The sequence below is a fragment of the Theobroma cacao genome, chromosome 3, assembly GCF_000208745.1.
Source record: "Theobroma cacao cultivar B97-61/B2 chromosome 3, Criollo_cocoa_genome_V2, whole genome shotgun sequence".
Lineage (NCBI taxonomy): Eukaryota > Viridiplantae > Streptophyta > Magnoliopsida > Malvales > Malvaceae > Theobroma > Theobroma cacao.
Window position 1 is genome coordinate 21,656,753 of NC_030852.1, and position 61,646 is coordinate 21,718,398.

General features: G+C 33.7%; 5 protein-coding genes across 5 annotated transcripts in view; 4 read left to right on the forward strand and 1 right to left on the reverse strand.

Moving 5' to 3' along the window:
* Window positions 1-1,808, reverse strand: part of LOC18604689 — a 5,154-nt gene extending 3,346 nt beyond the window's left edge. Inside the window, exons 1-3 of the mRNA XM_007037290.2 lie at window positions 1,661-1,808; window positions 713-1,004; window positions 331-402 (exon numbers count right to left, since the gene is read on the reverse strand). Of these exons, the coding sequence (XP_007037352.2) occupies window positions 331-402; window positions 713-982 (342 nt within the window). The 5' untranslated portion in view covers window positions 983-1,004; window positions 1,661-1,808. The remainder of the gene's footprint in view (window positions 1-330; window positions 403-712; window positions 1,005-1,660) is intronic.
* LOC18604691 lies at window positions 29,872-32,608 on the forward strand. The gene is made up of 3 exons (XM_007037293.2): window positions 29,872-30,057; window positions 30,762-31,140; window positions 32,129-32,608. Exons 2-3 carry the CDS (start codon window positions 30,778-30,780, stop codon window positions 32,441-32,443), a joined length of 678 nt encoding a protein of 225 aa, XP_007037355.1. The 5' UTR covers window positions 29,872-30,057; window positions 30,762-30,777; the 3' UTR covers window positions 32,444-32,608.
* On the forward strand, window positions 35,069-35,608 carry LOC18604693. Its single transcript, XM_007037295.2, has one exon. It carries the CDS (start codon window positions 35,069-35,071, stop codon window positions 35,606-35,608), a length of 540 nt encoding a protein of 179 aa, XP_007037357.2.
* LOC18604694 (glycine-rich RNA-binding protein RZ1A) lies at window positions 44,434-47,488 on the forward strand. Its single transcript, XM_007037297.2, has 4 exons — window positions 44,434-44,578; window positions 45,844-45,962; window positions 46,505-47,039; window positions 47,156-47,488. The coding sequence occupies exons 2-3, from the start codon at window positions 45,852-45,854 to the stop codon at window positions 47,024-47,026; spliced, it is 633 nt and encodes a 210-aa protein (XP_007037359.2). The 5' UTR covers window positions 44,434-44,578; window positions 45,844-45,851; the 3' UTR covers window positions 47,027-47,039; window positions 47,156-47,488.
* Window positions 57,585-58,768, forward strand: LOC18604697 (protein RKD1). Its single transcript, XM_018117069.1, has 4 exons — window positions 57,585-57,685; window positions 57,781-57,929; window positions 58,038-58,363; window positions 58,448-58,768. Exons 1-4 carry the CDS (start codon window positions 57,585-57,587, stop codon window positions 58,766-58,768), a joined length of 897 nt encoding a protein of 298 aa, XP_017972558.1.

The window sequence follows — 61,646 nt, forward strand, 5'->3', positions numbered from 1 at the left end:
TAGTGTTCATTCTTTCTGCATCAGAAATTAAAAACAGCCACAATATAAAGGTCTTTTCCCCATCTTCAATGCGTGACAGAGAACATCATACAACCAGGTGAATGTGCAACTATACATCATTGGCGTCAATCAACAACTGAATCAGTGATTCATCAATAAAAAAGAAAGGAAAGTAAAACTGTTACCCTCTAAAACCAGACACTTGTTTACTTTCATGACTATGCAAAATTGATGCGTGGGCGAAATGCAAATACAAAAAGCAGCAGATTTCTTCCTCATAGTTGAACTGATAAGAAAGTAACAATTCCAGATTCTTAAGAAGAGGTTTACCTGATGACATATCTCACATGTTATATCTCCTTTCTCATTGCACCAACGCTGAACACATTTCCTGTGGGCAAACTGGATAATGAAAAAATTTGTCAGCCAAAGCGATTATACTGCAAAACTCAAAAGATGAGCCAATAAAATCATATGATGATTACAGAAGAACTACTTAGAAGTAATCTGACGGTAAAAACGAAGCAAAAACCATCAAGCCCTTTCTCCACATCATGATGGCACTCAAGCATAGCTCACAAATATCTTTCCGTAAAAAAAAGAACTTTATAGTACTACAGCTAATGGCAATTGCAAAATTTTGGAGCTAATAGCATGCTATAAATGGAGCAGAAAAGAGTCAAGTCTCAAAATGCTCCAAAAAAGTGAATACCTTCAAACTGCCACTGCATGCACAAGGTGTCTCCAAATTCTTAATGCAGTCCTCCTCCTGGCAGATTCGGCATTCAACTGTCTGGATAAGTGGTTCTTCTTCTGAGGAACCATGTTCATACACTTCCTCAACATCAACAGCACAAGCATGTGGCTGAGCAACTTGAGAAGAACTCTCACCAGAAGAGCCCGCAGCCTTGGCTTCTTGCATTGATTGCAAACTTTCAGGTGTTATGAGACAGTCAACGCATAGAACCAGATGATCACCCATTTTTTATCCAAAAGGAAAGGTCCTGACAAAACACAACAATGTAGCAAAAATTCCAGTTAAAGTCAGATCAATATGTATCGCAAAAGCTGCAAAATGCACTTCCAAAACTAACATACAAAGTCTTTGACTCTAAAACTTAACATTAGATATCATAAAGTTCAGCAACATATAAGAAATCAAAATCTTAATTTTCATTTAAGTGTCATTACTGAAACCCCTTGCATATGAACATCAGATGCTATAACATACCCTTTCTCCCTACCTCTCTCTCTTACAATTTATTTACATATATAATTCAAAATCTTCTCTTTTTATATATTTATTTTTAAATTTTCTTCCTATAGGCTATACCCAAAAATATATATCTTCCTATAGGCTATACCCAAAAATATATATATATGCAAGCAAATAACCATTAATAAATAAACCAATTACCACAAAACTTTCAGCTTTCACTCAAAATCTTCATTTTTTTTATTTTTCAATTTTCCACAGAAAAAGAAAAAAGAAAAAAAAACGAAACAATTTCCTTCATTTTCTCAGCAACCAAACAACTCAACCAAAATTCCCAAAATCGAAAAAGAATCAATTCAAAGCCCAAAAAAACCCCCACAATCCTGATCAGAATTGAACAAATTCACTAATTAAAAAACCCACATATAATATAAAAAAAATTACCTGAAAATGGCGCCTTTTTTGGAGTCTGAAATGTTTTCCTTTCTTCTCTTTATAAAGCTTTAATGAAAAGTCTAAGGTCTTTCTTTTCCTTTGCTTGGAAATGAAACTAATTGACAAGAGCAAGAGTTTTTCTATTTTTCCGTTTTTATATATAAAAAATAAATTAAAAAAAAAGTAAGACTTCTAGTAATTTGGATAGAGACATTGAGGTTCGGTTTCAACGAAGCTTTGGAGTTTAGGCTCGGTAACGTCCGTCCAAAGATAAGGATTATTACGTAATTTCCGACAGTTGGTCGCTGTTTGGTTTTCTAGCCCTTTTTCTGGTAATGGACGTCAAAGGTTATGGTCGGCATTTCCCTTTTGGACCCTTCACTTGTAACTTGCCCAAAGGATGACAGTTTTTTTTTTTTTTTTTTTAAATTAAGACATAAATTTTTATGTCTCAGTTGAGATTTTAGACTCCTTAGGAATTTAAATTCTTTTTTGGATTGTTTAACATTTTTTCAATTTGAAATATAAAATTTATATTTGAAATTTTAAATTTAAACCCTTTTTTCTTAAAAATAATCCACACATGTTTTTAGTAAATTTTGATTGAATATTAAATTTTGGATCATAAAACCCATTTAATATCACTATATAACATTTATTTACTTTTCTTTCTTTTTTTTGCAATTTGTTTTTTAAAATGCTATAAATTAAGAAAATTATGTTATACATTAACGTGGTTTCTTTAAATTCTATAAAATAGCAGTAAAAAGTTAACACGCGTCTCATTAAAGTATATTTATGAATTAATTAATTATTAAATATACAAACGATAATCATTTAATTCTATTTGTAAATTTTAAAAATTCCATTGTTGATGTGCATAGAACAATAATTCATAAATTAATTAATATTATTAATTTATTGCAAGAGACGAAAAAATGTAATATACCAATATGTCTGCAGGGAGAGTTCTGTAATTTAATCTAATTATTATATGGTCGTTAATAAAAGAAAAATTGAATCCAAACAACTAAAAAGAAATGTTTGAAAAACCCAAAGCATGGACAATTGTATATTATAAAATGCAAATTGTGTTTTACATCGTATTGTAGATATCGACAATGTATTGTTATAATCTTATTTTTTAATGATTGAATTAATCTAATGTTTATATTCTTATTATATATATATATATATAATAAATATAAGAATTGAAGACCCGCTCAAGGTTTTGTTGGATTGAAAAATACGTGGCCGCGAACATTGACTCCTTCTCACACCCATCTTTGCAGGCGAGGCGACCAGCCTTTTTCGAATTTATAATACCAAGTAGTTTCTTTTGGAATTGTAAGACATTTTCCACTTTCTTGACTTTGACCATGCTTTTTTCTATTTTCTTGTTTTGAAACTAAGCAACGTTTACTAAATACAACAATCCAGGGGGAAAATAGATATAGAACAAAAGGAATTAAAAATAAATAAAATGTTACATTTATTTTTGTTTAATAAAAATAGGTGATTGAAGTAGGTTTTGCAGTTAATGATGGTGAAGTGGGTGGCTTGGTAAATGGGAGGCTAAATTTTGTCATAAGATCATTGGGATAAGATAATGAGGCTAATGTTAGATATTTTCTTGTGGTGGGTAGTTAAGGTCATGCACTTGATATTAATTGGCCTAAGGCCCTAAGCAATAATTTAGAGAGACATATATGTATGAACTTTATTGATGGTTCTTTCGAACAAACAATATTATTACAAATATGATATTTATAAGAGGCCCCTTATGATGGGATTTTTGGACTTTGTTATAAGATATATAATAATAATGTTCTTCAACTTAAACAATATATCAAAGTTTTTATTTTATTTAGAAATAGTTGAGCATAATGTTAAAAATTAGTTTTTGTAAATGTTAGATAATAGTACTACTTGTAATATTAATTATCACATTTTTTTTACTTTTTACTTTTTAGCTCTCAATGTTTTCTATCAATTCGTCTTGAATTTTGCTAGCTCTTGTATTATTTTTTTTAAATTCTTTGATGCTGATAATTGTGAGCATTCCACCTCCAAACCCGTCGACAAAGATGTTTCATGGTTATGGTCTCCACATGAAGGAAAAAAAAAAAAAAGGAAATCCGTCACAATAGCTTTAATAGAATTTTTAAAAAATTTAAATTTATTTTTTTGAAATGCGTATTGTAGATTCACATTTTATCTAGGTGAATTTATTACTATTTTTATAATAATCAGTGGATTCAAATATTCTCAATTAGATTTTCAATTTTTTTGGGCCTTGTTAACTTTCACATTACCGAAAGGAAGTTTCACATCTTTGGAATTTTTTGGGCCTAGTTAGATTTTCATTTTATTACTTAGTCGAAATTTTTTTTATGGATATTTTAGCAAAGTTGTTGGTCAATCGTCTTAAAAAGGCCATTAATATGATAATTAGCAACACCTAAAGCGCATTTGTTAGTGGTTGTCAAATTGTGGATGAGATTATACTTGTTAATGAAGTTATTCACAGTACGAAGAAATAGCTTCGAAACAATGGTGGCATTATGCCAAGCTTGTTGAGAGTTGAGTAATTCCATCTAGTAAAAGAGAAGAAGATGAGTTTGGGCGCCAATTCAACAATCAGTTGAAGAAAGGAAGAAGAGAGTTACGGTGTCATTTTCAACCATTTGTTAAAGAGTTAATGAAACGAAAGTTAGCTTGTCGTTTTATTTCTTATTACTGTTTCTTTTATTTTGGCTAAACGGTGTGTTACTAAGTCGTTTTATTTGATTTGTAAGGCTAAGAAAGCCACGTATTTTATTTGCCTGGTATTCTTGTTTACCGTTGCTGTGTCCGTTGTGAAGCACAGAATTCCAAGTCTAGAATTCTGTGCTTAGCTGTTATTCCTCAGCACTTCACTCTCATATACTGAGGTGCAAGGCTGGTTTTGGTAGAGTGACAATCAATATATATGTAATACTAAAAGGGATAGTTGAGTGATTCTCTCTTATTTTCTATCTTTCCTTATTCTCTAAGCTCCCCTGTTTTTTTCCTTCATAAAAACCTTCACTATAGTTCATGCTTCTTCTTTAATAGAGAAATTTCTACATGGTATCAGAGCAATAATGTGATCTTAAGGGACCATTTTCCTTAGTTGACCTTCACCTTGCTTGCGGCTTCCTGGTTATTGATCTATCTTTTGTTCATGGCTACTGCTGAATTTAGCACCTCTGCTCCTCCAATTTTCACTAGAGAAAATTATGTTTTCTGGTTGGTAAAGATGCAATCCTATCTTAAAGCCTTCAGTCTTTGGGAGGTGGTGGAGACTGGGACTGAACTAGAGCAACGTTATGCTAATCCAACCTTAGCTCAGATAAGGTAGTTTGAAAAAGACAAAGCAAAAAGGTATAAAGCCCTTTCTTGCTTATAATTTACAGTGTCTGATGAAATCTTTACTTGGATAATGCATCTAGATAATCCTAAGGAAGTTTGGGATCATTTAAAGGATAAGTTTCAAGGTAGTGATAGAACCAGGAAGATTCAGGTCCTTAATCTAACCAAACAATTTGAAATGTTAACAATGGATGAGAGTGAGACAATTAGGGAATTCTCTGGTAAGATGATGGAGATAGTTAACCAATCTAGGTTGCTAGATAAGGAGATGATAGAGGAGAGATTAGTCAGTAAGATGTTGTGGGGTTACTTGAGAAATATGAATAAAAAATCTCCTCCTTATAGGATTCAAGGGATATTGGTCAGATGACATTGAAAGAACTAGTCAATGCATTAGAAAGACTTGAGCAGAGAAGAGCTTTTAGGCAAAATAGATTCACAGAGAGTGCTTTAGTTGCCAAGGCTAAAAATCAAAGGGTAAGAAGCAACAACACTAGGAGGAATGATGTTGACAAAAAGGATAAGGGAAAGAAAGTTGAGGAAGAAAAACGGGGATAAGAAAAAAGTTTATCCACCCTGCTCCCATTGCAAAAAGACAAATCACACAAAAACTATTGCTGGTTTAGACCTCATGTGAAGTGCAGAAAGTGTCACCAACAAAGACATGTGGAAAAAGTGTGTAAGAACAAAGGCAAGAGTGCTGATGAGAAAGTAGCTGTGGTTGAAGAGCATCAAGCAGATAATGAAGTACTTTTCATTGTCAAGAAGGTGGACAATGAAGAGAAAAACAATGTTTGGCTATTGGATAGTGGATGCTCAAACCACTTGACAGGTTACAAAAAGAATTTTATCAATTTGAAAGAGAATTTTAGAACTCAAATGGAAGTTGGAAATAGTGATATGCTACTGATCCTTGGAACTGGTATAGTGGGAGAGTAGACACCTGGTGGCATCAAGTCAATTGCAAATGTTTATTTTGCTCTTGATGTGAGTCAGAATTTACTAAGTGTAGGTCAGTTGGTGGATGAAAGCTTTGAATTAAAGTTCAAAGACAAAGCTTGCACAGTGAAGGATCCAGCTGGAATTGAATTATTCACAGTGGAAATGAGAAACAAATGTTTCCCATTAAATTGGATGACTCTAAAACATATTGCTTTCAAATGCACTTTGTCTGATACTGAATTATGGCACAGGAGGTTTGGACATGTGAACAATGGTTCACTGAGTTTAATGGCTTCAAATAGCTTGGTTAATAGGTTGCCTCACATGGCAAACTTAAACAAGATATGTGAAGTGTGTTAGTATGATAAGTAGAGGAGAGCATCATTTCCACAAAGCAGAACCTGGAAAGTAACTTATAAGCTACAATTGCTGCATACTGATATTAGAGGGCCAATGCAAACACCATCTTTGAATGGAAGTAGGTATTATATGCTCTTTATTGATGATTACACTAGGTTCTGTTGGATTTCTTTTTTAAAGTTGAAATCTGATGCCTTAAGGGTATTTACTAAGTTCAAAGCCTTGGTTGAAAATCAAATGAGCTTAACTATTAAGAAGCTCAGGAGTGATAATAGGGCTGAGTATAGTACTAATGAGTTTGAAGAATATCTAAGCAAATTAGGCATAGTGCATCAACTGATTGTGCCTTATAGCCCTCAACAGAATGGTGTCTCAAAAAGAAAGAATAGGACTTTAATTGAAATGGCTAGGTGCTTGCTGTTTGAGAAGAAGTTACCTAAGTTCTCGTGGGCAAAAACAGTTAATACTACTAACTATCTACTAAATTTGTCTCCTACTAGAGCCCTAGTAGGCAAAACTCCATATAAAGCCTGGTATGACATGAAACCCTCAATTAAACATTTAAAAGTCTTTTGATGTATATGCTTTGCTAAGGTTCCAGATGCAAGAAGAACCAAGCTGGACAGTAAGTCTATGTGAGCCATCCATCTTGGGTACAATGAAGGTTCAAAAAGATACAGACTACTAGATGTCAAAAGCATGAAGTTATTCATCAGTAGAAATGTAGTGTTTGATGAAGGTAAGTTGTGGAATTGGGAAACCAAGCTAGTTGCAAGGTCAAATAACTATGTTTCAGTAAAAAATCAATTGGCAGAAGAGGATTTTGAGTTGAACTTAGATGATGTGGATGAGATGCCAGTGAGAGGAACAAGAAGTCTGTCAGATGTTTATGCTATATGTAATGTAGCAATCTCAGAACCTAGTTCATATGTTGAAGTTGTTTCTGATGAACATTGGAAATAGGCCATGGAAGTTGAAATGAACATGATATGGAAAAACAAATCTTGGGTGCTGGTGGACAGGCCTGCAGATCATAATGTTATAGGTGTCAAATGGATTTTCAGAACTAAAGTGAATTCGGATGGTTCTATAAATAAGTACAAGGCAAGACTAGTAGCTAAGGGATTTGCTCAGAAATATGGTGTGGACTACATGGAGACATATGCACCTGTGGCCAGGCATGATACAATTAGGCTATTGATAGCTCTGTCTGCAAAAGAAGGTTGGCTAATCTATCACTTTGATATAAAATTAGCTTTCCTGAATAATTATTTAACAGAAGATATATATGTAGAACAACCTGATGGCTTTGTTGTGAAGGGTTCTGAAGCCAAGGTCTGTAAATTAGTTAAAGCTCTTTATGTTCTCAAACAAGCACCAAGGGCTTGGTATGAGAGAATGGATGCTCACTTGTTGAATCAAGGTTTTATCAGAAGTTTTACTGAAGCAGCACTTTATATAAAGAAGGGTAGTGATACTGTTAATCTAATAGTGGCATTGTATGTTGATGATCTACTTGTCACTGGTCTTGAGACAAATTATCTAGTTGAGTTCAAGTCACAGATGCTGAAGGACTTTGAAATGACTGATTTAGGTCTGATGACCTATTTTTTAGGAATGGAATTCATTCAATCTTCACAATCAATAATCATTCATCAAACAACGTATGCATAGGAGTTGTTAAGAAAATTTCAAATGAATCACTGTAAAGCTATTAGAACTCATCTAACTGCAAGTAGTAAATTTTGTAAGGATGATGCTCAACTGGTGCTGATGTGAAACTATACAAGAGTATTATTAGTTCTTTATTGTATATAGCTGCAACCAGGCCTAATCTGATGTATGCTACCAGTCTTTTGTCCTGGTATATGCAATCTCCTACTATTTTACACTTCACTACAGCAAAAAGAATTTTGAGGTTTGTTAAAGGAACTGTTGACTATGGAATCAAGTTTATGAAAGCAAAAAGTGGGGAAGTTCAAGGATTTTCTAATAGTTATTAGGCAAGCTCGTTAGATGATTCAAAAAGTATAAGTGGCTACTGTTTTTCATTTGAAAGTGGAGTTTTTTCTTGGAGTTCTAAGAAATAGGAAATAGTGGCTCAATCATTTGCAGAAGCAGAATATATAGCCACTGCTGCAATTGTAAACCAGGCACTCTGGGTAAGAAAGATCTTAGCTGAATTAGGGTTCTCACAAAACAAGGGAACGTTGCTACATGTAGATAATCAATCTGCTATTGCCATAGCTAAGAATCCAATTCAACATTGGCGTACAAAGCATATCAGAGTTAAGTTCCATGCCTTAAAGGAAGCAGTAAAAGAAGGAGAAATTGAGCTAGAATACTGTCCTACAAATGAACAACTAGTAGACATATTTACTAAATGTTTGAACATAAAGCAGTTTACATATTTGGGAGGTAAATTAGGAATTTACTCATCTGGAATTAAGGAGGTGTGTTGAGAGTTGAGTAATTCCATCTGGTAAAGGAAAAGAAGATGAGTTTGGGCACCAATTTAACAATCAGTTGAAGAAAGGAAGAATAGAGATACAGTGTCGTTTTCAACCATTTGTTAAAGAGTTAATGAAATAGAAGTTAGCTTGTCGTTTTATTTCTTATTACAGTTTCTTTTATTGTGGCTAAACGGTGTGTTACTGAGTCGTTTTATTTGGTCTATAAGGCTGAGAAAGCCACGTTTTTTATTTGCCAGGTATTTTTTTTTACCGTTGCTGTGTCCGTTGTGAAGCATAAAATTCCAAGTCTAGAATTCTGTGCTTAGTTGTTATTCCTCAACACTTCACTCTCATATACTGAGGTGCAAGGCTGGTTTTGGTAGAGTGATGATCAATATATATGTAATACAAAAAGGAATAGTTGAGTGATTCTCTCCTATTTTTTGTCTTTCCTTATTCTCTAAGCTCCCCTGTTTTCTTCCTCCATAAAAACCTTCCCTGCTGCTCATGCTTCTTATTTAATAAAGAAATTTCTACAAAGCTCGATTTTGAGAAAGTTTTTATTGTGTTGAGTAGGATTTCCTCTTTACTATCATTGAAAAAATGCGTTTTCGTACAAAATGATGTAACTAGATCTATAAATATATTTCTGATGGAATAGGATCTTAGTGGATTGATGTGATTGTGTAAAGCATGGATTTCAAAATTTTCTTTTATAAAGAAAGTAAGCAATCCAATTTCACAAGCGAAAACACATATCGTACTTATTGCAAGTAACATAATCACATCTTAGGAAAAAAAATAAAGATCTATTAAGTAAAGAAAAACATACCTTTTATTTTGAGATTCTTATTTTTAGACACTACCACACCAATAAATGATTTCTTGACCAAACAAGTTTACTACTTATTCTTCAAGAATACTTTCAACTTGAACCTTGAATGGATAAGGTGTGGAATGCTAGACTACAAGATGATAATCGATTTTGTCTCTTTTTTTTTTTCTAAAAATTAATGGCTATTTTCTTTAAAAAAAAAAAACAACCAAGAATGGGAGAGTGGAAGAAAGATACAGCAAAGTTTAGAGGAGGAGAAGAGAAGTGACAGTGAAATTTTTTCAAGAAAAAGTATGTACTTTTCTTTTCTTCCAATCTCTTCTCTTTTTATTAAAACTCTTACCTCAAAGGTTTAATCAAAATCAAACACATTTGAATCAATCTTGACCATCCATTTAGAGTTATGGAAGCATCAAACATGCTCCATAATTATCAAAATTAAAATTAAAGAATAAATAATTTAATTCTTTAATTATCATTTAGAGTTCTTGATAAAATAAAACTCTTTATTGAATAATGACTCTTATTTTATTATTATCCATCTTTATTTAAAAAGAATTAATACTAAATAAAAGAGTGATAGTCAAACATGAAGTCTCCTTTTATCAACATGGATGTTTAGATTCATTTTGCAAGAATCCTCATATCATTATCTTAATTTAAGACAACTTTTGTCTTTAATTAAGACAAAATAATTTTATCTTGTCTAAATTGAGACAAATATGTTTTCTTATCTAGATTAAGATAAAAAATATTTTTCTCGTCTTAAATTAAGACAAACATATTTTCTTATCTAATTAAAACCAAACATGTTTTCTTATCTAAATTATGACAAACATGTTAAAGCTGCCATTTTTGTACATAATTTAATTAATTAAATCAAAACATGTATTCCAACTTAAACAAGTTTAATTCTATGAAGCTAAGTGGGGAATCTATTTGGACATAGATATTCCAAGCTCTAATAAACTTAGAATTATTCTTAATCTCATTAAAAATAATTCAAACTTATTAACTATGAAATCACTCCACCATAGATTCATGATTGCATTATTGGATTAAGTATAATTATAAGAAACAATTCAATGCTTGACATTAATTATTAGTTGTCCAATTGCAAACCTTATATTGTGAACCCTCATAACCATACAATGACAAAAGGTGAAATTACCATTTTTCCCTTTATGTCAATTTTGTCCCCTAGTCTCAAATTTCATCCAATTAATGATTCAATACTCTAGATCTAATCTTTTGAGTATCTAGATGTGATGAGTAGCTAATTCATCAATCTACTTGGCCCAGATTAATCACCAATCTTCCTGAAATCACTAGAAGTGATGTTAATGCTATGAACTCCATTATTTGGATATTCCTAAATGTTCATCTCAATTATAATCCCAAAATACGGAGTCTAAATCAACGTTTTATGATGATCATGCTCATGGTAAATCAAAGATTATAAGGAAATTAAACAGAAGTCCACTGTCCATCAAGATTTTGGTTCTACTATAAGCAAATGCATAAGTGTGAGATCAAGATTTAAGCAACGGTTAAACATAACTTTGATTCTTACAAGATTCCAATTCATGTTATAATATCATTATTCAAAGTCAACCATTTTGATTATTTGAGACTTATCATTCCCTTGAAATGAATCACATTCATTTCGTTAGAAGTGATTTGGACACTACAGTCTTAACACAATAAAGTGATCAGCTTTATTAGATGGTTGTGAATAATTTTTAGATTCAATTAAAATACATGTCTTCTTTGTATGACTCTTTATACAAATGTATTTTAATATCTCAATAGAATCAAGGTACCTTAATAACTAGATAATGAATGCTAATTTAAAACAAACTCTTCGTCTTATTAGCAAAATGTACTTCATTACAAATTTAATGAAATTAAGCATGAGAATATACTTACTTTCCAGGGCATCATATTCTCAAAATTCATAACAATCTCTCATTTGCCTTAAAGCAAGTATGACATATCCCTTATTCCAAGACTTTCTAAATGATCATCAAAACTCTTTTATGTTGGAGTCTTTGTGAATGGATCGACGAGGTTCTACTCTATTAAAATTTTCTTCACAGGTACTTTTCCATGTTATATGATCTTTAGCGTGAGATGATACTTCCTTTCAATATGTTTTGCTGCTTTATGATTCCACGATTCTTTTAAGTTAACCACTACTCCACTATTATCACCATAGAGTGTAATAAGCTTATCTGCATCAGGAATTACTTTAAAGTCTATAAGGAACTTACGGAGCCATATAGCTTCTTTTGCTGCTTCACAAGCAGCAACATACTCTGCCTCCATAGTAGAGTCTATGATACAAGATTGCTTTAAACTCCTCCAAATTATGGCTCCTCCTCTAATGGTGAAAACAGATCTTGATGTCAATTTCCTAGAATCAACATTAGACTAAAAATATAAATTAGTGTACCTTATTGCTACAGGGTCACTTCTAGAATATACAAACATGTAATTCTTCATTCTACGAAGATATTTAAAAATGCACTAGATTGTAGTCTAGTGCTCTATGCCTGGGTTTGACTGAAATTTGATAACCAATCCAACTACATAGCAAATATCTGGCCTAATGCACAACATAACATACATGAGACTTCCAACGGCAGATGTATATGGAATCCATCTTATGTTTTCAACTTCCTCTGGAGTTTTAGAAGTCATCTCCTTAGAAAGTTTGATTCAATATCTAGAGGGCATAAAACCCTTCTTAGAATCTTGCATAGTAAACTTGGCCAAAATCTTGTCTATGTAGGATGCTTAAGATAATGCTATCTGCTTGTTCTTACAATCCCTTATAAGTTTGATCCCCAGAACATAGCCAACTTCTCTCAAATCTTTTATATTGAATTGTTGGTTCAACCAACCTTTAACTATTGATAACATTCCTACATCATTCATAAAGAGTAGAATGTCATCAACATAGAAGACTATAAAAATAACCTTTTATCATGTATCTTGTTCTAGACACAGGGTTCACCAACATTTTGTTGAAAATCATATGATTTGATAGTAGTATTAAATCTTATGTTCCCAGACCTAGATGCTTGCTTAAGTCCATAAATGGACCTATGCAATTCACAGACTTTATGCTCGTGGACCTTTTTAATGAAACCTTCTAGTTGAGCCATATAAATGCACTCTTTAAGATCTCCATTTAAAAATGCGGTCTTGACATCCATTTTCCATATCTCATAATCAAAATGTGCAGCTATGGATAGGAGGATCTTGATGGATTTAAGCATAGCAACTAGCAAGAAGGTTTTCTCATAGTCAATCCTTTCTCTTTGGGTAAAATCTTTGGCCACTAGTCTATCCTTGAAGGTCTCTACCTTCCCATCACTTCCTATTTTTCTCTTGTAAATCCATTTGCACCTTATAAGGTTTATCCCTTTAGGTGGATTTACTAGAGTCTAGGCTTTATTGGAATTAATGGAGTCCAACTCAGATTTCATTGCCTTATGCCATTCTTCAGCATCTACATCATTAATAGCTTCCTTTTATCTAATAGGATCAGATTTGTCAAGCTCAGCTCAACAATATGTTTATTATGTCATTCCTACATAAGAATGCATGTTTGCTTACTTGGGTACCTCGAAAATCGTTAAAGAATGACAATGTACCAAATGGTACAATTAAGTTGAATTAAGCCTCGAACTAGTCCAAATAGAGATTTTAAGATGAAATTGAGAATTTTAAAACCCCAAAATGACTTAAAATGGTGATTCGGAGTTCGAAGACCAATTTAGAGTCAAATTGGAATTTTTATGAACTATGGGCAAAATGGTCATTTTGCTACCCGAGGTTAAGATATGAGTGTTGGATGAAATTTTTGACTAAGATTGATCATTTGGAGTATAATTTGAGTTTGAGAAGTGAAAATTTTAATTTTGACATTTTTTCGAGCATAGGGGTAAAATAGTCATTTTGCCACCCCAGGGGCAAACTTGTAATTTTACATCACCCAACACTTGTCCAACACATGGATTTTACCCAATATTATCATAGAAAATTGAGAAAATTTAAGTGGTGGAGAGAGATTGCTTAATGGGTAAGTGTGACACATAGACCAATGGAATGGTGACATGTGTTAAATTTTCATCCATTTATTATTTGGCTTAAAAATCAGCACAAAATCAGCCCATTTCTCTTCATATGGCCGGCCAAAGCAAGAAAAAAGCAAGAAAAGAAAGAACAAGAACCCTAGGGTGAAAATTCAAGAGAAAATTGGTGGATTTCAAGTAATCAAGCAATCAAAGGTAAAATTTCTTGATTTTGACTTGTGATCTACCTTTCCCATACATTCTTTTGCATTTTCCATGGTTAAATCACATGATTTCATGATGGGTATCTTGCTGGCTAAACACTTAGAGAGAGGTTTTGATGCTTGATTTGGTTAGATTTCAAGTATTTTAGTGTTTTTAGTTTATTGGTGATGTGTAGCATGAAAATCAATCAAGAAAAATTCATGTTCTTCCATCACCCATCATTGGCCGAATTCTCCATGTAGAATATTGATGATGATTTTGATTTTATTTCAAGTGATTTGGTTAGGAATTAGTGATTTATGGTGTGAGAATCAAGCTTGAAAAATTATAGTGTTGATGCACCCACCATGGCCGAATTTTCCAAGAGAAAATGTGAGGATGATTTTGTCATATTTCAAGTTATTTAATTTGTGTTTGATGATTTCGAGTATTGGGAGAAAAATGAAATTATTTGGAGTTGAATTAGACGTATTGGCCAATTAATCGAGTGATAGATCGAATTAAGCCAATACCGTTTTATTTAGGTACATAATTGAATTTATATTGAACATCGTATTTAGATAGTTACCCAAGCATTTCACATCCCATTTCATGCATTAGTATAGAGCCTGAATTGGTTTTATAACAATTTAGCACAAATGTAGTAAATGGCTTATTGTGCATTATGTCTAGGTGGTGAGCATTCTAGCAAAAGTAAAGAGATAGTACCCGAGGATCAAGAATCAAAGTGCTCGAAATTTGACTCCCGAAATAGTGAGTAACCTTACTATCGTCTTAATTATCTAAAGTGGTTTTTATCCGATTTTGTGACTTTATGAAAAATGAGTTAAATGGTAAATCTTTGTGTTTTGTAATTAAAATGTGATTTAATGAAATTATTTTATAACATTGTCTTGAAATGAAATGATAGTTTGAAAATAGAGTAATTAGAGACTGTTTTCATGTGTTGTAAATTCATGGTTTGAATCGAATGGCTTATGACAATATTTGCATGAATGGCTGAATTGGTATTTGTGTTGAAATATATGAATTGTGTATTTAGCCTTGAGAGACTGGATTGTGATATAATTGTCATGTCATGCGGTTGAGATTTTATTGAATTGGTGGGTTTAGCTTGCTGCAGTGGACCGTGGACCAGCCTATTAGAGGGGCATGGTAACCTCGTTATATTCTTACCTCGGTCGAAGAGGCATGTAGGGTAACTCCCGAGGTACAACTTTAGAGTTCACTTCACGCCAAACCACCACGTGAGGGTGGACTCAGCCAACGCCAAGGAACGACTTGTTTTCAAAATAAAAACATGATTTATGCGTACATGACTTTTTAACAGCCTTGGCGGACTCAGTTTGGATAGCCCCAGACCAAGGTATCCCTGATAACTGAGTATGAGAATGATTTTGGCACGAGCCAGAGTTTTAAGAAATTCATAAGCCATGTTGATTACTCGATTTATATGAATTGATTTTATTTGGTTGAAATGAGTTGAAAGGTGATAAATTACAGTATGATGATCTATTTTAATCTGTCTCCATTTACTCAGCTTTAGATATTTTAGATGGTATTTGTTTACTCACTGAGATTATATAATCTCACCACCCTCCTTTCCACCCATTTCAGGCTCAGGATAGTCGGTAGATAGCTCACTTGTTGAGGGCTACAGTTGGACTTGCATCCTCAAAAAACTATAAGTTTACCCCTATTGATACTTTTGGTCGTTCGTGGGCCCACATGTCACTGTAAATTAAATTTTATACTTTGATTATTTGTATTACAGTATGTATGAATTTATTTAGCTTTTACGCTACAAAAATATTTACCAAGAACTCTATAAATATTGTTTTATAAGAAAATAGAATATTTTATTGAATATTTTTAGTATATTCAAATAGTTATAGTTTCGCTTTAAATGAATGTTTTAGACATCTAAACTTATTTTGATTATGAAATATGTGTTTTCCACTCACATACTACATTTTTAGCTGGTTTCGAGATTTTTGAGGAAAAATGACCAAAATGCCCTTGTGAGAAAAAATTTATTTATCTATTATTTTGATTTGAAAATAGTTTATAGTCTCTTAAAACATGATACTTAACAACTGTTGCTCACAAGGGAGGTGCAAAAATGATATTAAAGCCTTGCGAGGTTCCGGTTGGCATTCCAGACAATGAATGTCTATCGGGACGTCGCAGCGGTTGTCACAAGCTCGAGGGGAGCACCGGGTTGTGACAATTAGAGTGGTATCAGAACTTTTAAGTTTAAAGTTGTTTTAAAGTTATTTTAAAAACTACAGTGTCAGTGTGGCCCAAGTTAAGTTAAGTTAAGTTATGTTTGATATAATAGAATACGTGGATCTGCATATAAAATTTGGAATTGTTTAGACTCTTTCTGTTTCTTCTTATAGATCTTATGGGAGCATAAGTCATAGATAGGGAGCTATATGAACTCCTGTTCCTAGTAATCCACTTCCTTGTTAATGTCATGCAAAGGTCATAAGTAGGGCCATTGTCAGGGTTTAAGATGCCACCCGTGACACGAGCTAGTGTTAGAGAGATTTTAAAACGAATGCTCCTAATGAAAGATTAATGAAATGATATATCCTTCTAATTAAGGATGAAAAAATTTGGAGTTAGATTAATAGGCCGTGATAATTTATTCATTTTGTGGAGTTATAATTGAACTCATGGTTGTCAATTGAAAAAAGATTTGGGGACTATGGATTGTATTGGGGTTAATATAAAGGAGCATGTGTGATAATGGTAATAAGGGGTGCACTTTGATTAGAATGAATAGTGATGGTTGTAATTCACTTGGAGTGTATAAATTAAGCATTGAGGTAAGAGTAAACCCATACTTATGTGCATAAAGATAAGAACACTATGTTAATTGAGCTTGTTATGCCCATATAAAAGTGGTGTTGGGATTTTGAAATATTTTATATGTGAATATGTGTTGAATAGGTACAGCAGCTTAGAGGGAACTGGTGTTGATTTCAATTAAGCAATTGTGAGATTTCAAGAATTGATTGGACCTATTATAGTTCATGGATATAAGCACGTGAATTAACTCGAGAGTGAGTATCAATGATTACTATAATTGATGTGTGGTCATGAAGTAAGAAGTTAGTAAACAAATCTGCTCTAAGGATGAGCTTGAACTTTGCTATGCATAGCAGGGGGAGCCAAGGGATTAAAGGACTAGATGTGGAATTGGCAGCTTGAGGTTAAATGACTTGGAAATGTCGAATCTAGTCTAAGTGCCATATGAAGTTCTATAATTGAGATTGATATACGAATTACTTGAAAGATCAATTTAAAAGTTTATTCGGTTCAAAGTGTGGCCTATGATACGAATGATCAGTCTTGAAGGTGATCTCCCCAGAGTAAGGAATTTAGAAAATGTTGATGTTTGGATATACTCTAAGAGAGAGAACTTCTGCATCCTAAGTTTAGGACAACTTTGATCTTATGATCGCAAAGGCAAGGTGTAATAACTAAGTAAATTATTCACTTAATAAATGTGATTGGTTATTGATGAATAAAGTCAAGATCTTAACATTTAGTGGTATACAATTTGATAATTATGTATTTAAGAGTTATTTGGAGACAATTCCTTCATCAAATTTGCACTAAATGCTATGGTAAAGGCATATCAATGTTAATATGGAAATGTATCCAGGAATGATCTTAACATACCACCAAAGGAGAATTAAACATGTTGAAATTAATGTTCTAATAGTGTGCATATGATCGAAAGCTAGTTTGTAAGTTGTAGTTTTCATGATCATGAAATATATAAAGATTATCAATATATGGACATACACTTGGAGTTGTAATTTACAAGTTTGGAGTATTTAAGATATGATTAAATGGAATTAGCATTAGTTAAGGTACGTAAATCTTTTAATTAATTTCTGTGGAGTATGCATGATAGTATAATGGAGGAACATAATGCCGTCATACTATATGGTGAAGTTACTATACAATATGGAAAGAGCATTCTAAAATAGGATTTATTGATTGTTGACAAGTGTTATAGAATGAGATGAATTTGAAAATATCGACTTTACCTATTATATGTGATAAGCACAAGAGGATATAAATGGTTATGAAAATTGTGACGTAAGCTTGGAGGGAAACCAAACGGTTGAGAATGATTAGTGTAGTAACCTTAAATATAGATGAATAACATTGATTAAGTAAACTCCAACAGTCACCGTGTCGCGGTGCTAAGAACACTTCATGTCTAGGACACATGAATAAAATGAGACAGATGTAAAGTTGAACTTATGAGTTGACCTAAAGTCATTGAACTTGATTCTAAGTTTTGTTAACTGGAGTTTTAAGGTTTTGGAAGGTATCGATATGAATGAGTTAAAGCTGAAATGGTTAAAGGCGTTCCCTTCTAGGGGGGGGAGCAAAAGGTTTGGGGTTCGAAACTTGGCGAGAAGGTCCTGCAAGGCCTGTCGTGCCGCCCTTAAGAGCGGGGTTCCGAGTAAGTCAAGTGATGGGGATCCAGACATAACAATACCTTGGAGTTGGCCCCGAAGGGGATGCCACATAAATGACTAAGTTGCGGGTTAAGTGATCACATGTTATGAGACATAAGTTTAAGATAGATATCCCCAAGGAAATACTCAAGAGAAGTTCTACCATGGATCTAGTGAAAGCAAGCACTAAGTTATGTGGTTATAAAAAAGAAGCCATAAGCTGAGAGTGATACTTGTATTGACAGTGAAAAGTACTTAAGGAGGACATAGTTTCAAGTTTTACAATTTCAAGTACAATCTGTAAATTGGCTAAGGGAGAATGATGTTATGTTCATATGAAAGAGTAGAACAAAAGATGATTAAAGTTAACCTTGATAATGAAGTCAGATAATGAAAACTTTTCTAATATTATGAAAAATTGGAATTCGAAAATGCTTGAGGCATACATGATTCAAATGAGTCTAAGTCTTAAGTGACAAATTAATATCGGAATGCAATAAGGATACAATATATGTAAGAGGCATGAAAGATAATCAAGGAATAAGGATGACTCTTAGGAATAATGGTATTGCATAACATGCAATGATCAAGTCAAGGAAAATTTTTGAAGTATTAATGGGATTATAAAGCATACATGCATAATAGATTATAATTCAATAGAGATGACATTGTGATGCAATGATATATAGTACAAGGAAACTTAAGCATATAATTGAAAATGATAAAAAGAGTATAAGTATGTAAATGATGTGGAACTATACACAGGCATGATGAGAATTTGTATGAATTATGAAGATTATTCTATCGAATCTTGGTTATGGATAGGAATGAACAAAAAGAAATTAGTCTGAAGTCATTTGAAAACAGAAACCCGTATACATAATGAGGAATATGGACATTTGAATGTGCGTGTATATGTATGTGTGGAGTTAGTGATGTACCCAACTAAAATGAAGAATGGTTTTAGTGGTTCGAGATTTGAACTCAATATATTTGATGAGTTGTATAGATAATTTAACGATCAAGAATATTATCAAAAGTCGATTTATGGCGACCTAAGGAATTTTGGGAAAATAGTTAATGGAATGTAATCTATAGTGCGATTAAGCCATATGAGATGGACTAATAGGATTAAGAAGATTGAAATTTCCTAAATGCAAGGTAAACATGAAGTATGAGGAAAGATTGAAGCCATTAATCTTTCCTAACATTGAGGATATATACAGGAATAAGTATGGCATGTTAATGATACTGTAAACTACACAATATTGTATGAAGATAAGATGAATGAATGAAAGTCAAGAAATTTGATATGGAATGAAGTAATAAGATAGAGATTGATATACCTAAATAAGTATAAAATGCGATCAAAATTGGTATGATTGAGATGGAGTTACGGTTCAAGTATAATAATAGTAATAGAAGCATGTTTGGTGTCTCGATATAAGAGATCATAATTATAAAGGTTACTGTTGATCTAATTTTAAAGGATAATAATAGACATAAATGAAGTATTCGAGTTGAATTGGAGGTAAATGAGGTGAACAAATCGAAATTCCCTATAAAGGGGAGGACATAAGAAGTCAAGCATTATATGAGAAAACAATATCCTCACCTTTTCTCTTAGTTCAGTAAATAAAATTTTGAGGTCAAAATTTTATTTTAAGGGGGATAGTGCTGTCAAGCTCAGCTCTACAATATGTTTATTATGTCATTTCTACATAAGAATGCATGTTTGCTTACTTAGGTACCTCAAAAATCGTTAAAGGACGACAATATACCAAATGGTACAATTAAGTTGAATTAAGCCTCGAACTAGTCCAAATAGAGATTTTAAAATGAAATTGAGAATTTTAAAACCCCAGAATAACTTAAAATGGTGATTCAGAGTTCGAGGACTGATTTGGAGTCATTGAAATTTACATGACCCAAAGGTAAAATGGTCATTTTGCTACCCGAGGTTAAGATGTGAGTGTTGGATGAAATTTTTGACTAAGATTGATCATTTGGAGTATAATTTGAGTTTGAGAAGTGAAAAATTTTAATTTTGACATTTTTTCGAGCATAGGGGTAAAATAGTCATTTTGCCACCCCAAGGGTAAACTTGTAATTTTACACCACCCAACACTTGTCCAGCACATGGATTTTACTCAATATTATCATGGATAATTGCGAAAATTTAAGTGGTGGAGAGAGATTGCTTAATGGGTAAGTATGACACATGGACTAATGGAATGGTGACATGTGTCAAATTTTCATCCATTTATTATTTAGCTTAAAAATCAGCGCAAAATCAACCCATTTCTCTTCATATGGCCGACTTAAGCAAGAACAAAGGAAGAAAAGAAAGAACAAGAACCCTAGGGTGAAAATTCAAGAGAAAATTGGTGGATTTCAAGTAATCAAACAATTAAAGGTAAAATTTCTTGATTTTGACTTGTGATCTACCTTTCCCATGCATTCTTTTGCATTTTCCATTGTTGAATCACATGATTTTATGATGGGTATCTTGTTGGCTGAACACTTAGAGAGAGGTTTTGATGCTTGATTTGGTTAGATTTCAATGTATTTTAGTGTTTTTAGTTGATTGGTGATGTGTAGCATGAAAATCAAGCAAGAAAAATTCATGTTCTTCCATCACCCATCATTGGCCGAATTCTCCATGTAGAATATTGATGATGATTTTGATTTTATTTCAAGTGATTTGGTTAGGAATTAGTGATTTATGGTGTGAGAATCAAGCTTAAAAAATTATAGTGTTGATGCACCCACCATGGTCAAATTTTCCAAGAGAAAATGTGAGGATGATTTTGCCATATTTCAAGTTATTTAATTTGTGTTTGATGATTTCGAGTATTGGGAGAAAAATGAAATTATTTGGAGTTAAATTGGACGTATTGGCTAATTAATCAGGTGATAGATCGAATTAAGTCAATACCGTTTTATTTAGGTACATAATTGAATTTATATTGAACACCGTATTTAGATAGTTACCCGAGCATTTCACATCCCATTTCATGCATTAGTATAGAGCCTGAATTGGTTTTATAACAATTTAGCACAAATGTAGTAAATGGTTTATTGTGCATTATGTCTAGGTGGTGAGCATTCTGGCAAAAGTGAAGAGATAGTACTCGAGGATCAAGAATCGGAGTGCTCGAAATTCGACTCTCCGAAATAGTGAGTAACCTTATTATCATCTTAATTATCTAAAGTGGTTTTTATCCGATTTTATGACTTTATGGAAAATGAGTTAAATGGTAAATCTTTGTGTTTTGTAATTAAAATGTGATTTAATGAAATTATTTTATAACATTGTTTTGAAATGAAATGATGGTTTGAAAATAGAGTAATTGGAGATTGCTTTCATGTGTTGTAAATTCATGGTTTGAATCGAATGGCTCATGACAATATTTGCATGAATGGCTAAATTGGTATTTGTGTTGAAATATATGAACTATGTATTTAGCCTTGAGAGGCTGGATTGTGACATAATTGCCATGTCATGCAGTTGAGATTTTATTGAATTGGTGGGTTTAGCTTGCTGCAATGGGCGGGTTCCGTGGACCAGCCTATTAGAAAGGCACGGTAACCCCGTTATATTCTTACCTCGGTCGGAGAGGCGTGTAGGGTAACTCCCGAGGTACAACTTTAGAGTTCACTTCACGCCAAACCACCACGTGAAGGTGGACTCAGCCAACGCTAAGGAGCAACTATGTTTTCAAAATAAAAACATGATTTATGCGTACATGACTTTTTAACAGCCTTGGCGAACTCAGTTGGGATAGCTCCAGGCCAAGGTATCCCTAATAACTGAGTATGAGAATGATTTTGGCACGAGCCAAAGTTTTAAAAAATTCAAAAGCCATGTTGATTACTCGATTTATATGAATTGATTTTATTTGGTTGAAATGAGTTGAAAGGTGATGAATTACAGTATGATGATCTATTTTAATCTGTCTCAATTTACTCAGCTTTAGATATTTTCTATGGTATTTGTTTACTCACTGAGATTATATAATCTCACCACCCTCCTTTCCACCCATTTCAGGCTCAAGATAGTCGGTAGATAGCCCACTTTATTAAGGGCTACAATTGGACTTGCATCCTCAAAAAAATTATAGGTTTACCGCTATTGATATTTTTGGTCGTTCGTGGGCTCACGTGTCATTGTAAATTAAATTTTATACTTTGGTTATCTGTATTACAGTATGTATAAATTTATTTAGCTTTTACACTACAAAAATTATTTACTGAAAACTTTATAAATATTGTTTTATAAGAAAATAGAATATTTTATTGAATATTTTTATTATATTCAAATAGTTATAGTTTCGCTTTGAATGTATGTTTTAGATATCTAAACTTATTTTTGATTATGAAATATGTGTTTTCCACTCACATACTATATTTTTAGCTGATTTCGAGATTTTCAAGAAAAAATGACCAAAATGCTCATGTGAGAAAAAAATTATTTATCTATTATTTTCATTTAGAAATAGTTTATAGTCTCTCAAAACATGATACTTAACAACTATTGCTCACAGGAGAGGTGTGAAAACTGATATTAAAGCCTTGCGAGGTTCCGGTTGGCATTCCGGGCAATGAATGTCTATCGAGACGTCGCGGCGATTGTTACGGGCTCAAGGGGAGTATCGAGTCATGACAAGATTCATGTTCATTTGAGAGTGCAATCATGTTTTCTCCCAAACCCATGTATCTGTCTGGTTATCTCACAACTCTCCCACTACATCGAGGCACCACTATTTGATGTTTAGGTTGTGTTTCTGTTTCAACCATTGAATTAGACTGTGTTATGACATATTCAAAATTAACTGTTAAATCTGAAGAATCAGACAATTCTTCTAAGACAATTTTACTTTTAGGTTTGTGATTTCTCACAAACTCTTCCTTTAAAAAAGTAGCATTCGCACTAATGAAAACTTTCTTATCTTAAGGACTATAGAAAACTTTCTTATCTTAAGGACTATAGAAGTAATAACCTCTTATTCCCTTTGGATATCCTACAAACAAGCACACCTCAGTCTTTGGTTCCATCTTTGTGGACTCAAGCTTTAAGACATGTGTAAGACAACCCCAAGTTCGCAAATGATGTACAGATGATTTAAGCCCTGTCCACAGCTCCCTTGGTGTCTTAAGCATGGCTTTAGATGGAGCAAAATTGAGCAAGTACTCAATAGTTTGCATATAATACCTCCAGAATGAGATTAGAAGGTTAACTTAGGGCATCATTGATCTAACCATTTCTAAAAGAGTCCTATTTCTTCTTTCAACTACATTATTATGTTGAGGTGTTCTTAGTGCTGACAAATTGAAAACTGTCCCATTGTTAGTCAGATATTGCTAAAATTCATTTGATAAATACTCACCTCTTTGATCTGATCAAAGTTGTTTCAATGGCTTGCTTAGTTGCTTTTCAATTTCGACTTTGAATTCTCTGAACTTTTCAAAGGATTCATTTTTTCTATGCATTAAATACATAGAGCCATGTCTTGATTAGTCATCAATAACAATTATGGAAATATATATAACCTCCTTTAGCTTCTATGTTCATTGGTCCACACACATCTGTGTGCACCAAGTCTAGAACGTTTGGCACTCTGTTACCTTTAGCCTTGAAAGGCCCTTTAGTCATTTTAACTTTGATACAAGACTCACATATTGGCAAAGGACCCTTAACCATGTCTGGTAGAGTACCATCCTTTATAAGCCTATTAAGTTTATTTTGATTGATATGACCTAAACGCAGATGCCAAAGATAATTTTGATTTATGCTAGATTCTTTGATTTTTTAAGTTTTAAATCATATTGCTTCTATAACATTTGCAGAATAAGTCCTAGGCTCAAGGAAATAAAGTTTATATCTTACAATTCTAGAACAAATAAAATCCTTATTCAAATAAATAGTGAGTGTCTCATTAAAATAAATTGAATATCCAGACTTTATTAAACAAAAGATAGAAATAAACATTTTCTAAAACTAAGCTACGGCCATAAGGAGATTGAAGAATAATTGCTCACACTGTTAACGCTGAAACGAATGTGCCATTTGCCATCTTCATCCGAAATTTCCCTTTACTCAGTTTTCTCCTTTGTTGAAACCCCTATAAAGAATTACAAACATGGTTAGTGGCTCCAGAATCTACTGTCCAAGTATCCGTAGAATCAACCATTAAACAGGCTTCTAACATATTTAGAAAACCCATACCTTGTTTTCTCTTTTGGATTTCTTTAAGGTAAACCTTGCAATTTTGCTTCCAATGTCCTTTCACACCATAATGGAAACATTTTCCTTTGGTGTTGTCTTTTGAAGCAGTCTTTTTCTTCATGGGCTTTTTCTTTGCTCCCACTTAAGCCTTTATAAGTTTTTTTATTCCTAACTATCTTCCTTTTACCTTTGGGTTTGGGCTTAAAAGTGGAAATTGAATGTGCTTCAAGCTCATTTTTCAAATCAAGAACCTCTTCCACATTTTGGAGATCATTCATTAGCCCACTTAGGGTGTAATCCCTAGTGTGCAGTTCATAATCCAATTTGAACTGTGAAAATGAAAAATTCAAGCTATGAACAATCATTGATGTTTGTGTTTTCGCATCTATCTCAGCACCATTTAGTTTTGCCTCATTGAGATAAGAGATCTCTTTCAACATGTAATCTCTAACTAGCTCCCCAGGTTTCTACTTAAGGTCCTTAAAAGCATTGATTGTTTTCATCTTAGCAAACCTTATTTTTGTACCAAACATCTCATATAGATGCAACATTATGTTAATAGCATTACCCATGCCTTCGTGCTACTTTTGTAATTTCCTGTTCATAAAAGTCAGTATATAGCATTTAGCCAAGTCATTTGCATCATGCCACTTCTTATGATATTCAATATCTGGTGGAGTTGATTGAGGAGTTAGTGCTTCAAGCTCATGGTTAGAAAGAACCCATGTGATCTTGTCACAATTAAGAATGATATTAAGGTTTCTTTTCCATTCAGTGTAGTTATCACCATTCAGAGTGCATTTGTTCAGCAAAATTGAAAGTGGATTCATATTTGTGATACAGATATGTTTCTGAAAGTAAATTTTAAATTATGTAAGCATACTAGTTATTCATGGACTTTGAACATTTCATGATGGATATATGCATAATGACAATATATAAAACCCTATAAATTGTATTATTAGTTCGACGATCATCTACCTTTCTGTAATAAATTAACCGCTTGTGGGCCGTGAGAATTTACTACCAAGCAAATTGGGAGCCTCCCACTTAACTATATTACCTAGTATCTTCATACTTAACATGGTTAAAGAGTGCCTTCATTTGGTCCACGAAGTTTACTAACAGAGCTACTGTAGGTAGGTTAATAGTAAATTCATGTTGAGTGTAACAACCATTGTTTCATCTTTTAAGCTCTTTACTAAGTGAGCCTCTATGGGAGGTCTCACTTCATAATCCACCTAAAAGGATTTATCCTTTCAAAGACCTAGTCGGTCATAATCTAGATTCATGCCTGCCTGTAGGGAGTGATATGTTTCACATACCAAGCAAATTTAGTCTTAATTCAGACTTTAATTTTTTTTATTTTTCTAGTTTTCAGGCATCTTTGGTCATTGTATACAAAAGAGGAACTTGAAACTTATTCCTTTTGATCCAAAGATAGAAAGAACTTTTAAAAGACTTCAAAGGGAAAAGTTGCAAGTTCAAAATTTAAACTAAACAATGGCTAAAGATGATAATAATCATGGTAACAATGCTGGCATTCAAATTATTGAAGAGAACAAAGCTTTGTGGGATTATGTTATTCCCCTCTTACAAGGCTTGCACCAAAGCATTAGAAGACCTTTTATCAATGCAAACAATTTTGAGATCAAGTCGATTACATTCAAATGATTCAGTCTTCTGTTCAGTTTGGTGAGTTACCCAGTGATGATCTTAATTCGCATTTGGTTAATTTCTTGGAAATCTGCAACATTTTCAAATATAATGGGTTGACTGATGATGCTATTAAAATAAGACTCTTTCCTTTTTCATAGAGGGATAAGGCAAAAAGTTGGCTAAATTTATTGCCAATTGGATCTATTACTACATGGGAGGACTTGGCTAAAAAATTCTTGGCAAAATTCCTTCCACTTGTCAAGACTGCAAAGCTGAGGCATGATATAGCCTCATTCACACAAGTTGATGGTGAATCCTTATATGAGGCTTGGAAATGATTTAAAAATTTGCTTAGAAGATGTCCACACCATGGGCTTCCTCAATAGCTTGAAGTTCAGACATTTTATAATGGGTTGGTCAGTTCAATCAGATCTACAATTGATGCTACTACTGGTGGGGCATTAATGGGTAAAAATCCTAGTAAAGCTTATAATTTGTTGGAAGAGATGCCATATAATAATTACCAATGGCTTTCAGAAAAATCTAGTTTTAGGAAAGCTGCTGGTGTTTATAAGATTGATGCACTGAATGCTTTGATTGCACAAGTAGCTACATTGACAAAAAGATTTGACACAATGAGAGTTAATGCTATCCAAAATTCTTTTATAACTTATGATTTGTGTGGAGCTAGCCATTCAAGTAATCAATATCCATCTATTCCTGAATCAATTTAGTCTGTCGGGAACTTCAACAGGCAGCAAAATAACCCATACTCCAATACCTATAATCTTGGTTGGAGAAACCATCCAAATTTATCATGGAATAATAACCCAGGACCTTCAAATCCAAGGCCAAACATTCCTCATAGCTTTCCATAACAAGCAAGACCTCCTATCCCAAAAAAAAAACCTATTATGGAGGAAATTTTCATGCAATTCATGACAAAGACTGATGCCTACATGACAAAGAATGACGCCATCATCCAAAATCAAACAACATCAATTTGTAATCTTGAAACTCAAATGGGACAACTTTCTAGCTCCATTAAAAATAGACCCCAAGGTGCCTTGCCAAGTGGCACTGAAGTCAATCTTAAAGGTAAGGAACCATGCAATGCAATTACCCTTAGTAGTGGAAAAGAAGTTGAAAGGGTAAGTGACAAATCAATTAAATCTTCAAAATAGCATTTGGGTGATGAAGAGGTAATTGTTGCGAAAGAAGTTGAAGTTGAAAAGAAAGATGATGGGAAAGCTAAAAATCAAGTAAAGTCTCAAGCAAATCATTATCCACCACCATTCCCAAAAAGGATGAATAAACAAAAGCTTGATAAGCAATTTGAGAAATTTCTCAATGTCTTCAAGAAGCTTCACATAAACATCCCTTTTGTTGAAGTTTTGAAAACATGCTAAGTTATGTCAACATCCTAACCAAGAAGAGGAAACTCAAAGACTTTGAAATAGTTGCACTTACTCAGGAGTGCAACGTAATAATTCAAAACAAACTTCCACCAAAGCTTAAAGATCTAGGGAATTTTTTCATCCCTTGTTCTATTGGCATATTTAAATTTTTTAAAGCTTTGTGAGATTTTGGTGTTAGTGTTTCAATTATGCCTTTGTCAATTGCTAAGAAAGTTGGACTTAATGAGATACAACCTACTATACTTTCATTGCAATTTGCAGATAAAACAATCAAGTACCTCTTAGGATTATTGAAGATGTGTTGGTTAAAGTTAGGCAATTCTACATTCTAGTGGACTTTATTGTGCTTGAAATGGAAGAAGATGTGAAAATTCTTTTAGTCTTGGGATGACCATTCTTGGCTACTCTAGGCACAATCATTGATTTGAGGGAAGGAAAAATAACTTTCAAAGTTGGAAAATAGGTGGTCGAGTTTAATATTTGCAGTGCAAGCAAACATCCTGTCTTTACAAATAGTTGCTATAGAGTGGAGTTAGTTGATGAAGGCAAGAATGAGCCTGTTTCTCCACCTAGAAGTGAAGAAGCACTAATTTTTTAGTTTAAGCCACCATCTTCGCATATTAGACCCAAGTAGTAGCCCAAAGAGCATCCTTCACTGCCATCTAGTTGTCTTTTTTAGATTGGACAACAAGCAATGTTATTGTCTAGATCACACTTCAAGTTTTTTTCCATGGAAATGCAATGGTTGGGTCCTTTCAAAGCGATAAAGATATATCAATATGGAATAATAGAGATTGATAGTGAGGATGTGGTCACATTCATGGTTAATGGACTAAGCCTCAGGTTGTATTTCAAGGATGAAGAATTGTAACAAATGGTGCAATAGTCAAGCTAGCGATTATAAAGAAGTGCCTATCGAGAGGCAACCTAAGCTTTCTAACTTAATTTACTTACTTTAATTTATTTTCTTTTATTCATTTATTATTTATTATCATTAATTATTGATTTTTTTACGCGTTTCCCCTTTAAAAAAAAGGGCAAAAACGCCACGACGTAGTAAGGAATGCTTTGCAGTGCCCTAGGATAAGTAGGACATGAAATCGTGGAGCGCAAGAGCATTATGGCACAACAAAGAGAGTTCCGTGGAGCGCCAAACTTGACGGATGCATAATTGTGCCAAACAAGCAACGACATAGTGCTTGGAACTTAAACCATCATAGGGGCTTTAAGGGCCGAGACATCGCAGCACCAAGAGGGTGTGTCGCGATGCCCACTTGGTTGTTTGATAAAGAAAACCATGAAAAGAAAAACCGTAAAGCCCCACTATAAAAACCTTTCCTTTCCTTACCCTTTTCTTCATCAACCTCCCATTTACTCTATCTTTTAAAAAAATTTCTCTCCACTTTTCTCTATAACTCCTTCTTTAAATCCTGAACTAACCAACCTTTACCTTCAATTATTCAACAGTTGGTCTCCAATATTCAAGTAAGTCTCATGTTCCTACACTGGTGATTTTTGAAATATTGTTCATTGTGATATTATGGATTGTAAGATTTTTATTTGAATAAGTTTAAAGTGAAAATAAATATTTAATAATTTCACATGTTTTAATATCTAAATAATTAATATAAAAATATTATGTTATTTTTTAATGTTATTAGTTATTATTTTAATTGCTTAAAGTTGAAAAGTCAAATTTTATATTTAAAATTATAAATTTATTCAACTTATATGTTTTTTTATATATTAAGGTAATTTTATCAATTTATATTACATTCTAGTAAAATACTTACAAACCAAATACTACATGTAATCCTTTCAGCAATCATCACTTTTTCTTATTATACCAAACCCTGCAAAGTTATATTCTCAATAGTCTCATTCTCAATAATCATATATTCAACAATCACATTTTTAACAATTATATACCCAATAATCATATTCCTAGCAATATACCAAACACAACTTAAGTGCCCGTTTGTTATACAAGGTTTTTAACACTTTTTCATTAATGGTTTCTCATTAAGGGTTTTTTTAAATTAAATTCTCAAACATTGGCAATGATTTATCAAGCACGCCCCTTTATTAAGATAAGATTGTATACATGACTTGTTATCACTATCATAGAACTAGCCTCATATGATTATTCCTAGGAACCCAAAAAGAAGTCCGGAAACAAGTTTTATGGCCGCGTAAGTCCGCTCCTGGTTCTTTTTCTCTCTCTCTCACACTTCCCACTGTCTATTTTTCTAGGTTTCCTTCGAAACAAAGCAAGCTTAACAAATCGTTTCAATTTTAATTCTCCCTCGCCGCTGCGTCGCTGGTACGCGAATTCTTTATCTCTATCTATTCGTAATTGATTCTTAGTTTTTTTCCATTAAATCTAGTTATTCTGCAATCTTCTAGTTGTTGTTTTCTATCGGTTCGCTTTTGCTTAACTGCTTGTTGGCTTCAGATCTGAAATATCGAATTGTTTTATAATGTCTTTAAATGCAATCTGTTATTTTTAATCGATTAGCAGATTAGGAGTGTTTAATCACCTGATTTTAAGAATTTTCTGGATTGATATCTGATTGTTTATAAGCTGTTTATCTATAGTGGTTGTGGATTATTTTTAGGGATTTGTGGAAAAGCCGGAGTGACGGTGAGGCCAATTTTGAAGTTGTATGTCGGCAGTTAGCTAACTGAGAGTTGCTTGAGATGGTGCAGAAGTGCATTACTTTAAGACATGTTTGCTAATATTTTTAGGATGACAATATTGATGATTAAGAAAGGGAATTCGTTTTCTTAAAAAAATTAAAGCAGATGTGTATTGGGCTATGTTAATTTTGATGATTGCCGTGGCAATTGTAGGCTAAGCCTCTGTTTGGTTGCTGTTTTTGGTTTGGGAAGCAAAACACAACAAGTGCTTTTGTTTATACAAAACAAATACTATGCTCTTGAATAGTTGAAAATTAGAAACCAAAACTTCTAAAACATCAAAAGGCATGATTTTTACTATTAACTCCATTGCCGCCAAACCTTTAGGGTACTAGCTTCCTCAATGGCAGAGAAAGAGGCATCGCTGGAGCCCAACGAGATCAACCTACCAGCTGAAGACATGGATCTTGAAACCCTTGCCTCCTCCGCCCAAAACCCCGAAGGTGGAGATGATGTCGACGGGGTCAACAACGGCAACACAAACTCGAAGCGTGGGAGAGAAGAAGACTGCGAAGAAAACGATGACTTATCCAAGAAACAGAAGGTGGAGAAGTCCGTGGAGGAAGAAAGGATGGAGAAAGAGTCAAGGTCGTCCGAGTCGTGTCCAGCCCACCTGGGCCCAAAGGAGTTTGGGTCGTCCATGGAGATGTTCGATTACTTTTACAATTTGCTTCATTATTGGCCTACTCAACTCAACCTTAACAAGGTAATGTGACAGTATGTGTGTTGGGTTCTTAGTGGTGATTAAAATATCTAAATTTTGTTATGCTTTTAGTTGTCTTTGATTTTTGTAATTTATATGATGCTCAAAAGAAGAAAATTTTTATTTATGTTAGTATAACAATTATAGCTTTCATGGTGAAGAAAGAAGATGATTGCATAAAGGAGTAAACTTTTCCGTTATCTGATGCTTGATGTTGGGAAAGAGTTGAATTGAACTTATTCTCAGTAGAAGCTAAGCTTAACAGTTACTACTAGCTGGTAGTATTAGCTCTTTTTAGATAAAGGATAGCTGTTAATGGAGGAGTTTATGTAGTAGAGCTCAGTCAATTGCTTGGTTATTCGATTTCTTATGTGTCAGTATGTTTTTCCTTGTACTCTATTTGTAACTCTAGTGATGGAATGTGAACTAGTGCATTGTTAGCTCTATATATTGTAAACTCTACTTATAGTTGTATCAGTGGCTCCTAGACGAAACAGAACTACTTTTATTAGTCTCTTTCAAACTGAAATCAGCCTTTGCATTTGTTCAATAGGAACTAGAGGTGATATATCTTATGCCCATGAATGCATGTAAATCTTCCTTTATATTGGTTTGTAATTCACCTTGCTTTCAAGAAATCCTCTTGGGGTTTTTATTCTTACTTCCATTAATATGCCACCTCTTTTAAGAGTTTATCTCTAAATTTATATTTAAACTAGCTACTTGTAAACAATGATTGCAATACTGGATGCATAACAATTTGAATTTCATAGTTCTTTTACACAAGATCTTGGTGTTTCTGGAAAATAATACTAAACAATTATTTCTTTGTCCAGGTGATATAAATATTGAATCATATAATGCATTAAAATGCCTCGAATGCACATGAAAATTTGTTACCTCAATCTTGCATTTTTAAGTTTGTTCCTTGGATACCGAAATACTTAAAATTTTGTTTAATGTTATGTTCATGGTTGACTTTGTATTACAGTATGAGCATATGGTGTTACTCGACTTGCTTAAGAAAGGTCATCTAGAACCTGGCAAAAAGATTGGTAGTGGGATCAGAGCTTTCCAAATTCGAAATCATCCAATGTGGAAAAGTAAATGTTTCTTTGTCATTAGGGATGATGAAACTATTGATGATTTTAGCTTTAGGAAGTGTGTTGATCATATACTTCCCCTGCCAGAAGAGATGAAGATAAAACTTGATGCAAACAGGGCATTGGCCAGTGGGGGTTGGAAAGGACGTGGTGGAAAAGGAGGTGGACGAGGCCGTGGAAGAGGTGGTAAGTCAAGAAACTAAGGCAGTGGTATTTGGGATGGAGTTGAATTTGGATTCAAATATATTGTAGGATAAACTGCATTGTCCTTTCTTATATATGGTCCCAAGTTCCCAGCTAAACTGATGTATTATCAAAATTTTGGATGTTGGTCTAATCAAGGCTTGATATCGTTTATTGCTGTTTTATTTTTGTGTTGCATTTTAAGCAATGTAGTGAAAACCATCCTGGATTTTTCTTCTCACCTGTTTAAATTATGCAGTGTGATTAATCAACAAGGTAAAGAATGAGCCACCTCTACTTAGACGGCCTTAATCTGGTTTGAAATGGTGTGTGTTTTGTATTTTATATCAGAACAGAGCTTTGGATTGAGGATTTTCCAGGGAATATTGCTGTTCTGGCTAAGTATGTATTCCAGTAGGTGTAGCCGTGTTGACATGAGAAAAGTTTTTCCCATTGCAAACTAACAAAAAGGAAAACCAAATTGTTGTATAACCGGGTTTCCCTTTTGTTTGTGGAGCAGGAACATTCCCTTTTTCCTTTACTGAGCCGCACAAACTAGCACCAAGCTATTACACTATTGGGCTACCCATTAGAAAAAAGAAAAGAAAACTCTATCAAGCAATTGACCTTAATTGCTGATAAAGCAAGCAGAATGGGGTTGGACCTTTTGCGAGCTACCGGCCCAATGAACATAACGAGAAAGAGATAGAAAACAGGAAATTGGAGATGATGCAGGAAATTAACAGAACAAACTCTATCACGTCTGATTTAGAGCTAGGACGTGCGATTATTTAGCATTTCAGAGAGGAAAAGAAAAACATGGCATCTACCCGTCATTGCACAGGATAAATTCTACATGTTTGAGACTATGAAGTAGGATGGAGAAGGAAACGCAATGAAGCAGCATTAGCCAAGCACATCACAATCCAATAGTGCCGATCAACTTGGTTAGACCAAAAGTAATAGCCATAGCCATCCACCCTCCGATCAGCACCCTGAAACTGGACTTCACTACAAGAATCCTCCCTGGCATAGCTCCTGCCACACCAAACATCGCCAGAGCCAAGCTTGCCACTACAGCAACCACAGCCAGCCTTACTTTATTCTGCCTAATGAATGCAGCTGCTAGCGGCGATACCAATGCACCAATCGAGATCGAGAAGGCTAAGGCTGATGCTATAGCAGCCTAGCCCGGATTATGATAGCTTCTGCTCACTAATCTTAGGTACCTCAAGCTATCTAATTGTTCAGCCTTTACTAGTGATTCACACATACTTCGTGCCTGTTTCGTTAGACTTTTTTTCAATTTAATTATCTCTTAAAAGTAAAAATTTGATTTAATATGATTTTTAAGAAGCTTTTAAAATAAAATTTTATAAAAAAGAACTTAAAAAAAAACTGCAGAGAAGAGTTTTCTCTTTTCTTCGTTTAAAAACACTCCAACTTTTCAAAAAATACTCTCCTTTCTCAATCAATTTCTCTCTCTTCTTCCTCTCTCAACAAATCACCTCTCTCCAACGTAAGATATGATCTCTCTCTCCTTTACCTCTCTCTCTACAAAGATTATATAAAAAAAAAACATAACACTCGGCAGCAAAATAGCAAAATTTAAATTTTTTTTATTTTTACAAAGATTAAGAAAAAAGAAGGNCTCTCTCCTTTACCTCTCTCTCTAACAAAGATTTATAAAAAAAACATAACACTCGGCAGCTAAAATAGCAAAATTTAAATTTTTTTTATTTTTTACAAAGATTTAAGAAAAAAAGAAGGTTCTAAATTTAAAAGTTTTTTATCTTCACCAAAAAATCTAATATTATTTTGAAAGTTGTTCCTTTTTTTTATAGATTTTTTTTCATTTTAACATATGAAATTATATATAAACTTGAAGTAGACTTATTCCATCTTAGTTTATTAGGTGATTAAAGATGACATGAATACCCTTTATAGTTATTTTAATTAAAATTAAAATTTATATATTTTATTTTTTCAAATAACTTATCAAACAGTTTTACCTTAATATTAAAAGTTATTATTTTTCATAAGAATTTCATAATAGCTTTTTAAACTTAAAAAAAAAAAGAAAACTAAGCTGAACAAGATCTTCAAATAGAATAAATAACATCAATGGTGGTTTGTAGCTTACTTTTGCTACTAAGCCTAATGTTAGTTAGACTCAAAGTTTCTCACTTTTTAAAAAAATTCAAAAACACAAAAATAAGAAGAGGAAGACAAAGAGGCATTGATGCCCAAGGCAAGGAATTCCCAAAATTGATGTATAAGGTTAGCCACCAAGTGTCTTCAATTCTTAAGGTAAGCGAGGACTTGTGGCTGTTGAAATCTCCCATCACAATTCTTAATTGCCTCTCAGGGTTTTGGTGCTTAAGATGTGTCTCTAAAGTGTATCATAAATATCATATTTACAAGCAAATATGCTAATGCTAATCCCATTAGAAATTCCTAGACAAAACTTATTCAATTAATATAGTGTTTGGTATGAGGTGATTTGCTTGAAATTGAAAGTGATCACTATTTTGTTTAATGTCTGGCTTGAAGAAAAGAGCTTTCAAGACCTGGTGGTAGCCTATTGGAAAAAGGAGGGAAAGGCCAAAAGGAGCAAGGGAGGGGTTTGGAGGAAAATGAAATATATGAAGTCTGCAATCAAAGAATGGAAAAACAAAGAACTTGGAAATACTCAGCATAAAATTCAAATACTAGAGGATGAAATCAAATTGAAGTATACAGATATCCAAGAAAGAGGGGAAAGGGAAAGATTGAGAGACGAGCTAATTGTAAGAAAAGGGGAGTTATGGGCTTTATATCAAAAAGAAGAAAGAGAATGGATGTGGAAATCAAGAACTAAGTGGGTGGGCGAAAGAGACCGAAACACAAGATACTTCCATGCAATGGCTTCATCAAGAATGAGAGTGAATAGAATGGACAAAATAAAAGGGATGGATGGGATGAAGGAAACACCAGAAGCGATCAAAGGTGAAGTGGAAAAACATTTCCAAAAGCTGTATGGTGAAAAAGAAGTATTGGAGTTGATAAAACTTGACTACAACTTTGAGAAACTGAAATCTGACTCAGCTAGCTTCCTTGAGAGGCCCTTTAAGGAAGAAAAGGTGTGGGGTACTATCCAAGGATGCAATGGGAATAAAGCCCCGAGATCGGACGATATAACTTAAATTTCTTCAAAAGTCAATTGGAAGTGGTTAAAGAAGACATAATGGATTTCATGAATAAATTCTATGAAAATGGACAGTTAGGATACACGGTTAATTCTTTCTTCGTGGCTCTAATTTCGAAGGTTCAAAATTCAAACAATTTGAGTGAGTATAGGCCGATTAGTTTGGCGGGTAGCTTGTATAAAATTGTGGCAAAGACATTAGCAAATCATTAAGAATGGTCATCGGTGAAGTTTTCGGGAGAAACCAATTCGCCTTCATAAAAGGAAGGCAATTAATAGGTTGCTTTCTTATTGCAAATGAAATAGTGGACTGCTTGAAAAAGGGAATAGAAAGCGGGGTGATCTTATAAGTTGATTTCGAGAAAGCTTATGATAGTGTTAGTTGGAGATTCTTGGATCTTGTCATAAGTAAGATGGGATTTGGGGAAATATGGAAGAGTTGGATTAGAGAATGTATCACCTTAGTGAAGATTTCGGTGTTGGTGAATGGAGTTATAACTAGGCAATTCGGCATGGGAAGGGACTTAGGCAAGGTTGCCCTTTATCCCTTTTTCTTTTTAATATGGTCGTAGAAGCCCTTAGTTGCTTGATAAAAAAGGCAGAAGTAACAGGAATATGTCGAAAAGTTAAAATAGGAAGTAATGGGCTAACAGTCTCACATTTGCAGTATGTAAATGATACAATTTTGTTTTATGAGCCAAGTTTGGAGAGCACTCGGTTGATGAAAAGACTTCTAAGGTGTTTCCAGGGTGTCTCAGAGTTGAAAATCATTTTTCATAAAAGTCATTTGATTATAGTGGGGGTTAGTTAAATAGAGATTGAAGGATGGGCTGATTCTAAAATACCCCAGACTTTGATATGGTGATAAATAAAGTTGATCGAATGCAAATTGAGGTCAATTAAAATGTTTAAAAGTGATAAAAGACGAAAGGAGTAGTTTAGGATAAAATATTCCGCAAGTGAGAAAATAATAATAAAATAATAATAATTTTATCGGAGGAGAATTTGTGAGATAAAAGGCGATTCGGAAGTCAAGTGAGGCATAATAGGGTATTTTGGGTACCAAGGAGACAAGATAAACTTTTTAAAATAAAATAATATTAAAATATTAATATTTAGTCGGATGTCGAAATCAATCAAGAAGAAGGATCATATGGTTGATCCAAGTGGGGGAGAAGATGATAAGCCCGACTCTATAAAAATAATTGTCATGACATACATGTGATGGATAGCATGTTTGCATGCTAAGAGAGTCCCGAAAAAAAATTTACAAAAGTTGGTATTGTACCTAGACGTACAACAAAGTTGATTTAAGCCTCGAACTAGATCAAATAAAGAATTCACGATGAAATTAAGAATTTTAAAGTCTCAGAATGGTTTAATATGGTAATTCAGAGTTTGAGGTCCGATTTGGAGTCAATTCGAAAAATTGACTGATTAGGGGCAAAATGGTAATTTTGCCATCTAAAATCGAAAATTTAATTTTTGAAAGGATTTTGATCAAATTTAATTATTTGGAGTGTGAAATGAGTATGAGGAGTGAAAATTATGCATTATGGCAAATTTTCAATTTTTGGGGTAAAAATGTAATTTTTGAAAAGTTCAAGGGTAAAAGTGTAATTTTAAAAAATTTACTCCACCAAAACTTTGGAAAAATCTGAAAATTTCACTTAAGACTTGGATAAGTCAAAGGGAATGCATGGTGAAAAAAGTAGGACAAGTGGATGGCTAGAAAAAAAATGAATTAATAAAATATTCAAAATATGAATAAAATAATATTATTTCATTAAACTAATAAAAAAGCATAAAAAAATATGCCCATAACCCATTCTTCTTCTTCAACATTCGGCCAAGCAAGAAACAAGAGAGAGAAAGGAGAAAATAAAACCCTAGCCAAGAAATTTAAAGGGAAAATAGGTGGAAATTCAAAAATCAAGTGAAAAAAAAAGGTAACATTTCTTAAATTTGTCCTGTGCTTTACCTTTCCCATGCATTTTCCATCATTTTTCATGGTTGAATCATGTGATTTGAGGATGAATTCAATTCTGAAAAATGGGTTAGGAGAGAGAAACTTATTAGATTAATTTGATTTTAAGTTATGTTAGTGTTTTAAGTTAGTTTAGCATATTTAGAAACAAAACAACAAGAAAAGAATTTATTTTCTCCCACAACCATTAATGGCCGAATTTATCATGTGTTGAGTGAGGATGAATTTGATTTTCATTTTAGGAGAATTGGTTAAGAAATGATGAATTATGAGCCTAGAAAAATAATGAGAATTTTCGGAGCAAAAATACGAATTTTTACCCACTAGGGGTATTTTCGTAATTTACTATCAGAACTGATAAATTGAATCTCATTCACAGTTATTAAGGTAATTTAGGTATAATTGGAGTGTAGAAAGTGAGAAAAATTGATTTGGAGTTAAATTGGAGATAATAGGCCGAATTAGGTCAGCACCGCATTTAAGCGGTAGTCGGATAAGTTGTATATCATATCATGCATATATACCGAGCCTGAATTGATTTTATAATGGTCAAGCATTGAAGTGGTGAATTATGTATTGTACATTGTGGATAGGTGGTGAGCAAAATACATTGGTAAAAGCACAGAGATTGTGCTTGGAGATTGGGATTAGGAGTACATCGACTCCTAGAACTGTGAGTAAACTTATTATCGTCTTAATTATCTAGAGTAGTTTTATACAATTGTGTGATTTTATGGAAAATTTGTTTAAAATGGTAAATTGCTATGTTTTAAGAGAAATTGTGATTTTATAAAATGATTTTATAAATTTTTTGAAAAATCGAATACTGGTTTTGAAAATAGAGTAATTGAAGACTGCCTGCTTGTGTTGTAAATTTATGGTTTTGAATTGAATGGCTTATGACAATAAATGAGCATAAATGGCTAAACTAATTTTGATGTTAGAATTATTTATACTGTGTATTCAGCCTTGTGAGGCTAGGTTGCGATAAATTGTCATGTCATGTTAGAATGAATTTTATTGATTAGTGGATTATATATTAATTATTCATTGCAGAGAGGGTTCCGTGGACCAGCCTATTAGAGGGGCACGGTAAACTCCATTATATCCTTACCTCGAACGGAGAGGCGCGTAGGGTATCTCCTGGGGTAAAGCTTAGGATTCACTTCACGCTAAACCACCATGTGAAGGGGAACTCAGCCAATGCCAAGGAACGGCTGTATTTTTCTCAAACTAAAAATATATTTTAAGTGTATACAAAAATTTTAACAGCCTTGGCGGACTCGGTTGGATGCCCTGTGCAAGGTATCATCGAGTATGAGTTTTGGCACGAGCCAAAGTTTTAAGAAATTCATAAGCCAAGTTGATTACTCGATTTATATGGATCGATTTTATTTGGTTGAAATGAGTTGAAAGGTAATGAAATTATAGTATGATGACTTATTTTAATTGTCTCCATTTACTCTACTTTAGATAGTTTAGATTGTATCTGTTTACTTACTGGGATTTTATAATCTCACCATACTCATTTCCTCACATTTCAGGCTCGGGAAATTTCATAGTTAGCTGACTTTGACAAGAACTTTCATTTGGACTCGAATCGGTAAAAGCTGTAGGTTTTCAGCTTTCGATGCATTTTGGATAGATGTGGGCCCACGTGTCACTGTAAAAGAAATTTTATGCTTTGGTTATTTGCTTTATAGTATATATGAATATAATTAACTTTTACGCTATAAGAATTGTATACCTAGTTTTATGAAAATTATTTTACAAGAAAATAGTTTATTTTATTGAATATTTTTATTATATTCAAATGGTTAAATTTTCACTTCAAATGAACGTTTTAGATACTTAATTTGTTTTTAAATCATTAAATATATATTTTCTGCTTACCTACTACATTTTTAGCAAGTTTCGAGATTTTCGACAAAAATGACGAAAATGCCCCTATGAGCCAGAAAACAATATGTTATGTTCTGATTTGAAAATGATTTGTAATCTTTCGAATTTTGGTATTTGATAACTATTGCTCATCGGGGAAGTGCGAAAGCTGATGTGAGAGCCTTGCGAGGTTTCGATCGACATTCGGGGTGAAGAATGTTTGTCGAGGCCTCGCGACGGTTGTCACGGGCTTGATGAGGAGTTCCGGGTCGTGACAGATTGTATTTCGTGATAGGTTGGTAAACTACCCTCCACGTATTTGGGACTACCATTGGGGGTTAATCATTGTTGGCTCTATTAGTTTTTGTGTGTCTAATATTTCTACTTGTGTGTGCAAGACAAGAATTGTATACCAATGATAAATAAATTATTCCAAGGGACATATAAAAAATTATATGTATAAAAAGCCACAATTAATCAACAAAACAGAAGCTTCTTAGTTGAATGATAAAGGGTTAGTCAGCTAAAAATCAAATCAGAAGTTGGCGGGCTCAAGAGTATTGAGAAACAGAAAAGACTTAGTCGACCAAGAAATGGGTTAGTCGACTAAGAGTCTACTGCCAAAAATCTAGACTTCAAGACAGAACCAACTTAATCGACCAAGAAGTAAGTTAGTCGACTAAGAGCCTACTACTAGAAATCTGAACTTCAAAATAGAAACAACTTAATCGACTAAGAAGGAAGTTAGTCGACTAAGTGCTCACTGCCAGAAATTGGGATCAGAAAACAAAAATGACTTAGTCGACTAAGAGCATAGTTAGTCAACTAAGATTATTTTGTCTGAAAATTTAAATAGAGCACTAGAAGACAGATTAACGGTCAAAACTGCCACCAAACTGTTTTCAATGGTCAAAAATTGTCTAACACCCATCAGAGCTGATTTTCTAAGTATTTAAGAGGCTTCCAACAGCTAGAAATGTAATTAAGGCCTCCAAGTCCAAAAATAGCTAAAAAAATCAATAAATTTCTTTGCACTCTTACTGCACTTCACTTCTATCTTTGTATTTGAGATAAGCACTTCACTTTGTGCCACTTAGATCAAGTCAGTGATCATAGGTACACTTTTATTTCTCTTTTTCTTGTATACTTAAGGTGAATAAGTCACTCTAAGGGATTTTATTCAAGCTTGGATTGCTTGATTGGGTGTATAGGTTCTAATTTAACCTAAAAAAGTTAGTTTGGATTTTGGTTGATCTTGGTAAAAACCATTGTGAAAGTTTTTGGCTGAGCTTGGTAAAAGCCATTGTAAAAGCTTGGTGAAAGCTTGTGAATTTCACTATTCATAGTGGATTGGTTCGAAAAATCCTTGGTTGAACAATCAAGGTAGTGGATGTAGGTCTTGGACCGAACCATTATAAATTCTGGTGTGATTGTCTGCTCTGTTTTTAGTTTTCATTCATCTTTAAATCTTTCTTTTATCTTGTATTTGTCCCTAATTAGAAGTTAATTTTAGTAAGAGCCAAAAAATGTTATTCACCCCCTTCTAGCACATTTACTTGGGAACAACAATCATAACTCCACTAAATTTTGAAAACCAATCATTGAGAGAGTTAGGACTAAGTTAGTTGGATGGAAAGCCAAAACTTTATCTTTCGGGGGTAAAATTACTTTATTGAAATCAATATTGAGCAGTTTACCAATCTTTTACATGTCTTTTTTTTAAATTCCAAGTAAAGTGAAAAATGAGCTTGAAAAATTGTAACGAGGTTTTTTGTAAAAAGGTACTGAACAAAAAAAAAGTGCACCATATTAAATGGGACAAAGCTTGTAATTATAAGGAGTGTGGAGGTATTGGGGTGACGAACATGGAAGTCAAGAATAGAGCCTTGCTTAACAAGTGGATATGGAGGTATGGGAGAAAAAGATGGAGTTTGTGGAAGGAGGTCATTACTGAAAAAATCGAAAGCGATCCTAAAAACCTCTTTCTAAACTAGAGTGAAAACTGAAGAGTGTCTACCATTTGAAAAAGAATTATTAATCCCCTATCTCTGACTAACAAATTTTTATTGCAAGTGTCACTTAACTTTGGTTTTGCAGTGAGGAATGGTGAAACATCAATTTTTGGAGCAATGAATGGATAGAAGGGGAAAAACTAGCTCAAAGGTTCCCAAGAATTTTCGCTTTGGCCATTAACAAGAAAGGGAAGATTGTGAACTTTGGGAGATATGAGGAAGAAAATTGGGTGTGGAAAGTTGATCATAGGAGATAGCTATTCAATTGGGAAATCGAGCAATTGTTGCATATGGAGAACCTGCTCAAGGACATTTAATTGAGTATAGTGATGAAAGATGAAGTGATCTGGAAAAGAGAGACTAATGGTGTTTACACCACTAAGTCCTTTTGTAAGTATATTCTCACTCCTAGTGAAAAGATTGATAAGATTTGGAAATATGTATAGGCAGGTTTGGCTCATTTCAGAGTTGAGTGTTTTGTTTGGCAATTTATTTATGGGAAACTAGCTGTTAAAGATGAGTTAGCTAAAAGGGAAGTGGTATAGGAAAATTCTCTAAAGTGTGTAATGTGCAATAGGGATAAGGAGACTTGTGATCATCTGTTTACTGAGTGTAGAGAAACCTAGAAAGTATGGGTTAAATGGTTCAAGGAATGTGGATATGTGTGGATTTCATGAAATAACACCATATCCTTTTTTGAAATATGGAATGAAACTGACCTGGGATCGGTTGACATGAAGATTTGGAGGATGGGTATTTCACAGCAGTCTGGACAATTTGGAAAGAAAAAAATAAGGTGATCTTTAAAGGAAAAGAATGGAGTGTTAAAAAATATGTGGAATTGGTGACGTTCAAGCTGGCGGCATTGGCAAATGTTAGATGGCCAAGGGAATATTTGTTTGTGCTCGATACTTACAAATAACCTCTTGCACACAACAGTAAGAAAAAACAAAAAAAGTGTAAGAAGATGTGTTAAATGGGAAGAACCAAAAGCAGGTGATTGAAATTTAATGTGGACGGGGCAACTAAAAGCTGCCCCTAGCCAACAGGTATAGGAGGTATTTTGAGAAATGAGAAGGGGGAAGTCAAAGCAATGTTCACTAAATCCATAGGCAATGCTGACTCAAATGTGGTTGAGGTCATGGCGATAAGGGAAGCCATTGTTATCTTCTTGGCTTCACAATGGAAAGATGAATACAAGTTTGTGATAGAGAGTGACTTGAGAAACGCGGTTAAATAGATGAAAGCACCGAATAAAGCACCATGAAGAATGAGGAAATAGTTTTTGCAGATTGAGAGATTTTTGGAGAAACTGGGCCCTTGGGAGATAAGGCATATCAAAAGAGAGGCTAATCAGAGAGCAGACAATCTTGTAAAGGAAGGAGTTCTTTTGCAACCAAGATTCTAGTGGGTTTTTTAGTAAGGATCACCTTTTACTGTTAGCGTCCTCTTACGAATGTGCCATTGAAAGGTATTTCTGAATTTCATGAGTCAGGAGTTTCTGTGTTGGGCACTGGATGATGGACAAAGAGTTGTTTTCAGTTAAGATTGATATTGATGGTTCTCTGGAAAGGGTGAATATTGTTCAAATAGTTGATTGATATTGTGTTGGTCTCGTGGTATTGTGTTCGTTTTGTTTTGTCCCTAAGGTGTATGGCTTCAAGTAGGAAGATTCAAGATTTTAGTTGCTCCAATCAGATGTAAAAGAAAGGTTCAGAGCGATGTGAGGAGCTATTTTTATTTTTTAAATAAGAGTATTGGGAGTGTATACTGTTACACATTAAGGGCATACCAATTGATATTCTTGTTGTTCGACCTGGTTGCTCGCCATGGCTCTTGTAAAGGGGAAAACCAAATTCCCAGCTTTTTAATGATATTCTTCTTATAATTAAAAAAAAAAATCGTCAAAGATAGTGATGTTCAAAACTATTATGATAGATTTGTCCTTATACTAGTGTCTATGAGAACAAGTTTCTTTGAAATTTTGTAGTTTTTTATAAGTAAATCTATACTTTTTAATTAATTCAAGCCACAATGCTTGAAAAAATGTTTAAATTAATTAAAAAAATTTAAATAAACTCATATTTTTCTATTCTATTCTATTCAAGAAAATTTAAATAAAGCTTATGTTCATCTATTACGTTTAATCAAGTTCTTATATTTTTATTTTAGATCAAATAAGTACTTATGACTAAATTTTGATTAATTGTTATTAGTCGAAATATTACTTATCATTTTATACTTATGGGGCACTGATATTGAGTGTAAAAAATATTAAATAACCATATTTTCATGTCATATCATTAATATCATGTGATAAATAATAACAAGGTCATTTTAATTAACAACAGCTAGTCAACCATTAGTTATAAAAATTTATTTGATTCAAAATAAAAGTATAAGAATTTGATTGAATATAATATAAAAATAAAGATTTATTTAAATTTTTTTAAATAATTTAAAAACTTTTCTAAGTATTATGTCTTAAATCAGTTACGAAGTAATTTATGTGACCTTAATTATTATTTAAACACTCAATAACTCTAATGAGACATTTCAGGGAATTAACCTAGCTAATACTACTCATGCGTTATAATTCCTTAAGAAAATTGGTTCTTATTTTATGAATTGTTCATTTAGTAAAATTAAATTGTTGCTTGCTTTTTAATTAATCTTATTTTTAGTGATAAAGTTAATTTTAGAGACTATTAAATGAAATATTTTGAAACTCTTAATCAGTAACTATGAGTACCTTTCTGTTTTATAGGGTTTTTAACACTTTGTCATTAATAGTTTCTCATTAAGAATTTTTTTAAAATTAAATTAACAAACATTTATAAGGATTTATCCAGATAAGATTATAGCTATCATAGAACTAGTCTCATATGATTATTCCTAGGAACCCAAAAAAAATCCGGAAAACAAGACTTTAAGGCCGCGTAGACTTACGCTACTTTTTCCGCTGCTGATTCTCTTTCTCTCTCTCTCACTTCCCACAGTGGTTTTTTTTTCTTTTAGGTTTCCTTCGAAACAAAGCAAACCTAACAAACCTTTCCAATTTTACTTCTCACTCGCCGCTGCTCTGCTGGTACGCGAATTCTTTATTTCTATCTTTTCGTAATTGATTCTTTGTTTTTTTTCCATTAAATCTGGTTATTCTGCAATCTTCTAATTGTTGTTTTCTATCGATTCGCTTTTGCCTCAGATCTGAAAGATCGAATTGTTTTATAATGTTTTTAAATGCAATCTGTTATTTTTAATCGATTAGCAGATTAGGAGTGTTTAGTTACCTGATTTTAAGAATTTTCTGGAATGATATCTGATTGTTTATAAGCTGTTTATCTATAGCGGTTGTGGATTATTTTTAGGGATTTGTGGAAAAGCCGGAGTGACGGTGAGGCCAATTTTGTGTATGTCTGCAGTTTGCTAACTGAGAGTTGCTTGAGATGGTGCAGAAGTGCATTACTTTAAGACATGTTTGCTAATATTTTTAGGATCACAATATTGATGATTAAGAAAGGGAATTCGTTTTCTTAAAAAAATTAAAGGAGATGTGTATTGGGCTATGCTAATTTTGATGATTGCTGTGGCAGTTGTAGCTAAGCCTCTGTTTGGTTGCTGTTTTTGCTTTGGGAAGCAAAACACAACAAGTGCTTTTGTATATACAAAACAAAATACTATGCTCTTGAATAGTTGAAAATTGGAAACTAAAACTTCTAAAACATCAAAAGGCATCATTTTTACTTTATTATTGAGCATTCATAATTGAATATTTGTTATGTTTTAATTATTTTCTCATTTTCAATGGCATATGATTTGGTTTTTTACAATTTTCGTTTTCTTTTTAGCAACACTTATGGAAGCAAAAAGAAACTACCAACCAGAGTCTAATGTTTTCTTTTTTGAACTTGTTTAACTGAATGCAGTGAAGTAATTTTTTCATGTCATTCATTTAGTTTTTTATTTACCGAAAGACTTGATACCTTCAATGATTTTATCTTCTAAGTGATTGCATTTGAATGTTTGGTGCTGCATTTATTATTGTGGAGAGTTTTTTCTTCTTTCCAGTTATGAGGTTTCAAAATGAATGGTACTGTGAATGCAAGAAAATTGATTTCTTGTGGTCATAGAAGTTTTAACAGTAATAAGTTGCTTCTTAATTTTTTTTGTTAATGTGGATTTTTTGTGCTCGATGTAGGAGGTTACATTTTTTTTTTTGTATTTGAGCATGTTTCCTCCATTTTTGGGCTGATCTTGTGAAGGCATTTTTTTTTCCAAGAAGATATTTCAAATTGATTAACATGCACACTATTGGATACTTTTGTGGTAATGTTTCTTGCTGAAAAAATACAGCTTACAGTATGCCAGAAGAGGTAGAGTACCGCTGTTTTATTGGTAACCTTTCATGGTCAACATCAGATAGGGGTTTAAAAGATGCATTTGAAAAGTTTGGAAATCTTCTTGAGGCAAAGGTAATGAATCATGAAATTAATGGTTTCACGGCATCTTTTCTGTTATTTATTTTTTAACTTTTAAGTACTTGAGTTTGGTGATTTTTTATCATTGAATTTGATCCTGTTCAAATGGTTATATTTATTAGATAGTATTTTTTACACAGGGTAATAGTGTTCATTGATTTATAAGCTCTTTTAGTATCTTTGATTTGACTGCACTGCTGCCATCTTCCTTTCTGAATGTGTGATCAGTCTCCCATTTAAAACCTATCCTTTCAGGTGTCAGTTTATGCTCCAATTTAGAGTGAATGCAATGTGAAACCCAAAATACTTAAGTACTTTGAATGACAATAATATGTTTTACGGAACAAAACTAGTAATCAAAATAGCACTATTTGTTAAAATCATTATACTAATAAACTGTTATGGAACTTAATTATCTTTTGAATGCCATATGGCACTAATTGTTGAGGTTTTGTCCTGCACTTGTAACTATATTTTATGATATTTTAATTCACCATCAACAAGATTTTGACTGAGAAAACTTTCGTTTGATTCAGGTAGTTGTTGACAAGTTTTCTGGCCGTTCTCGTGGATTTGGATTTGTCACTTTTGATGATAAAACAGCAATGGAAGAAGCTATTGAAGCAATGAATGGAATGGATTTGGATGGGCGGAATATAACTGTTGATAGAGCTCAGCCTCATCAGGGGTCAGGGAGAGATTATGATGGTGATCGTAACCGCGATCGTGTACGTGATCGCGATCGTAACCGGAGTTATGATGGTGGACGTGGATCTAATGGTGGGGAGTGTTTTAAGTGTGGGAAACCTGGACACTTTGCTAGAGAGTGTCCTAGTGAAGGGGCTAGGGGAGGCAAGTATGGTGGTAGGGGGGATCGTTATGGTGGCGGCGGTGGCGGCGGCGGCGGCAGTCGTTATGGTCCTGATCGTAATGGAGATCGGTTTGGTGGGCGCAGCAGGGATGCAGGTGGTCGTGGGGGTCCTGGAGGTGATAGACACAATCGTGATCGTTCTGGACCGTATGAGCGTCGTGGAACAGGAGGTCAACGTTCTGGATAAGATGAATGTTTTGGTATGTATAAAATACTTGTGCTTGTACTATATGCTTGTTAATTTCTTTTTCTTTTTGTCTTTTTAATTCAAATTTGTAATTATTATTGTACTGATGGGAGGGTACTTTGATTGCAGCTGCTGGACTAATGTTGCTGCTTTTATGCTCTCGAAGCACGAAGTTTCTTTTTAACAGGATGTGCTCTCTTCATTGTTGTCTGGGTGGAACAATATAATAGTTCAGTCCTTTGAAGTGTGAAACTTGGCACAAATCTACAACTATTTATGTGTTCCTTAAATGCTGTGTTCGATGTTTTGGTCCGATGGAGTCTTGTGCTTTCTTGACATGCACTTTCAAATATGGTCTTATGCTCTCTGAATGCACCATTTTTTGTGACTCATGCATTGTCAACAGCAATTGCCCTTACTTCTGTCCGACTTGTTGACTTTTTTGAATGCACAATTATGGAAGATGGTTTGGTCTTTGCATGGGTATATGGAGGAATGATGGGGAGGGATCCGCCATTTGGGATTTTGCTTCTTCTCACTTGGGGAGTAGAATCTTTCTTTAGAAGTAAATGCCCATTTTGGCTGCCCTGTTTTCAGTATCATACTAAATAAACAGGAGTCAAGCGGGTAATTTATTTTCCTTAAATATTGCTTTGATGTCTGCTAGTTTTTAATCAATAGTTTATGCAGTATTAATGCTGTTGACCTTTTGGCAGGATGCTTGGCCATTTGTGGCCTTAATGGATACTTGATTGGGTTTCTTTGTTGCTAATTGGACATGGTTTTATAAACTTTAAAATTGCGAGTTTTTTTGGGCGCACCAAGGGATCTGCATACTAATTGAATATAAGCATGCCCCATGTTCTTCATGGCGCACTGATGGAAGAGTTCCATTTCCTGTAAACACATGGCAGGTTGTTTGGAAGCTCTTTGATGAGTTAAGCAACTGCTGTTATGTTCCCATGAGTCTATACTATGTTGCTCTGTTTGGCTGCAGATTGCCTCTCTTGCCTTGTTTGTGTACCGGGCTCTAGGGAAATGATCTTTTTGGCTAAAATTCTGAAAAGTGGTTAATATATTTCTTTCAGCTCAGATCGTGCATGCCAATACCTTTATGGTTCTCAGTGTCAAAACTCTTGGACTTTGAGGGTTTGTTTTCCTCTGGCTGTGTAGGAGATTGGTGCTTTCTTAGCTCTTTCTGAAATTTGGCTGACAGGAAACTGTTCTTTGGGTCATCCTAGCACTTGAATTGTTGTTATGTTTCCAACTGCAACTTGGAGTTGTCGACCCTCTGCCCTTTGTTATTGGAGTGTGCTATAAGTCATCATGTCACATGATGGAATGTTTCTTAGTTTACCTGCATTGCTGCCTGGATGCTTGAAGTGTTTGTTTTGTCTTGTTTTGGATTTATATCTAGGTGCTTGCTCTTATCATAATGACAATTAATTTGATTCACTGTATATATGTGTAAATGGATATTAATTTGGATACCCCATCAAAGGGATACATGGAAAGAAATTGAAAATTTCAAGTTTTGGTATTCAAATGCTTTTGCATTTTTAACTTGAATTTGGCGGGTATGCGTGTGTATTATGTGTATATATACATATATATATATATATATTTATCTATTGTGCTATGCTTCTTTATATCCGTTTCCTTTATTTGAAGCTGCTTAGGTGAGGGAAATGCTATACTTTCTCTTCTTTCTTCTTGTATGTTTGGTTGCCAGATATTAGTTATATAGCATTAGGTTTTCTTTACGATGTGGTTGGTCAGCAGGCCCTTGTTTTGAGCTCATCTCCTACAAGTGTAATAGGACCTGAATGGCTTCGGTGCTAAAGCCTCCTCACCTGTGTTTATGTTTAAATAGTTTGTAGATTTATCAATCATAATTATTGTATTCCTAACTCCTCCCGATGTCCATAAACCATTCTAAATGACAATCAAGGTTTCTTTGAATAAGCAATATATATAAGTACTAATAGTAGCTTTATTTATTAGTATTAGATTTAAAATTTTTTTTTATAAATAAATTATTAACCGTGATACAAGTGTGTATTTTGAAGGAAGGTATCTCTTTTTAAAAGGCATAAATCTTGAAGTTTCTAATATTTCTTTATTCTTCTGAAACTATTATTTTTAGCCAAACAAGTTTTTCGATTTAAAGCAAATCGACAGATTTAATGTCAATTATTTTTTTGTTCATGTAATATGACTTGATTAATTGATGATAGAATCACAATTTGAGCTCGATGGAGCTACTTTTCCCAAATCTTTTTCATTAAAAAATTAAGAATTTATTTAAATATTAAATTTTTCTAAAATCATACTTTTTGGGAAGTCGTTAATGTTTATCTCGTGGGCATAGGCATAGTCGCTCAACTCGTGGAGAATATGAGTCTCTCCAAACTAGTTCCAACTCCGTTCTGCCTCTCAGGTTGCAGCAACCCAAAAAAAAAAAAAAAAAAATCCATCGATAAATAGAAAATTCTATTGATAGATCATATTATACTATCTATCCATAGGTAGATACCCACTGTCAAAAGTTTGAATGTACTATTTTAAACGTGCCTAATACTTTCTATNAGCTTCAATATTCTTTATCCAGTTTTAAGCAGTTGTGAGAGATCTCGCGACAGCAGGAAAACCTGAACTCAACTCTTCCATTCAATCCAATAAAACATATCCTATAAATCCTCAATCACCCATAAAAATAAAAATTTTTAGTAACAAACTCCAAAACCCGTCACAACCCATAACCAGAAGGAGAGGGGGTTGACAGATGGGAAAGAGACTGAGTCCCCTTTGTTCACTAGAAAAGAAAAAACGAAGAGAAAAAGTTAACAGCGTACCCACAAGTGTGGCTGAGTTACGTTTTTGCTGGATTCTTGGTGACATGTTTGTATTAAATCCCTCGACTTAAATCCACTTTTTGTGTGTGTGTGTGTGTGTGGGTGTTATATTTATGACTAGCAGTATTTTTGCAAAGATTTCTCGCCAGCTATATTGAAAAAGATAATAATAATAATGGATTATGGAATAAAAATCAGCAGAAATTTTGCAACTTCCCTACAGTCAATCGGTTTTTAGTTTGTTTTGGTTTTTACAATATCGTCAGAAAAAAAACTCAAAAGCAAACACTCCTTCCTTCCATTTTCGTTGTAAGCGTGAATTATCTTCAAATACAGGCATAAAAGAACCAGAATTCCAAGTTGCTGCCCAACTCATTTTGCAGATGCTTCTTCTCTGTCTTGTCTTCATCCTGTACTCCGCCTCCCCTTTTCATCTCTGCGTCCATATCACTGTATATGAATTTCGTTGCCATACTATAGCCCTCATCAGTAACTAGCCCTGCTATACATATACCCATCATTGCTTTCAAGTCGCCCCTGATTTTTGTTTCACAACTCTTAAACAATGATGAAATGGAAAATGGTCTTCTCCCATCGTTGGCTTCTAAACCCATGCTAACTTGAACCCTCCATTGCCTTCTTTCAGTATTCGCGAACTCTTCATCTAGAGGTTCTTGGCTGTGATTTTTCTTAGAATCATTCACTTTTCTGAACAAGTTTTGTAGATCATTGGGTGATGGACGTTGGTTGGGAGTTGCTGCCATGAAGTGGACAAGTTATGTCGAAGAGAAGAAGAAATTAAGCACTGCTCGTGGAAGACACAAGCCATCTTGAAGGGCATTTATAGAATGAGATTTATCTCATTCATCATTATCATTGTATATATTATTATACCCTTTAAGGTGGGGATATGTGGAAGACGCATAAGCGCATCAAACCAATTGCATTTATAGTTTTTGGTATTGCCACTAAGTTTTTAGGTTGCTATTGGTTCAGGTTTGGCCTCATCATCCTCCAGAATTCTCGTTAGACTGCCCTGGTGTTTCTTGGAGTGTAGGCCTCATAGCTTTTTGCTGGACAAAGGTGTCATATAAAATTCAAATTGTTAGGTAAAATCACTTCCAAGAAGTTATCTTCAAGGAAAGTCTCTTCTTTCACACAAATGGCTTCACAAAAGTGTTATTCACCCAAGAATTACGTTTCGGTCACTATAGTTGACAAGGAATGATTTGATTTTCAATCGTAAGAAGTGGGACGAGATGAGCTGATTTTTCTCATTAAAATGTGCTCTATGCTTTGGGTTAAATCGTGTGAAAACAGGGTGAAACTATGGATAAAAGGGGTTGGTGGGATGAGCCTTGGAAGATATGTGTACAAGATTAACAGATTAATGAACGTTTAGGGGTGACCTGGTCCCCACCCGGAATATTGAAACTCAAGCTTAATGTAGATGGGCCAACCTATTGCAAATCGGGGTCCGCTGGTTGTGCAGGTGTTCTTAGCGATTATAATGGCCATGTTAGAGGAGTTTTTTATGGGCCTTTGGGTGTTAAAAGTTCCAATTATGCAAAGCTCATGGCGATTTTTTATGCACTGAAATTTTTTGCTTCCACTCCTTGGGCGGGATCTCACAAACTTGTTGTGGAGTTGGATTCTCAAGGGGCATTATCGTATTCGTGGGTGACGGAGACAACCCCAAGACCATGGGCTATGTGGCAGGTGTTTACTTTCATCTCACAACCATTGCTGATATTACGTTTGAGCATAATCTTAGGGAGGCAAACGCAATGGCGGGCTCTTTAGCTGAATTTGTGGTGGATAGGAGTGGGACGTTTAATGCATGACGGTGATGATAGAGGCCCCTGGTATGTACCTATGTCTCCACGGTTCAATCTGATACTTATTGATACAGCTGTGTTCTTCTTGGAATGAAATAGCGTGGAGCGGCATGCAAGCAGATGTGCTAACAGGTGGTGATGCTGGGCTGAATACTTTTTTTTTGTATATATGCTCAGATGAGTTATGTTGTTATGGGCATATTTATGCTATATGTTTATGAGGTGTAATGTAGGCGTGATCTCTGGCATCTTACAAAGTGGTTTTGTATGGGCAATTCATCTCTTGTCCACCTAAACTACTTGGTTCTTCCCCTGGTGTAGCCAGGGTTATGTAATATCCTAAGTTTTTAATGAAATTTCAGATTTGATTGAGCAAATTTTTTTTTATAATTTTAATTTTGTCAAAGTTAAATATGCTTGACATAATTTATGTAATAATTTTCTTTTAGGTTAAGAAAATCATGTGAAGAGAGTGTGCATGAAATCTGATAAGACGAATATGATAGATAGAAAATAATTACTAATTAATATGAAAAATGTATAAAACATGTATATATATGTGTGTGTGTGTGTGTGTGTATGTTTGTGTGTGTGTATATATATATATATATATATAGAGAGAGAGAGAGAGAGAGAGAGAGAGTATAATACATATATTTAGCTGAGGAAGGAGCTAGCTGCTGGAGGACACCTTTGCCACTTTTCAAGTTTCAAGTANGTGTGTGTGTGTGTGTATGTTTGTGTGTGTGTATATATATATATATATATATAGAGAGAGAGAGAGAGAGAGAGAGAGAGTATAATACATATATTTAGCTGAGGAAGGAGCTAGCTGCTGGAGGACACCTTTGCCACTTTTCAAGTTTCAAGTATCCTAGTGTAAGTATAATTCAATACCAAATTCGTAAGACAACCGTAGAAAGAGCTTTTACTTATTCACTAAAAAACAGAATTGGTACCTTTACAACACCTGCCAACTTTTGTCAAATGAAACTAAACAAATCAAGAAGATTGGGTTGATGAATAAAGGAGCACTTAAACTGAGAAAGAAGTTCTGGCTAAATAGACATCAAGCCGTATACTCTGGAAGGAGTATGCTTTCCACAGGAAAGTGGAGATTTTTTTATTAGTAATTTACATATATAATTGAATACCTTTATTAATTCAAGATAAGATTATCTTGACCAGCGAAATCAATATTGTAGATATTATGTTGCCTAGACATTTTCTTTCAAGCTTTCAATATATTTTGTTATAATGAATTGGAAAGAGTGCGAATTCCACGTGAAACCCACAAGCATTAAGTTATAAAGAACAAATATACGTAGGTACAGTGTTATTCCTTTAACCAACTTCTTTTGAAACATCTCTATTCATCGATTTTAAAAGGTATAAGATTCTAAAACAAAACTAAGTTCTGAATAGGACAGCACTTATCAATAATGAAATGGGAAGTAACTTGGTGTGATTAGGGAACTTACTCAAGTTCACTTCTCTCAATTCTATCAATATCTTACTTTCCACATTGCTGGTACATCTACCAATTACAAAATTATCAAAGTGTGCATTCCACAGGAAAGTTGAAGGAAGGAGGTGGCTGCTCCTAAGTCATGACCATGCACGATTAATAGAAACTCCTATCTATTATTCTTTGTCTCTAAATCTATTTTTTTCTTAAATATGATCTTGAATGAGAAATAACCTTTTATTATTTTATCTAGATATAATTTCATTTACTAATGCTTTCCTTCAAAGCTAGGCTTCAGTAATTTAATAATACTATTGAGCATTTTCCTTTTGGGTCAAAACAGGTGCTTGTTTTCAATGACTATCATAATGTTCGGGGTATTGAAGATTGGCATCCTCTAAATATAGCTGTATAATTGAACCTTTAATACAAGTTTTTAAAATATTCTATCCTCATAAAATCACAGCCAAGAAGATAATACCTCGATATCGTTAACTGTTGATTAATTGGTACATGGATTATCGAGATGGGAGAAGAAAAACAAAACGAAGGCTCTTTGTGAGAAAGCATGTCTATTACGTGTGGAAGTAAACGTTCAGGGCCCTAAGAGAGACAGAAACAGAAGAAATTATTGCAAGCGTGGGTCTTAGGTTTTTATTCCTTAGGCCTTAGCCACAATGGCACTGAAAACTTGGATCTGGCAATGATAATCTTCTTCTGAAGAGTTCAGTTCATTAATCATTATACTTGGGTATTGTAATATTGGATTATCGATCACAACAATAAACAAAAAAATGGTTTTTATAATGGCAAATATACATTGGAGCACGAGTTTTAGTGAGTTTAGACTCAGGTCTTGGCCTTTATACCACTAACAACAGGACAGTGATGGATACTGCTGGCCTTAATTACAGGCTCCTAAAGTACATAATAATTGGTTTAATTACCACTTATTTTTAAATTATTATTACTTTCTTATAAATGAAATAGTAAAACCACTCAAATCTTGAAAAGCAGCAAACCATATAATCTAAATAAATAATGTTTCCATCTATAACTCCCCCACAAACTTGCCCTTAATTAACAGGAAAAAATTATTTGAAGTCCTTAATTTAATTTCAAAATGATTAATTAATATGGCGCCTGGCCACTTTTTAGTTTTAATATATAATCTGGCAGTTCAGTACATGGAAACATATGATTGCCTTTTGCTGATATTTACTACCCTTAACATTTACTTCTTTTCTTAAAGGTTAAATAGTAAAAAAACTTCATGACTTATGATCATATTTCCAATTAAGTTTTTAATTTTTTGTTATACCTGAACCAGCCCTTACTCTTTATTTTGTATTCAAATAATTTCTTAACTTTAATGAAAAATTAATTGTCATCAGACCCAGTATCGATTGACATGTTTTAACCACACAACTTAATGACATGATCATGTGTTAATATGATATTTTCTCTTTCTTATTTTTTTTCTCACTTTTCCTCAAAACTACGTAGTGTTAACAAGAATACATAAGTCTTTCCATTTTCTTCTTCCTCTCGTTATCCTCACCTTCCATCTCCCTCTTTTTATTATATGCCATTATCTGCATTGCCCGACTTTCCTTTCGAAGCACCGTCAACGTTGAACTTTAAGATTCCCATTGGCGGTATTGTCCAGATCTTTTTAAGTTGCTTTGCTTGTTTTGGTATCATTGCCATGCTTAGTTGGTTGCATACATCCAAGAGTGAATTATTAAACTCTGTCCATTTTGTTTTGAACCACCATGTCACGCGTAATTTCACCATGTCAAATACTTGATCTACATCCCACGCTTTTTCATTGAAAGCCATTTCATTTTGGTGAAACCATATCAACCAAATGATCGTAAAGAAGGCCACTTTCCAGGTGCCACAGCATTCCGACTTAATGTCTATATTGTTCCATTCCACAATTGCACCTCTCGCATCTTTCGGTATCACCCATGTTACACCCCAAATGTTACACCATAACATCCATACTTTCCATGTTTCGTAACACTTAAAAAGCAAATGTTTAACTGTATCGTTTACCTTCTTACACAGAAAGCATACTACCGCATCCCTATGCAGAACACCTTTCTTTACTAATTCATCCTTAATCACAATTCTGCCTCCTATTACTTGTCAACAGAGCACCTCCACATTTGGCAAAGCTAGACCATACCACACAAGTTCTTAACCTTTTCCAACCAACTTCCTCCCCATTGATCTGAGGTGTCATTAGGAATTTCTTTCTTTGCTCTTCGTTTTCTAATTCTCAAGAAGTTGATGTCTAATGTACTAAATAAATTATACCTAGACGGGCTGTACCCTCTTGTTTGCTCTTTCAGTTTCTAACTCAAATCTTCCGGTGCACAAGTGGGTAATTATTGGTCGTTGGATTGGCAAAATGAATTGAATTGGCCATGCAAGAGATGCTGTTCGTTAATGTTCCTAGCCACTAATTCTTCATATTTTTTCTTTGGGCGTTGAACCAATTCAAATGTGATACGAGGTCAAGATCACCACTAAATTTAAGAGCAACATTCTGTAAATTCAATAAACACCCTTAAGTATTGGAAGTAATTTCATTTCTTTTTTAAGTAGCGGCTGATTATGATTATCTAATTTCATTGCAGAGAATCTACTTGGTTATGGAAATGGCTCTGGGTTTCAATAAAAATATTGATATGTTGAAAGTATTTAAAGTAATGTTGAAAAATCTTAATAAAAGCACAGTTCTCAATTAGCAACATATATATATATATATATATATATATATAATAAATACNATATATATATATATATATATATATATATATAAAATACCCAGAGCAGTCATAAATAATTATGATAAAGTTGATATGTTAATTAATATTTCAAGAGGAGATTATTAATAGGAAATTAAGAAAACTGAAACCTTGGTTTGGTTGAGATGAACTCCTTCACGCTGCAATATGCTTGCATGGCTGCTACGTGTTTAACCTATGGTTTAGGGCCCTAAGGGTACAAGAGGATTGCAAGCGTGGGTCATTTTTTTACAATCAGTTTACTTCTATCCAAGTTTGCACAAAAAACGTGGACCTCCTTACTCATTATTACCCTTAGGACTTGGATTATTATTTTTTTTTAAAAAGAGAGAAGATATTTAGATAATATATGAAGAAGAAGTTAAACTGAATGGGCTCAAGCTTTTGTAACAGTAGAATTATGGTATGGATGTAACGTACCAATAAAAATCATTTGAAAGATAGATTTGAAATTGATGGAGATAAATAATTTGTTGTTAGTAATCAAAGGGTAAGTTAGTGGGGGAGTTACTTTTGAAACATATGATTTTTTTTCAATTATGATCATTAACTCTTTATGATTTAATTATTTCCATTAAATTAAAAAATGATGAGTCTTATCAGCCTTTGAAGCTTTTATTATCAGGGAGTTACATTGAAACATATAATTTTCTTTTGATTATTATCATCATTTACAGTTACGGTAGATTTAACTATTTTTCTTAATTATTGAATAATCAGTTGTAACGAAACCAACCTCTTATAATTAGCCTTTAAATACTTATTGGTCAACCCTTTTTTTTTTTTTGGTATTCTAGTATACAGAATTAACCTTTCCTATTTTTGGGAGATTCGTGAAAACCCTTCTCATGATTAAGTCATAGATACTCTATGTTTAATCCTACTTATCCTAATGCACTTTCTAATGACATATTTATTTACCTTATCTATATATAGATATAAGGTGAATTAGGTCAAATAAGTAGAATAACATGGGCTAACCTAAAGTAAGTATATATTACTGTCAAAGAAGCTTAATTTACTGAGATTAAGGCTTCTTCTTCCAAGAAAAAGAGAGAGAGAGAGAGAGAGAGAGAGCTTAAGGTTCGATAACATCTCCTCCACTCATGTATATATATCTTCTAGTGGGACATGGAATTTAAATTGTAACATCCCACCAATGACTTAGGCATGGCAGAATCTACCATTCTTTGATCAAATGTGAAAAGGTTGAATCCATCATTAATCTCTCTCTCGGTCTCACCAATCAATTCTCTCTCTCTCTCTCTCTCTCTCAATAATAACCTAGTGAATCTCACAAGCACACACGGCAAGCATTAAATAAGCAGGGCCATTGATTCATGCATGGCCAGTTTTATCCTTGACGGCGCACGACCTTCCACAAATAAAATCCAATCAATTACTAAATTCTTTTCTTTAATTACTTCACTTCTTCAGTATATATGCAACCATTGCCGCCTCTTCACATTTCCCAAACTCCTTTTATTTCTTGTTATCATCAAACACTCAGATTGCCAATTTCAAATTCGATAGCTCTTCATTTCTCTTCATTCTACTCTCTCTCAATCTCAAACGAAAATGGGAAGTCACTACTCGTTTAATGGTTGGTCTAAGTCTGAACTTGTTGCCAAAGAAGAAGAAACCTCTCCTTTCCCAACCCAACTTCCTCCCGATTCAAGGTGGCGTTAGGAGTTTGCATTCTTCTTTCTTTTGACTTTTCTTTCTACATGATTTTTCTTTTTGTTCTTATAAACTTTCTGCTTAAAATTTTCAGTGCAAGCGTGTACTATAATTCGGTGGATTGGCAAAATGAGTTTCCCATCCAAGAGAGCTTTTTCGATGCTCTTCCTTTGATGAGCTCTTTCTACACGGATCCTTTATATGATTCATTGGACTTTGAAAAAAGTTCAAGTCTAATTCAAGGTGATACTAGCTTATACAGTCATAAACTAGAAAGAAGTTCATCTTTTTTAAACTTTATAGTAAGCATCTTCAAAGTATTATGAGAAGATCATCTTACTATTGTTGCAGAGAACAACCTACTTGGTTGTGAAAAGGGCAACGGCTTTTGGAATGAATTGGGTGCCTTGTTTAAGCCCAACGGTAAAAATGAAGACTTCGGAGAAGAATTGAAGGAAGAGAGGCGTGCTAAAAGGTGCAGGGAAGAGAAATGCAGCAGTTCGACAATGCTGTCTAGGAAAGTCATCTCCCAGTACTTTTACTTGCCTATAACTCAAGCGGCAAAGGAGCTTAACGTTGGCTTGACACTGTTGAAGAAACGTTGTAGGGAACTTGGAATCCGTAGGTGGCCTCACCGCAAGCTTATGAGCCTCCAAACTCTTATCTGGAACGTTCAGGTATCTATCATCCATGATTTAATCCTCCTTTCTTCTCCCTCACTTTCCATTTTGGCTAATGGCTTGTTCGGGTATATAATACAGGAGTTGCAGAAGGAGGAAGGTGAAGAAAGTGAAAGGAAACTGAGGGAAGCAGTCGAGGTCTTGGAGAGGGAGAGGAAGCTGTTGGAAGAGATGCCAGATTTGCAATTGGAAGACAAGACCAAAAGACTTAGACAAGCCTGCTTCAAGGCAAATTACAAGAAGAGAAAGCTGATGATGATGGAGTCACAATCGTCTTCCGGTGGTAGCCGAGAAAGTTTGGATTTAACTAGAGGTTATGACATGGAAAACGAAGAAGACGAAGAAGAGATGAAATTACTTTTGTCTGACTCCTTTTCATCAACCAACATCATGGCTAATTAGGGTGACTTCATCTCCACCAATATGAGCGGTTTATATTGTTTTCTTTTTGAACAATTTGCTAGTTACATTTACTAAAATACTATGAATATCCATTTGAAATTTAAAACGTGTCTCTCCTTTTTGTTGTTGTTGTTTTCTCTACGTTAATGTACTTGTTTTCATGTTGACGAATCAGAGATAAGTTTGAAAATTAGAAGGTTTGATGGCAGCTTTGATGATTTTGATGTAAGTTTTTGGTTCATCTTTCACGGGAAAAAAAATTTATAGATTAAGAATGGATTCTAGATCTAACCTTTCTTTCTCTATTCATTTGAGGTAAATTTCTTTTCAAATTCTTGGCATAAGAGAACTTAGAAGTTACGACATAAAGTTTTCATTGGCAATTTGCAACGGATCACCAATTGATTTTCGATAAAATTGTTTTACACACATGGTCGACAGAATATCGAAGAAATTTACTGATAAAAAGAGTTCCGTTGAAAAATGGTCGCTAATAGGGAAGGCATGAAGATTGTTGACCAATTGTGTTCGTCGGTTTTGATGATCATTGACAGAATTTATTGACAAAATTTTTGATGGACCTCTTAGTCAATAACTTTTTTACAATAGCGACAAAATTTCCTTCGGTAGTGTCTTTCTAGAATTTTGTTGAGTTACTGACGAAGTTGTGGATGGAATTTCTGTTGTTAATAGCCTTTTAGGGTTTTTTAACTTATCGATGGATTTTCCGTCAAAGTTAGGCTCGCCCCAATTTTGCCCACCACATCTCTCTCTATGTTCTCTCTTCCCCTTGCCTCCTGACACTATTGATCCCCCTTTTTGCCTCTAAACAAACCCTTCACCTTCCCTCGTCATCAACCCTTTTCCCCATCATCAACCTAACTACATTTGCTGCCAATTTGCTTCTTCTCTCTTGGTAACACTTTTTTGTCTTTTGTTGATGAATCATATGCTTGGAAATTAAATATATGTCTTGTTGATGGATTGATTATTGGTTGTTGAGTTTGTCTTTTTATTTTTTTAGGTACAAAGTCCATTGATTGGTTTGTAATTATCATGAAGATTCTTGCTAGTCGACTTAAGAAGGAAATAGATTTTCTGATAAGTAACACACATGTTGGGGATTCAAATCATGCTATAGTGATCATATCCAGTGAAATATTATTAAAATTTTAACCCCTTAGGTTATGGATCACTTAAAATTGAAACTAATATAGAAAGACCATAAGAGAAAGATTTTAAAATACTTGAAAGTTTGGTGTTTGCTTTCTTTGGTGGAGTCTTCCTTCGCTTTTCGCTTTTGACTTTTGTACACCAACTAGGATTTATCAAACCATAACAACACAATTATCCTGCCTCTAATGGTGATCCACATAGTGATTTGTCGAAATCTCTACACTAAGAGTGTGTGAATCTCTAAGCCAAAGTTTGTGCTAGCAAATTCTCAACTTTGAACTCCCTTGTGTTTCTCTCTTTTGGTTGTGATCTTATCTCAACACATAAAAAAATAAAACAGAACTCTTTTGTATGTTCAAGACGTGGCTAAAGGATTCTTTTATAGAGTGAATTCACTTACTTCATATTCAATAAGGATTAGAAAATGTCCTAGGCTAATTGGGCCTTCGTATAATATTCCATCAAATCATATTTGATTTAGCCCATTATTTAATTGGATTAAGCATTTATAAAATCAATTAGATCACATCCAGACTCGTAGAGGTGAAATCAAAGCATGACAATTCATGTATAAGATGTCCTGGTATCACAAGTTTAAGGATTACTTACACTATTGACACATGAGAGTATTTTTATAGACACTTGAGTGAAATACCAAATGAAACTCTCATAGAGGGTCATGTTAAGTGAACTTGTTCCTTAACAAACACTTACATACTATTCCCAAGTATCTTACATACTTCAACCTATGAGATCAGTTGCTTACTTCCAAAATAAGGAGGCTTAGCATGTACCAGCCTTTGAGATTATCAATGTCCTTATTCTTAACAATACAATGACTAGGAACATATTTAGGATCAAGGCTTTGTTACATAAAAATCTCATAATTATAACCTTTATAATTTCTTTGCAAGGCCATTATGTTCCAAGGACTTTATCTATATAAGTCTCTCATAATTCTTTATAAATAAACTCATGGATAAAAAAATATCTCATACATTAGATAGAATATTTATAATGTATTTAACATGGAATATGACTAATTAATGTAGTGTTTTACAAGCGCAAAACCGATTGCCTTGCAGGGCTTATATTAACAATCTCCAACTAGCACTAAAGCCAATCGCTCATGTATCTAATACCAAAGCCTACAAAGTTAGGGATGGCAATGCGTACCGGTTATAGGGTACCCATGGATACTTGACCTGATTATATATGGTTAGGGTACCCTATAATCAGGTTTGGGATTGAGTTCGGGTAATGATTTCACTACCCATATCGGGTTCGGGTACCATCCTTTGGGTACCCATTACCTGAACCCGATTATAATTTATAAATATTTTTTATTATTTTAATAATTAAATTAAAAATTTACAAATTTTACCAAATTCACAAGCAATTCTTTTTGTCAAAAACTAACAAATATATGAAAAGTATGGTTACTCAAATTATTAATGTGATGACATTAATATATTTAAATTAAAAAATTATTAGATTGTTAATTATGTTTAAATAATATGAATATTATATCATATTATAAAGGAATATAATTACTATTATATATATACTTTTAATATAAATATATTTACTTTCTATTTTGTGTTAACATTGTAAAAATTATAACTCATAAAATTATTAATTACAATATATATACCTTTGTTTATATAAACTTATAACATATAAATCTAAAGGAAAGTTATGA

Bases quoted from the DNA above. Each gene is read 5' to 3' on its own strand.
- LOC18604691 (XM_007037293.2), top strand. From the start codon at position 30,778: ATGGCAGAGAAAGAGGCATCGCTGGAGCCCAACGAGATCAACCTACCA. The intron at 31,141-32,128 runs GTAATGTGACAG...TTTGTATTACAG, and splicing joins CTCAACTCAACCTTAACAAG to TATGAGCATATGGTGTTACT.
- LOC18604693 (XM_007037295.2), top strand. From the start codon at position 35,069: ATGAAGTCTGCAATCAAAGAATGGAAAAACAAAGAACTTGGAAATACT.
- LOC18604694 (XM_007037297.2), top strand. From the start codon at position 45,852: ATGCCAGAAGAGGTAGAGTACCGCTGTTTTATTGGTAACCTTTCATGG. The intron at 45,963-46,504 runs GTAATGAATCAT...CGTTTGATTCAG, and splicing joins GAAATCTTCTTGAGGCAAAG to GTAGTTGTTGACAAGTTTTC.
- LOC18604697 (XM_018117069.1), top strand. From the start codon at position 57,585: ATGGGAAGTCACTACTCGTTTAATGGTTGGTCTAAGTCTGAACTTGTT. The intron at 57,930-58,037 runs GTGATACTAGCT...CTATTGTTGCAG, and splicing joins AAGTTCAAGTCTAATTCAAG to AGAACAACCTACTTGGTTGT. The intron at 58,364-58,447 runs GTATCTATCATC...TATATAATACAG, and splicing joins CTCTTATCTGGAACGTTCAG to GAGTTGCAGAAGGAGGAAGG.